The sequence below is a fragment of the Hevea brasiliensis genome, chromosome 18 (assembly GCF_030052815.1).
Source record: "Hevea brasiliensis isolate MT/VB/25A 57/8 chromosome 18, ASM3005281v1, whole genome shotgun sequence".
NCBI classification, from domain to species: Eukaryota; Viridiplantae; Streptophyta; class Magnoliopsida; order Malpighiales; family Euphorbiaceae; genus Hevea; species Hevea brasiliensis.
In genome coordinates this window covers 49431102-49502447 of record NC_079510.1, presented here as the reverse complement: position 1 = coordinate 49502447, position 71346 = coordinate 49431102, and the positions used below count along the sequence as shown (strand labels likewise).

Genomic DNA, 71346 nt, shown 5'->3' with positions numbered 1-71346 from the left:
TAATAAATTCAACACTTATGAACTAAGAAAATAACAAATAGTTAAATTTATCTATTTATAAAATACTTATAATTATAAAATTATATTATAATAATAAATTTTTTATTATAAATTTTATCTATATAATTTCTTATTTTCGTCGATATACTTTCATTTTCATTAGCTTAATCTGAAAATAATAAGTGCATATAGAACATATATATCACGAAAAATGAAAAAAATATTATATTATCATGATAATAATTAATATATTATAATATTATATCATATAAAAAAATTTAATAAAAAATAATATATAAAAATATTAAATTACAGGTATATACAACGAATACAGAAAATATGCAATGCACATTTAAAAAAAAATTAGTCTTATCTAAAAGGACATGATTCAATTCGGACTCATAATCAAATTTATATAATTCAAAATAAAAAAAAATCAAATCAAAATAAATCTTAAAATAATTAATTTATTTAATTCAATTCAAAAATAAAATTTCTTTCTTTTTTAAAAAATTGACGAATTTCAATAGTTAAATTTGATATTAATAAAAAGCGAATTAAACCAACCTGAAATTAAAATTAAACTAAAGTCTAATACTAACAATTAATAAGGCCTGCCCAATGCAAATTCATATAAATGGTTTTTCTTCTTCAAAATATATTTAGTTAGTATTTTAAACTAAATCACATTCTAGGCTGTAACAACCCCAAAAATTTTTAAATTATAAATAAAATAAAAAGGAAATATTATGTAATATTATGTTATTAATATCATAGGATTTATTTGAATTGATTTTAAAAATAAAGGAAGATAATAATAATAATAAATAAAGTAATAATAATTAAATTAATTAAAGTTAATTTAGTAAATGAGAATAAAATAATTAAATTTTCCTAGACTATATTTATTTTTATCATTTCTAGAATTTTATTAAATTTTAACATAATAAAAATTATTTTGGACCTAATTGTAAACCCCTAAAAAGTTGAGGGACTAATAATGTAATTAAAAGATAAAAAATAAAAAAATAAAAAAACCCAAAAATTAAAAAAACGCAGCAGACCCCCCTCAACTCTCCTTCTCTCTCCCCGACTCCACTCTCCCCCTCACTTTCTCCCTCCCATTTCCGTCGGCCACCAAAGATCGGTCTGGTGAGGCATGCTAGCCTTCCTCATGTCTAACAACCACTGGATGGCGCGCGAGCAGGAGGCAGCAGAAAGAGAGAGAAGGAGAGAGGAAAGAAAGGAGAGAGGGAGAGAGCACGCGATAGGGGCCCGACTTTGCGGCGTCGCCCCGGCCGACTCCGGCGGCCATTCTAGGTGATTTCAAGTGCCACGGACTCCCAAGATGATGAACTTTCAGATAAGACCAGTGGCACCTTGTTTGGTGGGTGGAGGAAAGAGAACCGGCGAGGAAAATTTGGAAGAAAATCATATGGGTTTCTCGGTTTCTGATCACTTTTCCGGTGATCCGATGGTCGGATTGAAAATTCGAGGCCACCGATGGACTCAGGACGACGAGATCTTCGAGATAGGATTGGTCCCGCTCCGATCGAACACCGTTCAAAAAAGGCGACAATCGAACTGTCCATATTACTTAGTGAGATTTTCGAACTTTTTCAATTTCAAAAATTTAAAAATAATTTATAATAATTATTAACACAATTTGGGCTTAATTTAGGTGCAATCGGATTGAGGATAGCTCACCAGCGTCGGGACCGCATTTTCAGCCAGATTCAGCTGCCCAACGGCCCGTCTCAGAATGTGATCAATATTATAGTCAATCCCAGCATTTTCAAACGTTCTGGACGTGTTCTCGGTGTCAGAATTGGCATAGGTAAACCCGAACTCCAAATTGCTCATTTTCAGCTAATATCGATTTAGAATAAAATTCATAAAATATTCATGGATGATCAGAAAATTATAATTCCTTTTGCAATAGCCTTATAATATTATTAAGGACCGCGGGCCAAAATTTTAAAATTTTTAGAGCTCGTTTGGATAGTTTTTCCAAAAGGACTAGTTATGGGGGCTAAATTGTAATTTTTCAAATTATGGATTGTTGACTGTTTGGGTGGGCCCAGGAGGGGCCCTGTGATGTGATTGAGTTCTGATTGTGTGATTGACAGATATAGAAGTGTATTTTGAAGCCTTTTTCAGGTTGGGTAGGTCCCAGGTATAGAGGAAACTCTGCCGAATTTCCGGCATGAATTAGGCTGTCTGTTGCCTCTTTAGAGTTTTATTTTGACTTAGTACTAATAAATTTATAATTTAATTATTAGGTGATCGATGTTAGTTATTTTCCTCCATCCAGCAGTCACAATAGTCCTTGGTGTACTGTGAGTAAAATATTAATTTTAATTGTAATTTCGATATCATCACTTATAAATATGTATCTATGTAGTTAAACACTAGGCACGTTTTATGTTGCATTTATAATTGTTAAAGTGCCATGGATGTTGTTGTGGTAATTTGAAGCAGTGTGCGTGAGTTGGCGTGCGTATGGTGTGGTGTTGGCTATGGACATGAGACACGGCTTGAGATCTTCGCTGGGACTCGGTCCTTCGGGGTAGACACCGTTTGAGTTCTTCGCTGGGACCCCGATTTGGTTTATTAAGCGAAAGTCCGGCTTGAGTTCTTAGCTGGCACAGGTTGGATTAAGAGGGATGTATAGGGGATCAACTCCCATATATGTATTGTTTGACGTTATCGGGTGTGTGAGTGCTCTAAATTGCCTTTTTGATGTGATTTGTATGAAATTTATGACGGTGTTACATTTTACTTCACCGGGCGCATTAGTTTTAGATAGCTATAGAGATTATGGTTAAAATTAATATTTTACTCTTTGAGTCGAACACTCACTCCTGTTCATTATTTTTCTAGGCTACAGGAGGATTATTATTGTGGTTAACCTGCTTTTCTTCTTCGCAGGTCGTTTATTTATGTTTGTATAATTTTGTTAACTCCTAGAATTTTCGCATGTGTTAGAAATATTTATTTGATTTAGGTCTGTAATATAATTACCATGTTGAACCTGTAAACTTATTATATGCATGTATGTTGGACTAGATGAGGAAGCTGAGCTCCCATTTATTTTTATAACATTTGAGTATGTGAAGGGTGAGCTGAGCTCCCCAATTGATTATATATTGTGTTTACAGGTCGGATGAGTCAAAAACTCCCCGTTGAAAGGTCCATTTTATGGCCGGACTCCGTCCAGTTGAATTCTTGAAATTGGACCCAAATGGGCCTTATAGTTGGATCGAGGAATAGTTAGGCTTATTACGGGCTTTGGGGGCTTTAGGTTGACCCAGGTCCTAGTGCCGGTCTGGCCCATAGGTTAGGTCGTGACATAGGCACTCAAAATTTTATGAATTTTTGTGGTATTACATTAAAGAAACAAAGGTAGAATTCAAGAACTTATATATATATATATATATATATATATATATATATATATATATATATATGTAAATAAAACTTCAATAAAAATGCAAGGAAAAAAAGTTTGCTGGATGTTGCCCAATTTGGTGTTTGTATTGTGTATAAAACTGAAACAAATCTCTTCATTTTGAGTTAATTTTTGAGGTAAAATTAAGCTTAATACATTTCCTCTACAATGGATTTATTGAAAATGACTAAGAATCCCAAATCTAAACTAGTAAATATGCACCCCCTCACTCATCTGCACCTACTAGTTTTCTAGTACATTTTAAATGTTTCACATTTAAAACTTCCCGACTGCCCATTAATTAATTTCCCCTCCTCTAGCTGTATATCTAGCTAACATCCATCATTTAAAAAAAATAAAAAATAAAAAAAAAACACTCAATGGCTGCTGTGATCAAGAAGGTGTTGTCAATTATCCTGAGGCTCCTGGCCTTGGCTGCCACTTTGGTTGACATCGTTGTCATGGTCAGGAGCCATGACTCTGCAGTATTGAACTTAACCGTCATCGCAAAATATAGCAATACACGTGCATTCAAATAAGTGCCGCTGCCACACCCCACCTACCATATCGTCTTGTTCTTGCTCCATCTTTATATATGGTAAATGAATATCGCTGATTCAGGCATGCATGAAAGGGTATTTCGTGATCGCAGAAGCAATTGCCAGCGTCTACACCATTATCGTTTTCTCAGTTTTTTACTTCAAAATTCAACCACGAGTGTACCTGATATGTGGGTCTACTTATTTTACTTTACATGTGAGTCCCACTGAACATGTTGTGTGCATTGGGTTCGAAATAGACCATGCAGAAGTTATATGACAAGGGAAGGAGGACACTGGTTTTCCTTGATTTACTCAAGAAGGCACATCTGTTTTTACTTGAGGGCATGAAAAATGGTCTGTCCCATTATTGTATAATGGTTCAGTTAGTTTCAGCAATGGAACTGTAAATGTACATTTTTGTAAGTTTATTCATAGTTACAAGTCCATCAAACAAGTCATTTTTAGTTTCATATGATGTTCAATTGTTCATAATTTAAAAGTGTCTGTTCTAACTAGCTTGAAACTTGTTGACTATTTAGCAAGTGGAGCGTTAGAACAGTGCTGAACAACTTTCATTACTTTCTTCTTAGCTAAAATTTCCTTATGACTGCATCACGTTCAGCATTTGGAGGTAGTGGATTATAGAGAAAGATATCCAAATGAATAAAGAACATGGAGAAAGGATCCTGCTAATTTTTATGTGAATGGTGTCTATCCTGTGCGAAAACTATTGGGGCAGCTCGAGAAGCTTGGAGGGAAATCTTGTTTTCTCCTGTGAGCTCTTTACTTTTCCATTCTATTTATTAATGTTTGTAGAAATGATGACATAAAGTGATATAAGAATCATAAAGTGATATAAGAATCTTTCTCATGCAATAATCTGCACAGCTTTGGGGCTAGCCCTAGAAATAGTCTTATAAATGCATTCAACAGGGCAGTGATTTGAATTGATCCTTGTGAGATATTTAATAGTGACTTATGAATAGTCTTTTAGACCATGGAAGTTTGATATGGTTTCATGCACTAAAGCTACCACTAACCAATGGTTTTAACAATTTAATTGGAGTCGGACCTTTGTGAATGTCATTGTCATGATTATCACATTAAAAAGGTGATCAAGTGGTACATTGCTACTGCATTTTATTAGCATTCAGGCCTAAACGTACTTTTGTTGCTTCAGGTTACGGGCAATTGACGTGAATAATGGTGGTATATCTGTATATAACTTCAACAAAAAAGGAGAAGAAATGACACCCCACATGTACAGTGATCACGTTTATTTATACTTCTGCGGGACAACGAATGGAGTTAAATTCTGCTGACACAGCACATACCAGAAACAGTAACACAGTACTTAAGGAGTGACATGAGGAGAAGAGAATAGGGTAGTTGTGAATCATTATGCGGTTTCAGCCTTATTTACGTTGAAGTAAAGCCAGATGAGCTCACGGTGATAAACGGGGATATATTAAAATATTAGAAAACATGAACAACCAGCAGGTTTGCCCGAGAGGTTAAGGGGGAAGACTTAAGATCTTCTGTACATAAGTACGCGTGGGTTCGAACCCCACAGCCTGCAATTTTCTGTTTTATTTAACATTTATTTTTTACCGCTTTTTCTGTTTTTTTTTTTTTTTTCCTAAAAAACTGACAAATTGGCCTAATCACCAAGTGGAAGACCAGAAAACGGTGCGTTTAAGCTTGCTGGATAAAAAAGAAAGGTTGCTCCCTGCCGCCAAAATTTCGTACAAATTCAACCGCACCTTCGCTGCGCAAGCTTTCCCTTTCTTTATCTCGTTTTCATGGCAAATTTTCATGGAAACAAAATAATTCCATCCACCCCGCATTCCCCAGCCCACCACTTCCTTCTCCAAGCGGGTCCTCATCTGAAACCTCTACAGCAAGTCCACGCTTACATAATCGTATCCGGCTCTGGTCACAGCCGATCCCTTCTTACAAAGCTTCTCAATCTGGCTTGCGCGGCTGGCTCCTTTAGCTACACGCATCAAATCTTTCTATCTGTTACAAAACCTGATTCATTCCTATTCAGTTCCCTAATCAAATCGGCATCCAAATTTCACTTCTCCATTTATTCCCTTTACTTCTACAGTTGTATGCTCCTTTGTAATATCTCACCATCTAATTATACATTCACGTCTGTAATAAAATCCTGTGCTGACTTGTCGTTTCTGAAACTTGGTAAAATCATCCATGGGCACGTCTTGGTTAATGGGTTTGGTTTGGATGTTCATGTACAGGCTGCTTTGGTGGCTTTTTATGGGAAGTCTGGTGACTTGGGTAATGCGAGGAAGGCGTTTGATAAAATGCCGGACAGGAGTATTGTGGCGTGGAATTCAATGATTTCAGGATATGAGCAAAATGGGTGTGGGAAGAATGCCATTGTGTTGTTTAAGAAAATGAGGGAAGCTGGCGTTGAGCCGGATTCAACCACTTTTGTGAGTGTATTATCAGCTTGTGCTCAGTTGGGGGCACTTGGTATGGGACGTTGGGTGCATGAATACATCACTGCGCATGGTGTGAATTTGAATGTTGTGCTTGGTACTTCTTTGATTAACATGTATACGAGGTGTGGTGATGTAGGGAAAGCAAGGGAAGTTTTTGATTCGATGAATGAAAGAAATGTTGTTGCTTGGACAGCAATGATTTCTGGATATGGGATGAATGGTTATGCTCACCAAGCTGTTGAATTGTTTGATGAAATGAGAAGGAGAGGTCCATGTCCCAATAGCATTACATTTGTTGCTGTTTTGTCTGCATGTGCTCATGCAGGGCTAGTGAAAGAAGGTCGCAAGGCGTTTGCAAGCATGCGAGAAGAGTATCATTTGACCCCTGGCGTGGAGCATCACGTCTGCTTGGTAGATATGCTTGGGCGTGCTGGACTCCTTGATGAAGCATATAGCTTTATCATTGAAGAAGTTCCTAAAGAGCCAGCAGCAGCTATCTGGACGGCCATGCTTGGGGCTTGCAAGATGCATAAGAATCTAGACCTTGGCGTGCAAGTTGCTGAGCAGCTATTAAATGCTGAACCAGAAAATCCAGGTCACTATGTGATGCTATCTAACATATATGCTTTGGCAGGTCGAATGGATCGAGTAGAAATGGTTAGAAACGTTATGATCCAAAAATGTTTAAAGAAGCAAGTTGGCTATAGCACGATAGAAGTTGATCATAAGACTTATTTGTTTAGCATGGGTGACAAGTCTCACCCTGAGACAAATGAAATTTATCGATATTTAGATGAACTGATGTCACGGTGTAGAGAAGCAGGTTATGCAGCAGTACCTGAGTCAGTGTTGCATGAATTGGAAGAGGAGGAAAGAGAATTTGCACTTAGGTACCACAGTGAAAAGCTTGCAATAGCATTTGGGCTATTGAAAATGAGCCATGAAGCTCCTATCAGGATCATAAAGAACCTTCGAATGTGTGAGGACTGTCATTGGGCAATCAAGTACATTTCAGTTGTTGCTAATAGAGAAATTATTGTCAGGGATAAGCTTCGTTTCCACCACTTCAAGGATGGTTCATGTTCATGCCTAGACTATTGGTGATGGGCGCCATACGGTATCTAGCATTTCACATTTGCTTGACCATCATAGATAACAAATATCATTTGTACATGTTAGTGCTTCATTAGGTTTTTCTGGATAAAGATAAAAAAGTACATTATTGATCAACTTATGGTACTACGATGTTGGTGCCGCTATTCTTTTGGATAATAAACAAAGGGCTTCCGAGTCATTATTTTCTCAAACAAAAGAAACTTGAAATGTATCCAAGTACACATTGGTAGTTTTCGCACAACGTCAGTGTTGGCTGTTCAGGTGATGGGAGAGATGGGTCGTGGATATGGTTGGCTGTCATATGATGACAAGATATATACTCTGATAGCACTCGAGCGTTGCCAATCTGACTGCAAGAATTGTTTCTCCGAAGGGATATATGTACTGGTACTCTGGTAGTCCATAGAGCAAAGGAGATAGGCTATACTATCATGTAATCAAAGGAAATTAACCATGGCATATTCTATTCCATTTTGTAATGGGCATAAGTGAAGTTTTGGAGCTTTGATGATCTATTGTAAGATTGCCTTCCAGTTTCCTGATTATTGGAGACCTGGAGATCCTGGACGCAGGGGATAGCAATGGGCAAAAGTCATTTCAACCGTAAGTGTTTACAGAGATACTCTGATACGCATTGGTAGCAGGTATTTGGTAGCTTATACTTGAACCAGTGTTTTGATGTTACACCTTACGCATCCCAGCAGGGGTTCCCACGTCCATATCCGGAAAGCAAAATAGCCATACATGATGACACCTCAGTTCGTTTGATCCTTGTTCCGTTTTGGCAATCAAACTTTGCGTCTCCCAACAAGTAATGGATTTTGTCCGCTATATCTTTGATAACTTCTTCGAGCAAACTTGTAAATTTGCTTGCATTAGTTAGCATCAGGCGTGGGCGTGCTCCGGTCCTAAGGAGGTTTGGGGACTCTGACCCGGTCGAAGGATTTCCATCAATTTTTCGTCTTAATTTTGATTTTGGACCAATTTTGGTTTAATTCTAATTCAATTCATCTGATTTAATTAAATTTAATAATTTAAAATTTTAATTCTTTTTTAAAAATAAAAATATTAAATTTTAATTCAAAATTGAATTGATCAAAATCTATTTAGGTCCAACTCAAAATAATTCTAAATGAAATTTGGATTTAACCATTTTAAATTTTGACCATGCCAATTTCACTCAAAGTCCGGTCCGGACGGGACCAATCATTTTTTTTTGGTCAATAGATGAGATTTCATTGATAAGAAGGAAGATGATTACAACACGCCCAAATAAAGTCAGCTTGAGTCATGGGATTACAAGAAAAAGAATAATCATGCAGAGTTTTTGTAGCTATATGATGAGCTACATCATTGCCTAATCTATAAATATGGACAAAACTAACTCTTTGTAATCCAGCAGCAAGATGACGGATGTCATCAATGATTCCTTTTATCTCAGAAGGCGGAGGGGACCCGTGGAGACACTGAATAACTGTAAGGGAGTCCGCTTTTACCAGAATTTGTTGAAAATCTCTTTCCTTGGCTAAAAATAAAGCGTTTTTGCAAGCTATCGCTTCTACTGTTTGAGGGTTTGATATGCAATTAAATTTGGTACTTAACCAACCACAAGGTTCTCCATGATGATTTCTCGCTATGGCTGCAGCTGCTCTTGCATTGAGACGTTCTAAGGTAGCACCATCAAATTTTATCTTAATCACCTCTTGAGGTGGAGGTTGCCAAAATTGATGCAGGGGCTGGTTCGATGCAGATTGTTGAAGAGAGGGAGACTGTGATGATGAAAATTCCTCTTGTTGGTGAATGGCAACTGATATGACCTCTGAAGCATTGACAAACTAATTCCTAAAGATACCTGAGTTCCTACTCTTCCATATTTGCCATAAAAGAAAACCCAACAAAGGAATAAATTGTTTATGCTAATCATTCTCCTTCAGCGGCATTAAGAGAGAAGTCCAGCAATCCATCATCGATGCGCCTTGGATTAATGAAGAACGGATCCGGAAAGGGGAGTGGATCCAAATGTCAATGACCCTCAGACACTCCAAAAAAAGATGCTTTGTTGTCTCAACCTCACCACAAAAATGCAATCTGGAGGCAAATACTGAATTTTCTTATGGAAAAGTACATTGGTGGGTAGACGTTCTTGAAGCATGGTCCATAGAAACACCAGTATTTTTGGTGGTAGGGATATCTTCCAAAAATTCTTCCACAAAGCTCAGGTACCCCAAGTAGAACTAGGTCCAACATTTGAGATAGCCTGGTTCCTTTGAAACTAAGGTATGAGACAAGCTATATAATAACCTGATTTTACTGAGTAAGACCCTCTCCTATCATAATGCCATATAAGCTAATCTTCCCCACAAAATAGGCTAAGGGGCATAGAAGCAATGTTTCGCACTTCTTCTTCATGAAAATTTCTTCTTAGCACATCCATATCCCAGCTATTAGAAGAAGCATTGATGAGTTGAGAACCCTTACAATAGATGGATCATGCGATGCTTTAACAGCTGGTGTGCGGGGAAAAGATTTAGAGATCCACTTATCTTCCTTAAAAAAAATAGTTTCCCCATTCCCAATTTGCCAGCGAGTCCTGTATTGGAGTATTTTCCTACCCCATATAATGCTCTGCCATCCCTAGGAGGATCTGCTCCCTTGTTTTGCTTGAAAAAAGGAGGAAGAAGGAAAATACTTCCCCTTAAAAAATCGAGTAAACAAGGAAGATGGGTTAGTAAGAATCCTCCATCCTTGCTTAGCTAGAAAAGCTTGGTTGAACCATTCAAACTTGCGAAAACCTAACCTTCCTTTAGATTTTGGAATGCACATGTTTTTCCATAAAAGCAAATGGAACAGTCGCTCTTTGTCCTTTTGGCCCCACCAAAATTTAGCTAGGAGACTGTCAATTTCTTTGCACAATAAGGCAGGGAGTTTGAAACAAGACATAATGTAAATGGGCAAAGCCGAAGCCACTGCCTTGGTTAAAACCTCTTTACCTCCCTTTGATAAAAGTTGCTCTTTCCACCCAGCTGTTTTTGTTTGAATACATTTTGTGATGCGAGCAAAGGTTTGTCTCTTAGAATGAGAGGTAGTTGTAGGTAAGCCTAGACATTTATCTTGGCCATTTAAGATAGAAATCCTCAAAACTTTGGCAATGCTCCTCCTTACATCCACCGGTGTGTTATGACTGAAAGCCAAAGCTGATTTGCTATAGTTAATGGTTTGCCCGCTCACTTTTGCATAATGCTGAAGGATTTGTTTAATGGACTCAACCTCTTGAGTAGTAGCTTTGAAATAGATGACAGTATTATCGGCAAAGAGATGGATAGCCCTTGGATAGAAGACTGCTTAATCTTATGAGATAATCCCTCCACACAGAGCAAGAATAGGTAGGGAGATAGAGGATCTCCTTGTCTCAACACTCTAGATGGGGTAAACATGTCAGATTTGTGACCATTAATACGGATGGAGTAAGAGACTGTTGACACACACTCTATGATCCAGTGGATCCATTGTTGATGAAAACCCATCTTCTCCATAATATGACAACGATAATCCCATTCTATGCACTCATGAGCCTTGCTTATGTCAATTTTAAGAGTCATACCATAGTTCTTTCTCTTTTTCCGCAACTTCAGGCTATGCATTAATTCATGGTAAATCAAGATGTTATTTGAGATGAGCCTGAAGGCATTTTGTTCTTCCCCGATAATATCATTCATAAGGATTTGAAGTCGATGACTGAGGATTTTAGCAATGATTTTGTACAATACTGTGCGACCGGACCCATCGTTGGTTAGCACGTCAAAATCCTATGATATAATTATCTTAAATCTTTCGCCCAAGCAAAGGTTTCGTCAATTGGTTTCCCATCCAAAATCCCATTTTGATTTAATAGTGCCATCATGGGACACCAAATTGTTTACTAGATCATTTCAATTTGGCACATATCTCAAGTTGGCTATTTTATTATACAGTACGAATATTAATTCATGAATCTCATTCTTAATATACTACGTGAGAATATTAATTCCTGTGAATCAATCTTTAGAAAAAAAATCATCCTCATAAAAATATTATTAATTTCCTGTTTCACTTATTAAGATTTATTAAATATATTTATTTATTATTAAGAAAATGATCATCATGTGTAATATTTCTCATCTCATTATAATAGGTGATTTTTAAAAAAAAAATTCTTGTCTCACTTTATTTACTATTTTAGAAAATTAAAAAAAAATAATTATTTTTTTTAATTTGCCCTTATTTCTTATTATTTCTAATATTTTTATCTTTTTTTTTAATACCTTTCTATATTCTAATAATACTATTTTAATTAATTATTTAATTATTTTTTAATTATTGTGAAAAATCTTAAAAAACTATTAAAATAAGATGAAGGAAATATTACATTTAAAATAGTATAATAATAATAATAATAATTTATTTATTAACTTATTAATCTACTCTAGTTAATATGAATGAAGAAAATAAAATTTGTAGTTTGCAAAAAAAAAAAGAAAAGAAAATTTATTATTTTAAAAATAATATAACAATATAAATTATTTAATTTTTAATGTAATAATGTAAATTAAAAATATATTGGAAGGTGAGTATTTATTTTCTTTAACTATATTATTTATATTATTTTTTGAGAGGAGGGAATATTAGCATTTTTTGTTGGCGAATTTCTAAACTTATAGCCGTTGAATGTAATAGATCCAACGATGGAGAATTCCTCAAGCGATCAAAAAAAAAAAAAAGAGCGTGACCTCACTAACCAAACTGACGACAACATTAGCTGTCACCTAGGGATGTGTGTCGTCTACAAATTTTGCAGCCCACATAATCTCAAATTATTACAAATACCACAACCTTACAAAAATATACAACCAATGGCTGCGAGAGATTCCCTGTCTGGCAAAAGGCATTTTAAAAACCTTAGAATTATGCTGAATAATGGCATAAATTTTTAAAGTATTTAAGAGTTTAATTAATTTTTTTAATTTTTAAAACAAATTAAATAATTTTTTTAAATTTAAAATAAATTAAATAAATTTTTTATTATTTTATAAATAAATAAATATTTTAATTTTTAAAAATAAATAAAAAAATTAAATTATATTTTTTTCTAATATAAATTTAATTGAGGTCGTGTATGAAATTCTTTTAATGCATAAAATTTTTTTCAATAATCTTATATATTTAATTTATAATATTTTAATAAAAATTTAATATATTTTAAAGTAGATTAATAAATTATTATTTATAAAATAATTTAAAAATTTTTTTACAGAAAGTATGATAAAAATAATGAACTCGTGAAGAAATTTTTTAAATTATTTAATAAAAAATAATTTATAAATTTACTTCAAATATTATAAATTAAATATATTAGATTGCTAATGATGATTTCATGAATTATAAAATTTTTGTGTATAATTTAGTTAGGTTTATATTAAAGTTAAATTATTGTTTATTTTTTTTAATTTATTTTTAAAAATTAAATAATTTATTTATCTAAAAAATAATAAAAAAATTTATCTGATTTATTTTTAAAATTTAAAAGATTTATTTAAAGTTTTTTAAAATTTAAAAGATTTATTTAGATTCTAAAATATTTTAATATATATATATAATTATTAACTTATATTTTAAGAGTTAAAATTGGGCTTTTGTCTTATTAAATTTAAATTAAATTAAATTAATTTTTTTAATATTAAATTATAACCTCATCCCTTATTGAAGGACTTCAAAAGGTCAAAAGATCGCTTGATCAAACGTCCGTTATTTGTACTACCGTTACAGCCCAAGCAACCATATAAAAGGGCCCCACCATCACTTGCTATAAATTTGAGACATTCTTAACGTCTATATTATTATCAGTTGGCTCTAATTTCCATCATGAAATGAAAAATCCCCAATGGAAAAACTGGCATCTATCGTACGTCGTCGTTTCACGAAAAGCAGAATTCTTGAATATCCAGTGCATTATTGTTGCGTTGCGTCTTAAATCTTTGTACCTAGAATCTTTCGTTAGTTCCGTGGGTCTCCCACCTCATTGATTACTTCGTGTCTCTCACTTCTTTAAAAGCGCGTGGTCAAAATCTTCAATGATTCCAGATCGGGAAAAAGAGCACTAAGGAGTGATTCTGCACTTCACTTTTGATTGGTTTCTTGTGTGTATTTATCAAAAAACTGTTTTATTTTCTCTGTTTTTCTACTCCTTCACGTCCTGCAGCCACCACAATTCCACAAAGCTACCCCTTTTCTCTCCGCCTCCCCGTTGCTTTCCTCTCTCGTTCTTCTACAGGAAGCAAGTGCACTGGACATGAGAACAGAAGCGAAAACGTTTCGACAGTGACGACGAAAACAGAGAGAAACGTTCTCTGGACTAATTGTCAATGAGGCGGGGACCTGCGGTGCCTCTACGCGCTGGCGATGGCCGTCACGCGCCACCGCCTCCATTGCCGGATGTTTACAACATAATCCCCATCCATGACCTTCTAACTGAACATCCCTCCATTCGGTATCCCGAGGTTCGAGCTGCCGCCGCCGCCCTACGAGATGTCAGTAACCTGCCGAGGCTGCCGTTTGTTACTCGGGACCCTCACATGGACTTGGTGGACTGGTTGGGGGTGCTCTTCGGGTTTCAAAGAGACAACGTGCGGAACCAGAGGGAGCACCTGGTGCTCCACCTAGCCAACTCACAAATGCGGCTGCAACCGCCGCCCACGATTCCCGACGAACTTGACCAGAAGGTTCTTCGCCGTTTTCGGGGCAAGTTATTGAGTAACTACACCTCATGGTGCTCTTACCTGGGCCGGAAATCCCAAGTAGCTCTTTCTAAGCGCAACAATAACAGCAATGAGCTCCGGCGTGAGCTGTTGTACGTTGCCCTTTACCTTCTAATATGGGGGGAATCAGGTAATCTCCGGTTCATGCCCGAGTGTATATGCTATATATATCACCATATGGCCATGGAACTAAACCAAGTTCTTGACGAATGGACTGACCCCAACACTGGTAGGCCATTTTTGCCTTCAATATATGGTGATTGTGCATTTTTGAAGTCCATTGTTATGCCTTTTTATAAAACGATAAAGACTGAAGTTGATAGTAGCAATAATGGGACTAAACCGCACTCGGCTTGGAGGAATTATGATGATCTAAATGAGTTCTTTTGGAGCAGGAGGTGTTTTAGGAAGCTGTCATGGCCTATTAATTTTGGGAGTAATTATTTTGATACGGTTGTGAAGAGTAATAGAATTGGCAAGACTGGATTTGTGGAGCAGAGGTCGTTTTGGAATGTGTATAGAAGCTTTGATAAGCTCTGGGTTTTGCTGATTTTATTTTTGCAGGCTAGTTTTATCGTTGCTTGGGAGGGTACCGAATATCCGTGGCAGGCATTAGAGAGGCGTGACCTGCAGGTTGAGTTGTTGACTTGTTTCATCACATGGGGTGGTCTTAGATTTCTACAATCCATTCTTGATGCGGGGACTCAGTATAGCTTGGTTTCTAGGGACACAATGTTGCTGGGTTTGAGGATGGTGTTAAAAAGTGTGGTTGCTTTGACATGGACTATTGTGTTTGGGGTGTTCTATGCGAGGATTTGGAGTGCGAAGAATTCTGCTGGGTTTTGGTCTGATGAGGCAAATAGTAGAATTGTAACATTTCTTGAGGCTGTCTTTGTGTTTGTAATCCCTGAGCTGTTGGCTTTGCTGTTCTTTGTACTTCCTTGGATTAGGAATGCACTTGAGGAATTGGACTGGAGAATCTTGTATGTGTCGACATGGTGGTTTCATACACGGATTTTTGTGGGGCGTGGACTTAGGGAAGGGCTTGTGAACAATGTCAAGTATACATTGTTTTGGATTGCAGTATTGGCTTCAAAATTTACATTCAGTTATTTCCTTCAAATCAAGCCACTGGTTGCCCCGACAAGGGCCCTTTTGAATACGAATGTCAAATACAATTGGCATCAATTTTTTGGCAGTAGTAACAGAATTGCAGTTGTGTTGATCTGGATACCTGTTGTTCTAATATATTTTATGGATTTGCAAATCTGGTATTCTATTTTCTCTTCCTTTGTTGGTGCAACCATTGGGCTGTTTTCGCACTTGGGTGAAATTAGGAACACTGAACAGCTTCGGCTTAGGTTTCAGTTCTTTGCCAGCGCTTTGCAGTTTAATCTCGTGCCCGAGGAGCCATTGCTAAGTCCTAAGATGACCTTGGTGAAGAAGCTCCGTGATGCAATCCACAGATTTAGACTAAGATATGGGCTTGGTCAACCATACAAAAAGATCGAATCAAGCCAAGTGGAGGCAACCACATTTGCCTTGATATGGAATGAGATCATCACAACTTTCCGAGAAGAAGATATCATCAGTGATCAAGAGCATGAACTTTTAGAATTGCCACCTAATTATTGGAACATTAGGGTTATTCGATGGCCATGTGTTTTACTATGCAATGAGCTATTGCTTGCTCTCAAGCAGGCACAAGAGCTTGCAGATGCACCTGACAGGTGGATTTGGTTGAAAATAAGCAAGAGCGAGTATAGGCGGTGTGCTGTAATTGAAGCATATGATAGCATAAAGTATTTAGTTCTTACAGTTGTCAAATATCACACAGAAGAACATTCTATTGCTGAAAGAATTTTCGATGAAATAGACAACAATATTCAGTTTGAAAAGGTTACTGAGGCTTACAATCTGAAACAACTAGAATCTGTTCATTCCAAGTTGATATCATTTGTTGAGGTTCTGATGGGACCAAAGAAGGATCTAAGTAAGGCAGTGAATATATTGCAGGCATTGTATGAGTTTTATGTTCGAGACTTTCCAGGGGGAAAAAGGGCAATTGAGCAATTGAGGCAGAAAGGTCTAGCCCCCCATAGTGCATCCACTGATGAAGGGTTACTCTTTGAGAATGCTATTGAGTTTCCAGATGCTGAAGATGAGTTATTCAACAGGCATGTACGGCGTTTGTACACAATTCTTAACTCCAGAGATTCCATGCACAATGTCCCAAAGAATATTGAGGCAAGACGGCGTATTGCTTTTTTTAGCAATTCCCTCTTCATGAACATGCCTCGTGCACCTGTTGTTGAGAAAATGATGGCTTTCAGTGTCTTGACCCCTTATTATGAAGAAGAAGTGTGTTTTCCTAAAGAAACGCTTCGACGGCAGAATGAAGATGGAATTTCTACCATTTTTTATCTGCAGAAGATCTATGAAGATGAGTGGAATAATTTCATAGAGAGAATGTATAGAGAGGGAATGAAAGATGATGATGATATATGGGAAAAAAAGTCAAGGGATCTTCGTCTTTGGGCCTCATACAGAGGCCAGACATTAGCCCGCACTGTGAGAGGAATGATGTATTACTACAGAGCTCTTAAGATGCTTTCCTATCTTGATACTGCAACTGAGATTGACATAAGGATGGGAACACAAGAACTTGCTTCTCATCACTCATCAAGGCAAAACCGCAGTTTGGATGGTCTAAACTCGGTCAAGCCACCATCTTCGCAGAAACTGGGCAGAGCAGGTAGTAGTGTAAGTCTTTTGTTTAAAGGGCATGAGTATGGGAGTGCTCTGATGAAATTCACATATGTAGTCTCCTGCCAAGTGTATGGGCAGCAGAAGGCAAAAGGAGATCCTCATGCTGAGGAGATTTTACATCTGATGAAAAACAACGAGGCCCTTCGAGTTGCATATGTTGATGAAGTTCACTTGGGGAGGGGTGAAGTTGAGTATTACTCAGTTCTTGTGAAGTATGATCAGCAGCTGCAGAGGGAAGTTGAGATTTATCGGATCAGATTGCCTGGTGCCTTGAAGCTTGGAGAAGGCAAACCTGAAAATCAGAACCATGCCATTATCTTTACTCGGGGTGATGCAGTCCAGACCATTGACATGAACCAGGACAATTATTTTGAGGAGGCACTCAAGATGCGGAATTTGCTGGAGGAATTTAAGACTCATTATGGAATTAGGAGGCCAACCATTTTAGGTGTGCGTGAGAATATTTTCACAGGTTCAGTGTCCTCACTTGCTTGGTTCATGTCTGCTCAGGAGACAAGTTTTGTGACACTTGGACAGCGTGTTCTTGCTAACCCTTTAAAGATACGAATGCATTACGGTCACCCAGATGTGTTTGATAGGTTTTGGTTCGTGCCTCGGGGTGGACTAAGCAAGGCGTCTAGAGTTATCAACATCAGTGAGGATATATTTGCTGGCTTCAATTGCACACTTCGAGGTGGCAATGTGACACATCATGAATATATACAGGTAGGTAAAGGAAGAGATGTTGGGCTGAATCAGGTTTCAATGTTTGAGGCAAAGATTGCAAGCGGCAACGGTGAGCAGGTTTTAAGCAGAGATGTATATCGGTTGGGCCACAGATTGGATTTCTTTCGCATGCTCTCATTTTTCTACACCACTGTGGGATTCTACTTCAACACGATGCTTGTGGTACTGACTGTTTATACTTTTTTGTGGGGCCGTCTTTATCTTGCTCTCAGTGGTGTAGAGGGTTACGCAAAGGCCAATAGTAGCAACAATGAGGCCCTTGGCACAATTCTGAATCAGCAGTTCCTTATCCAATTAGGCCTCTTCACTGCCCTCCCTATGATTGTGGAGAACTCTCTTGAACATGGGTTTCTTCCAGCTGTTTGGGACTTTTTGACAATGCAGTTCCAGTTGGCTTCATTTTTTTACACCTTCTCTATGGGAACTCGTGCCCATTTCTTTGGTCGGACTATTCTTCATGGAGGTGCCAAATACCAAGCCACTGGACGTGGTTTCGTGGTGCAGCACAAGAGCTTTGCTGAGAACTATAGACTATTTGCACGAAGCCATTTTGTGAAGGCAATTGAGCTTGGGGTCATTCTAATAGTATATGCTGCCAACAGTGATTTGGCTGCAAATACTTTTGTTTACATAATCATGACAATTTCTTGCTGGTTCCTTGTGGTATCATGGATAATTTCCCCCTTTCTGTTCAACCCTTCTGGCTTTGATTGGCTAAAAACTGTGTATGACTTTGAAGGCTTTATGAACTGGATTTGGTATAGAGGAGTGCTGGCAAAAGCAGATCAAAGCTGGGAAACATGGTGGTATGAGGAGCAGGATCATCTAAGAACTACAGGTCTGTGGGGAAAGCTGTTGGAGATAATTTTGGACCTTCGTTTCTTCTTCTTCCAGTATGGTGTTGTATATCACCTGAATATTACTAGTGGGAGTACCAGTATAGCTGTTTACCTGTTATCTTGGATATATATGGTTGCAGCTGTTGGAATTTATGTCAGCATATCATATGCTCAGGACAAATTTGCTGCAAAGGAGCACATCAAATATCGGCTAACACAGCTTATAGTCATTACACTTACTATTCTTGTGATAGTTCTGTTACTGAAGCTCACAACGTTTATATTTCTTGATCTTGTGAGCAGTCTTTTGGCATTTATTCCCACAGGCTGGGGCCTCATATGCATTGCTCAAGTACTTAGACCATTTTTGCAGTCCACTGTTGTGTGGGATACTGTGGCCTCCTTGGCTCGGTTATATGATATGCTGTTTGGGGTGATTGTGATGGCTCCTGTTGCATTTCTATCATGGCTGCCTGGATTCCAGTCAATGCAGACAAGGATCCTATTTAATCAAGCATTCAGCAGGGGGCTCCAGATATCTCTTATTCTTACTGGCAAAAAGTCCAATTGACAGGTGACTCAAGGTATTTCTTCTATCTTCTTCTTCTAATTTATTTCTCTAGTATTCCACTTGTTAAATGCTTGTTAGCTGACATTATGTGGTTGAGTTGGATTATTTTTTCTGTTTTTGTCTATTGTTTGATGTTTTATTGTTGTATTTTAAATTATGAAATAGTTCTTGTTTCTTTTTATTTACTGCTGCTTCATACATGTCATAACAGTTTATCCATAAAAATATTGAGGAAACCCAAAACTATTTACATCTTGTAAATATTGCCCTTAAGGAGAAGGATTGAGTCTCTAGTGAAGAGTCAAAAGTGGGCTGCTTAAGGTTAGCTTTTTAACTAGCTAATTGCCATTGGCTTTAATGGATTGAACTTGAGCCAAGGTTTGGCTATTCTGGGAGAAACTTTAGCGTGTTTGAGGTATGAATAGGTTGAGTGAGATTTTTTTCCCAAGCCAATATCAAGTTTTAAGAGAAAAGATTTAATTGAGCTCAGAAGTAGATTGCTCAAATAGACATTGAACCTGCTGATGTCATTGAGGATTTGCGTAGATTGTACGTCTGAATTGCAGTTTGCTCTTTGATGGCATGAAGGTTATGCAAGGATGAATTCTGCTGTTGGCACTTGTGGGGCCTGCTGTCTAGAGCTTACATTATGGGTGGATTTTGATGAAATATGGATTTATGCGGAAAGTTGCATCTAATTGCTGAGTACTTACTGGTGCAATACTTAACAGACAAATGGAATTCTCTGTTGAACTGCAAAATCCACGATTCATAGCATCAGCAAAGTGATTGGAATTTACATGATATTTGGCTTTTCTTTCCTTTTCTCTTGATGCTTGTTTTACTAGATTATGCATGTGAAGTTGGTAGTAATATGAGAATTATGTATTTATATAATTCTTGTGAGGCTTTCTGTCTGTCTGTCTCTCTCTCTCTCTCTCTCTGTCTCTCTCTCTCTCTCTCCTGGTTTATCACCATCAGTATCATGTAATTCTAACTCAATTTTTTACATTTATGAATTCTCTGTGGGACTACGTTTATACAACCATGGTAGATGATTCAACTGTGTTTCTTCTGGCCAAGAAGGTGGTTGCATTCTACCTTGCAGTACCGAGAGATTATTCAAAGGAAGGTCCTGATTTATTCATCAACTTCATCTTTTGCTGTTGTCTGTTAGTTCTCTCGCATTCTATTGCTGCACAAAACCTTTCTGCTAGTACTTGGAAGTGATTGATGGGCATTTTGGTGCAGCCATATTCATTCACTTTATGATTATGTACATATCTGTTCATATGCTAGCTTGGTAAAGGTAGTTACTGATGATATGTGCTAGCTAATTATGCTTGTGCACATGTGAAAAATACAATCTTTTGATTTAGCAGCGGCTTTAATAACAACTAACGTGGTAGTCTACGCAGGATATCTGAGTTTTGGAATTCTGTAAAAATTATGCACAATATTCAGATGTTGCATAAAATTATACGTTAAGCAATTCCGAGGATGTTCATTTTCGTTAATTTCAGAAGGTATATTATTTCTTTATTTTTGATTGCTCCAGGCAAGGAATACTCGTCAACAGGTTCAGCTAAATTAACTTTCAATTACAATTACTAACATTTCTCTTGGCAGGCTTGCATAAATGAGAAACCTTCAAAAAAAAAAAAAAAGGGTGACCCAGAGGTTGGTGTATGCAGTAGAGCTGTTTTCCTGGCTCCAATATGCGACTTCCAAATCACAAATAAAGTAATATATCAAAGTCACGCTCAAAATGAGAAACATTCAAATCAAGAAAAATTACTAGAATGCAAAAGAAGCATAAAATTAGCTAAGGCCTTGTTTAGTATTGAGTTTTAGAGTTTGAAACTACTTTTCTAAATAAAAGCATAATTTTAAATGCCGTTGAGAAAAGCATTTTAAAAAAAATTATTTTGTTATTTTAGTGTTCTTATGACTAAAATTGATCAAATTTAATTTTTAATTGTTTTTTAACACTCTCTAACTAGCATATTTAAAAAAGTAATTTTTCCAACAGGCTCTAAATTTATATCTTTCTTCAACCAATGTTGTGTGATCTATTTACAGTATTTGCACTAAAAAATTACAGTCCTGTAAGTTCCACAGATTAAGATGGAAGAAAGCGGCTGCCCACCATATGGAGCCTGATCTTTAAATCTGCATATATATCGATTTCCAAATCACAAATAAAGTAATATACCAAAGTCACGTTCAAAATGAGAAACCTTAAAATTAAGAAAAATTACTGGGATACAAAAGAAGGATAAAATTAGCTAAGGCTCTGTTTAGCATTGAATATCAGAGCATGAAATTATTTTTCTGAATAAAAGCATCATTTTAGATGTTGAGAAAAACAGTTTGAAAAAAAACTATTTTATTATTTTAGTCTTCTTATAACTAAAACTGATCAAATTTAATTTTTAATTATTTTTTAACACTCTCTAACTAGTATATTTTAAAAAGTGATTTCCTTAACAGCAGTTTCAACAGTAATGTTCAACAAGCCTTAAATTTATATCTTTCTTCAACTAATGTTGTGTGATCTATTAACAGCATTTGCACTAAAAAATTACAGTCCTATAAGTTCCACAGATTAAGATGGAAGAAAGCGGCTGCCCACCATATGGAGCATGATCTTTAAATCTGCATATATATTAACTTTCAAATCACAAATAAAGTAATATACCAACGTCACGTTCAAAATGAGAAACCTTCAAATTAAGAAAAATTACTGGGATACAAAAGAAGCATAAAATTAGCTAAGGCCGTGTTTAGCATTGAGTTTCAGAGCCTGAAACTGTTTTTCTGAATAAAAATATCATTTTAGATGTTGTTAAGAAAAGCAATTTGAAAAAAAGCTGTTTTGTTATTTTAGTGTTCTTATAACTAAAACTGATCAAATTTAATTTTTAATTATTTTTTAACACTCTCTAACTAGTATATTTAAAAAAGTGATTTTCTTAACAGCAGTTTCAACAATAATGTCCAACAGGCCTTAAATTTATATATTTCTTCAACTAATGTTGTGTGATCTATTTACAGCATTTGCACTAAAAAATTGCAGTTCTATAAGTTCCACAGATTAAGATGGAAGAAAGCGGCTGCCCACCATATGGAGCCTGATCTTTAAATTTGCATATATATCGACTTCCAAACCACAAATAAAATAATATACCAAAGTCACGTTCAAAATGACAAACCTTCAAATTAAGAAAAATTACTGGGATACAAAAGAAGCATAAAATTAGCTAAGGCCCTGTTTAGCATTGAGTTTTAGAGCCTGAAACTGTTTTTATGAATAAAAGCATCATTTTAGATGTTGAGAAAAGCAGTTTGAAAAAAAGCTGTTTTGTTGTTTTAGTGTTCTTATAACTAAAACTGATTAAATGTAATTTTTAATTATTTTTTAACACTCTCTAACTAGTATATTTAAAAAGGTGATTTTCCTAATAGCAGTTTCAACAGTAATGTCCAATAGGCCTTAAATTTGTATCTTTCTTCAACTAATGTTGTGTGATCTATTAACAGCATTTGCACTAAAAAATTACAGTCCTATAAGTTCCACAGATTAAGATGGAAGAAAGCGACTACCCACTATATGGAGCCTGATCTTTAAATCTGCATATATATCGACTTCCAAATCACAAATAAAGTAATATACCAAAGTCACGTTCAAAATGACAAACCTTCAAATTAAGAAAAATTACTGGGATACAAAAGAAGCATAAAATTAGCTAAGGCCCTGTTTAGCATTGAGTTTCAGAGCCTGAAACTGTTTTTCTGAATAAAAACATCATTTTAGATGTTGAGAAAAACAGTTTGAAAAAAAACTGTTTTGTTATTTTAGTGTTCTTATAACTAAAACTGATCAAATTTAATTTTTAATTATTTTTTAACACTCTCTAACTTGTATATTTAAAAAAGTGATTTTCTTAACAGCAGTGTCAACAGTAATGTCCAACAAGCCTTAAATTTATATCTTTTTTCAACTAATGTTGTGTGATCTATTTACAACATTTGCACTAAAAAATTACGGTCCTATAAGTTACACAGATTAAAATGGAAGAAAGCGGCTACCCATCATATGGAGCCTGATCTTTAAATCTGCATATATATCAGTTTGAATGGTATAATTATGAACTACGCTATTTGTCTCATAAATTGGTGTCTTTTAAGGAGATATTTGGTACGAGATTAATAAAAGAATAATTGTTACTTTTATAATTTTAACTTATCATTAAAATTATTTTAATACTTAAAAAAATTAGATTAAATTTTACCTTATAGAGGAGTTAAAATGTTAATCTAAAAGAGCATAAATTAATAACTATTTTTTTTAAAGGTTAAAATTTACCGGATAACACTTAACTCGTAGTTTTAACCCCCTAACAAACACATCGTAAGCATTAAAGCACGCACCTTTATCACAAATAATAAAATTGGAATTGCAATTGCAATGGCCTCAACATATATTGAATTTAAAAAATATTGCATTGCCACTAGGAGTTCTAAGGGTAAGCAATGTTATATCTAGTTTTCTGGCAATAATAGCACTTGGTGCAAATATCATGCAATCCACCGTCCTTTTCAACGGCGCTAGACAGGAATCAAGCAAATACCTTCAATTGCCCTATTGGTGATGGCAGTGAGCACGTGCATCTGTCTTTTTGCCGTGTAGTTCAGTTTACAATATGGTAAAAGCTAAAAACCATGCAGAAACATCACCTAGCTATCAGTGGAAAATAAGGACAGATTGACTAGAGCATTAAAAAAAAAAAGATCTTGAAATTCAAAAATGCAAATGCTAATAGCCTTTTTTTTTTCACAAGTTTTTCAAGTGATCTAGACAATAATCTACTATATTTCTAGAATGTTGAATCAATAAAGCGACAACAAACTCTATTATCATTGAGTGTTTAAGACAAAGAAAGTATTTAACAAGCATCAAAAGCAGTCCTCACTATACAAACCATAAGATCTTCAGTGAACAGCTTCCCCTTGCACTTCCTCACTGCTAACTACAGGTACCTTCTCATAATCAGGAGTCCCTCTAAATCTCTTGGGAATGATGCAACTGCCACCATATCGCTGCTGCAAGTAAATAAAGGCAGCAAACAGCAGACCAACAAGTGGGATAATGATGTCCCATGCAGTGGAATAAAAATCCTGCCTGTGATTTCCATATATGTATGATAAATCAAGGGACCAGGTGGAACTATGAGCCCTGTAAAGGTCATACGCATGAGGCAGTAAACGGACAATAGTTGTCCCGACATAAAAGGTACAGGCAAGGGTATTTTCTTTAGAATTCAAGAATACGTTGAACATTATCTGCGGGAGTAAAAAGCCATCCAGAATCAAACCAGCATAAGATTTAAGGTCTCTCCAATGATAATGCCGCTGGTAACCCATACGGCGTGGTTGTAGATATGGACTCCTATAGGAATTCTTCCATTGGTGCACATACCAAGCAATCAACCCACCACCAACAAACAATGGCAAGGCCAAATAGAGAACCTTTTTCTCAGCAAGCCACAAACTTTTATGGCTTCCATCACTCTGCCTGGCAGACCAACTGAGTTGGAGCAGACGGAATTGCAAAAGAAATGCTACCATTGTTACAACCCTCACTATTACCTCATTTACTTCAAGCCATCCACCACTCTCAAGGAAAACATTCTGTCTGTTATGATTTGCCATGAACAGGGCTTCAAAATTTAACAGAAGAGGTATCATGTAACCTAGTGTTAGAACCATAAGCATCACAAACGAAATGAAGGGTAGCACATCAGGATGCTTTTTAGCATGATAGAGTTGCAAACACACAAAGACACAAGCAAGAGTATTAGAAATCAAAACCATGGTAATCTCCATATCCATTCTCCATATGGATTCTGCTGCTTGGCTTGTATAAATTGAGTTTGAAGATATCTCAATTTCCCAAAAGTAAAGAGGGTCCAACTTTTCCCGCATGCTTTTAATGGTTCCCTTGATGTTATTCCTACCCTTTGCATTCAGTGGAGAAAATTGAACATTGATCAGAATCTGGCAGTCCTCTGATTGATTTTCTGTTGAGTTTTCAAGAAGAAATATTGGACGAGAACAGCCTATCATGCACAGCACACCAGTCTCATTATCATATGTCCCTTCAGCTGAAATTTCTACGAATTCATTTGACAAAAGCTTATTACCCAACTTAAAATCAGAAGAAGCAGTGAAGCTCATCTTGTAGCTAATGTTTATAAGACCACTGTTTGTGTTCACTCGATAGGGCTCAAAAACCTGATCACCCACAAACAATGGGGATGAATAACCTTGTGCTATTTTCCCTTTACCATTATTCGCCAAAATATGGAATCTCATGTCTGATGAATAAGCATTAGGGTATGCCTTTCCTTTGCGTCTCATGGTCTTCTGTTTTGGACAGGATTTACTCACCCTGTCAAACATAGTATACTTATATTTCAGACCTGGAAGGCCCCTTACCCTATTCCCGGAACCATGAAATCTGATTTCATCAAAATAGCCAGTCCCATTCACTGGCATGGTGCTCAAAATTTTCCCTAGAACAGTACTCCCTTGTGTAATTGTCAAGGTTTTAGGGAATCTCAAGCTCAATTGAATTGAGCAATCACCAATAGAAGCATTAACTAATGAATCCTTTAAATTCAAGACTCGACATGCAACCACACAGAGTCTATCCTTCTTCTCATCCCACACTCCCTCACCAATTAACATTCTATTAGGATAAAAAACTCTCTCATAACTAAAAGGTCCAGAGCCAAAATAACCAGAGTTTGAGAATCCTATCAAAACCCGAATTCCACCCTCACGTTCACACCGAATTCCTTGAATTGTCATAAACTTGGGCAAAATCCCAGAGCTGCGACCAAGAGGGTCGCAATTACCACCACCATTACGATCGCATTCGTTTCCATACTCCAATTCAAAAGTCCTAGAGTACTTATACAACTGACTTAAACAAGCACTGGGATCTAGCCACTCTAAATGTAAATTATCATCCTCTCCACCACCATCACTTCCACTAGAACACAAGTCACTACCACCTCTGTTTATCAATGTATACTTATATTCACCAAAATGAGGTATCGCCAAAATCGAAATAGACTCAAAATAACCCGAACTGCCTTTATGATTCAAACTCTCCAAAAACCCACTAATCAAGCTACTAATATTACTAAAATTCACTGGATAATTAAGCTTTAAAACAACATTCGAAGAACTTACAACACCCAAATTTGCAAAACTCGATCCAGATCCCACCATACACAGCTTCCCAGTATCCATGGACCAAAACCCATAAAGCTCGAACCCCAAAGACCCTGGACGGATCGGAATTCTCGGTGGACGGAACCTTATCTCCCTCAAATTGCGTTTCCACGTCAGGTTAAAGTGTGCAGGAAGGTGGAATCTGAGAGTCGCTTGGAGCTTAAGGACGTGAGGAGTCTGCGTAAGAGAAATAGTATTCCTTTTCGGGTGGAAGGAGAGCGAAATGGCAGGCAAATCGGCAGTGAAGGCTCTTTTCGGAAAGATTTGGTGGCCGCCAGTGAAATAAGCAATATCAAAATGAAGGACTTTGTCCTGGCCGAGAGCAAAGTTCATGCGGGTTTCAGTAGATGGGGATTCTGGGATGACTTGATTACAGTGTTGGGCATAATAAGCAAGGAAATTCGAAGATGAAATTGAGGTTGCTGCAGCTGCTGGGTTTGCGAGGAGACAGAAATAAACTAAAATGAGAAGGGTAGAGTAAGAGAATTTAAGCGTTTTTGAAGGGTTTTTCAGGAAAATGCATTTCTGTAATGGAAAAAATTGAGAAGCATCGCCAGTTTCCTCCATTAGTCCTTCTCTCCGAAGGCGAAGAAGGTCCCCGTGGAATTAGAAATCGATTTTCGTCGAATCGTTAGTTTTATGGATCGGTTTATCGGGTGTTTGCCGCTATATCCGACCCGGATTCGTATCCTTTCCGCTTAAACATGGGTACACATGGCTCCTTTCCAAATTATTTGGGGCGGGTTGTGAACATTAAGAAAGTAATTTTCTAAAGAAGGTAATTTAAAAAAAAAAATTATAATATTATCATGTTTGGTTATAATTTAAATTTTTTTACTGCATAATTCTTATTTTTATTCTTATTTTATTTTAATTTTATATTAAATATTAAAAAAAATAAAAAATCATATATTAATTAATGTATAAATAAGATTAATGAGTTTTATTAATATATATATATATTAATTATTATTAATGGTAAAAATATACATGTTAATAATAATAATAATAATCATAATAATCATTATTATTATTATTATTATTATTATTATTATTATTTTAGTCATATGGATAAAAAAAAAAATGTGACGACATCATTTCAACACATTGAAAATCAACAAGCATTTTAGCACACCAGTCCCAACTTTTTTCTTCATTATATGCAACCTATAATATAGTTCTGTTATAATACATAATAATACAACACCAGGAATGATTTTCATATTTTCCCTTTGAACTCCTCCCTTTTTTTTTCTTTTTTCTTTGTCTTTTACACACAAATAGCACAGATATTTCACAGAATGCCATCATTAAAAAAAAAAAAAAAAAAAAAAAAAAAAACCACAGAAGACTATCCTTCACCAAGGACATGTTGACATGATACAGATTTATGCATATGGTGCAAATGTCTTGGTATGCACATTCACTGCTCTAGCTCTGTGAATTGGCTGCAATCAATTCCTTTAGCAGAAAATGCCTCCACAAGTTTTGGGAAGAGCTTAGCAAGCATGATTTTGAACCCTGTAGAACTGCCCTTTTGACTTTCATTCTCAATCTGTCCACCACCAAAAGGGTATGCTACTGGAGCTCCTTCCATATATGCTTTATAAGCTGATAGAATATATTGAGATCGTTGCCTCAAGTGCTCCTCCACGAGTGCCTCAAAATGCTGCACCATTACACATCATGAATGATTACAAAGTTGACACACAAGAGATTAGTTCGTGATTATAATTAATTAATATTAATCTTTACCTGCTGCTGAAAGAAAGTAAGAGGAAATCCATTATTATATTTTTTTGTCATGCATCATTTTCATAAAATATAAGTAATGCTCACAAAACTCTCAGGTCTTCAAGCAGTATAACCTTTGAGAAACACGGAATCTCTTAAATGTCTAAGCTATGGCATGGAAAAGGATATAAAATAAATACTCATTTCAAGGGGGACAAAAGAAGTTTAATTTTGAAAAAACATGTCAGACACAATAATACTTGATCATCTATGGGACATCAAATCACTGCTTTGTCATTAGATTAGTCTCAAAGAAAATAATCAACCTAGCGTTTGGCTTTCTTTTTCTTTTGATACTTAGATTGTGATATAAAAGCAATTATCATCTTAGCCATTTCAAAATCACTGTGATGATGCAAAATGATTTCAGAACTCGTCATTTTACCTTTGGTGGCTGGCGAAGTAAATAAAGCATGGACTTCCAGGTCATGAGGAATGCGTTCTCATTATAGCTCACTGAGTTTTTCTCTCCCTCAGCTCTTCCTATCAGTTTATCATACCCAGCCTCATTGAAATAAGGTTTTTCATTAAGCACAAGGGCCTGCAGGGAGAGAAGAACTTGCAGAACACTTGAGCTCTCTGGATTCCACACTTCAGTGCCTGTGCCTGTCCATGTATTGAGGAGACTAAGGCACACCTTTCCAGACTCATATAAATTTGGATTGACACGAAGCCCACCAGAGCGGTAATGCACCAACTAGACAAGAGATTAAATCAGCAAATAAGTTTCTCATCAAATATGAAAATGTCTATCCGTGAGGTCACTAGAGATCAGATGTGCCCCTTTAAAATAACTTAGAAGGACTATGCTGGGTTAGTGTTGCCAACAGTGCACTGTGCCAATTTGCAGGTAGCTGCTTATTCAAGCATCATTAGACTGGTAAACCTTTGGGTAGTCTAGATTAATTAACTTACAGGTGTTTCATGAGGATACTCTGGAGGAAGGTAAATATCAAAGAAGAACAGCCCATCATGATATGGAGTTCCAGGCGCACCAACAATGGCTGCTCGAAGGAGATCCATCCTGTCCTCGTAGATGCGGACATATATTGATTCTGTTGAGATTATCATTAATCTTGTAAGGAAAAAAAATATCAAACTTGAAGAATGAACCAATTTTCTTAGAATAACAATCAAATGAATAGAAATAAGATAAATGTGTTAACCAGGAAGATCTTTATCTAGGTTACTCCATTCTTCTTGGACCTTCTTCAACCAACTTCTTTTCACCTATGAGCAGTAGAAATGAGAAAAAAAGTTATTGTCAAGACTGTTTAATCCGTTAAGTAATAAAGGTTTTTGGGAAAATGGAGTACCTGAGATAATGCCAATCCCCTGCCCGCACCCCCAATAAAGTGGTGGTCAGTGCAATCACTAACCATTTCAAATTGCATGAACTTTTCTACATTCTTGTTGGTGTGTAAAGATTGAAGTTCTTTATTCTCCTGAATATGGTTGGCTTCCGGCTTTAAACTTGTCTTTTCAAATACCTGCATTTCACCTGGTATCAAAGGTTGCATCTCTGTGCAGAGATCACAGTTTTCCAGTATTCCTCTCTCTTCATGAGTCTGAGATTGATTATCATCTTTAGGAAAAGATCCAGATGATAATGGGCTAGATAGTGATGTAGAACCAATGTACCCAAATACACTTTCTGCAATGTTCTTGAAAAAAGCAATAGTGGATTGAGGAAGAAAGAAGGGACTAGACTTCCATGGGTACCTTTTGCAATCATTGTTGCCATTGGAATTTAGCAAGTCCTAAGAATGAAACTGTCGTTCAGTTTCCAGTTTTAAATGAGATAAATGCAGATGACAGAAGCTTCTTTGTAGATAACCAGAATGTTGATTGGACCCAAAGCAAGAAAATTCACTAGAATTCAATTTTTGCTCCAGTCTAGCATATTCAATAAACCAAAGATACTTTTCTAAGCAACTTTTATTTGTTAATTTCTTGTTACTGCATTTTCTCAGCAATCAAAATCAGATTGAAGAAATTGGCCCACATTTGCAATTTGATATTAGATGTCAAGAATAATCTGAAGTTCACCAAAACATTTACTAAAGCTGTAACAGCTGAAATGTCTTGTAAAAATTAAAACTATTCCCAAACACCATAGCTCTATTTCAATATGGGACTTACTTCCCTCAGTAACTTCCAGAATTAATTCTGCAATTTTAGCATGTTATTGCCAATATATAATTCACAAACTTGAAAGCATCGCCCTAAATATCTGGTATCATTTTGTTCACAAATGAGAGAGGGAATTGGCATTACCTTTCCTTTCAAGCTAAAGAATTGTTTGTCAAGATCAACCATCTCTTGATTCATATTCATTTCACCAATATTTTGCTCATTCATTGCAGAATTTGTTGTTGAACTTTCATACTTGTCAATTCGAAAAATGTTATTTGGCTCAACCTGTAATGATGTACAACAAATTGTGTAAGATTGATGCTTCAATCAATCTTCGAAAATGGATAAAAACAGAACAGGAAATCATCTAAAATATAATTTTGACCAGTGGCTGTTGCTGTAGTTTAATCTACATTCATAAATCGTAGCTAGTTTACAGAACTAGAATAGTTCAAAGCAATCTTGTAATTGCTCACAGTCACAAGTAGAAAATGGAAGGGGGAAAAAAAGAACCACTGGCTTGAATGTATATATTTTTTCCAGGGCTATAATTGGATGATCTGCAAAAGAAATATAATTGGAACGGAAAGCAACATTGAGCAAAAATTTGTCTTACAGAAAACTAAATAAACTAGGGATGAAATTATGAAAAGCACTGCTATTAGCACTATTGAGATTTTATCAAAAGTTTAAACAAGCATTGGAATTGAGCATAAATTCCCTTTTAGGTTAATTTTATCATAACTTGCATTCATTCATAGACAAAATGATAAGAACTGATGTTTCAATATCCAGTGCAAACTCATAAAATTAAAAACTCTTAAAATCCAATTAACCAGTATAATTATTATTAATCAACATAAAACATAAGTTTTAATATGCAATAAAAATGGCTAGAGCTCACACCTTGGTTTCAAGTCCAGAAGCCCATGTCACCTTAACAGCACCATCTTTGAGGCCAGTAACATAGCCAATACAGGACAAGTAACCATTATAAGGGTAATTAATCTGAACTCTTCTACAGTCCCTGCCTTTAAGATCAACATCTTCAATCATGCTAATCTCATTGTTCAGATGACACGTATCGTCTTGTTCTACATTTTTAAATACAATGTCACCGTAACAATAAGTGTAATCTGGATGCTCAACCAGCTCATAAGCACTCACAATTTCCTCCACCTGGTTGGCACACACATTATTAGCCTGATTCCATTTCACCCTTACAGTCCGTTCCTTCACATCCACAGCACTTATTACGCCCCATTTTTGGTTTCCAGTAATGTGTGGGTCATCACAAGCACCCCGCTCAAGTACAAACTGCCCCGGCCAGAATTCATGAGCATCGACAGTATTTACGGGAACCAGAGATTGTGAATCTAATCCCAATGAGCAGCCACCATCCTGCCACATAACATCAACGATGGTCTTTGTCTTCACAATAACAAAGATTTCCTCAAATTTTGAGCAAAAATCTCCCCTCTTAAACTCTTTTCCTATCTTAACTTGCTCTTTAACAAGCTCAAGGTCAGGTGCATCAAAAACCATCCGCTCCTTCACACCCTTACAATCAGCAAAAGGAAGTATACACCAGTCACCAAGCTGCCAATTTTCATGTGAAAAACCTGGCAACAAAGTCAGGTTTTTTGCATCCTGCAAACGCTGAGGAGCAGACAAACTCAAATCACAACCAACAATAGCACAGGCAAGCCAATTAACATAAACTAGACCTACTTTTACAGAAGAAACAGTCCCGACATCCTGATTTTCCTTCCAAGCACCACATAACCATCTAGCTGACTTAGAAGCAGCAGAATGCCTAACCTGCACTCTTTGTCCTGGATAATGGGGGTATATTGAATCTTCAAGTATGTTTGGAGAAATAGGCAAGAGCTGTTCTGTTTCATCTGCAGTAACCTCACACTTTGTCCCATCATCGAAGATGATGATGATATTGTCAACAATTTTATCAACCCTTCCAATCCATGGCCCATGGACCACGTAATCTCCCACTGAAATGGAGAGAATCTTTAGAAGATTCTTGGAATCAACATCTTTTGTGACTTTTCCATGAACATTTTCCAAGTCAACAAACATTTTAACATTTACAACTCTGCCCATCTGTCCAGAAGGATTATCAACAGGAAAAACAATGTCCCCATGTAAAAAACCCCTCTCAAATGAGAGGAAATCATCAATTTTGCCTATGCTCTCCTCCAAGTTTAACAAAATGGAATGAGCCTGTCGACCATACAAAAATTCAAGCTCACTGCCACTGTCACTGAAACTTTCCCAATCAGAATCACTAGGGAGCATATCCATCATCTACAAAAATATATCAACACTCCAATTCAACAATAAGAACTGTACTCTTTCTTTTCCACCCCCTAGAAGTGCTATCTATTCTGGAACTTCACAGATTTCTTATACAAAGCACATATACCTGGACAGGAAGTAACAGAGAGCTTATTTTAGAGTTAGAAAATTTAAATGTTAAAGGAGAGGCATAATGGCACTATGACATTAAAGCACCCTTTTTTTTTTTTTGTGGTCGGAGTAATTTAACCTCCTTTGCAGTTACAATCAGAAAATTCAAATAAAAAACATGTGAAAAAATAAAAGAAAAATTAATGGTGAGGAAGAAGACAGAAGGTACCTGATGTAGAACTTGAAATTTGAAATTCCAAAAGCTGTACCAGTATAATTCTATGTTAAAACACACTGCAGTGGATAAAAAAAGAGTGGCCTGGCAAAGGATTAGGCTACAGTAGCAATGCTGCAGATTGAATCCTGATGTTGATCTGATTTCAAGAATTGATGCCAAGCTTCAATTGAGATATTCCAACAAGATATCTTGGCCACCAAAAGTGGAGATCATATGCGAAAGCTTTTAAAGGGGATAACAGGGAGTCAACTCAAGACGCCCAATGCCAAAGGAGATTTGCCCTACAGGGATATAGGAAGCTAGCTCACGACTCCTGATAACCCACAGGGATAATTAGAGTCAACTTGGACTCCTGATGCCAAAGGAGATTTGCCCAACAGATGGAATGAAGCTCTTGCAAGAAGAAACTTCAAAGAAGATTGCACTTGCAAAGGTGATGTATCAATATAGGCTACAATTGTTGCAGACTGGTGAAGCTTGCCAGAGAAAAGACACTTTATACCATGGAGATCTGCCCTGTAGCAAGGATGCAATCCTCAGTAAATAATCTGAAAGTATCTACTTTGCTAAGTTATTCACTGTTAGGTAAACTGCCCAACTAGAGGAAACTTCAGTAACTTTGCCAAATGAGATTTGCCCAAGAGAGCTGAATCTTAATGACTAAATATGTATAACCAATTTTTCCTCCAAAAAGATTTGCTTCTTTTAGAAAGCAAATATTTATTGCCAAAGAAGATTTGCCCTGCTTCAAGCCAAGCTTTCTGTCAGGTAGGTCCAATGCCAAAGACGATTTGCCTCACAAAAAGAGTTCATTTCACCAGCAGAAGTCTGCAAGAAGACGAGGTCAAACAGACATGTTTCTCACAGCTTGATTAAATTGCCAATTTTAGTTGTCAAAAGTGAGTGATTCTCCATCTAATTAACATTTCCATGCAACCTGTGATGACAACAACTATTAATAATATCATGTACTGAAAATATAAGCAGATAAATCTAAATCCAAGATTGAAGCTGAGATAGTAACAATTGAAGCTATAGTTTCCCTAAAAGTAAAAGATGAAAGGTGTAAACCCAGGGCCATATGACTCGATGAAGGAGAAAACAAGAGGTGATATCAAGAACAAATAAATAACTGTGACAACTATATTTATAGTTGCATAATTGTTCTCAATTGTTATAACTATATTTTATCAAACATGACGGTGGTTTTAATATTTGAGGAACAACAACAATTAAGACTTAATCGCAGACTAGTTGGGTCAACTACATGGATCATTTTCGTCATTTAGCTCTATTTAACACCAATAGCGCATCAATGTTCAAAAATTGTAAATCTTTGGAAACTACACCATGTGAGCTTAGCAAAGTATAGTCAATCCCAAGCTCAAGAAAAGAAGAAGGATTGTGATAAGTTGATAGCTAATGTAAAACTCAGTCAATTCTCATGAACATGAATCCTTTTGATATAATATTTGAGGAAAGGGAAAAAAAAAATTAAAACAGAAATTGTGCTATGCTTTAAAAATATAATTACCTTCAAATATATAATCCAACTATCAAAACTATAATTTGAATATCTTTTACAGATAGATATGCAACTTAATATGGACTTCTTTTCTAGGAGACCATAAATGGCGATGGATGCAACTCAAGAATCGTTCCAATTCCTCTTTCATGAATCATATTTAACAAACATCAAATACTATCATCCGTACTTCTCTGTATACAAGTTCCCATGACCATTTCCTTCAATAAAAACATCATAAAGTCCCTATATAACTCCACACACAAACATGCTTATTCCGAACAATTTTGTATTCTCCCAAAAGTGGAACTTAAGTCCACAGTAATTCTAGCATTTGGAGGGTATGACAATTAACACCAAGGAGCCCAACAATTGCCCAAATAACAAGTATTTAGAATTCCACCAATTATTAAGACCTCAAGAACATAAAATTAATTAACTTTTACAATAAACAAAACATTTCAAGCCAAATATATATATATAAAGAATACATATCGTATATGCATATTCTGTGTATGCATGTATGCAAATATATTGAAAAATCATATATGATAGTGGAAAAGTTGAAAACTGTACCATTTGCCGCTTCTATATTTCACTGGAGCCATGTAAGCTAACACCAGAAAAACCAGCACAGAATCTATCAGACCCAATCAAAGGAACTCGACATAGTTCATAACTTGCTAACAAAACCACGTTCCTCTGATCGTCTCACTTTCTCGCCGACTTTCTACGCCAAGAAAATATATCTGGGAATTCAGAGAGGCCAAGTTCCTCCCCGAACCACACCCATCATTACATGAACGAGGCTGGAAAACATTGCACAGTGAAAAGAAAAAAAAAGGCTCGTCTTTCTAGTCGTTCTATAGAATTGGGTGTAGTTTCCTCTTTGTCTCTCAAGGATGGCAGACGTTGGAGGTTTATGAGTGGCTTTCACTTCCAATGAGATATAGAGAGTATTGTATATGAGCACCGCACAGAATATACCAACAGTATCGGACACAAATACTGCATTCTGCCCTAAACTTTAATTAAAGGAAATTTTTTTTTTTTTGAATTGCCATAATGCATTATAAAGCTACAAGGGCAAAGAAATTTCTTGCCTATTACCGATCAATCAGCATCCTCAAATATATAAAATGTACTGTAGAATTCCCTTATTTTTAGCATGCTTAACGTATTTTTTTAAAAGGAAATATTTCTAATGATTTTTAGTTGTTGAAAGTTTTTATAATTAAAATTTTAATTAATATATTTAAGATAATATTTTTTTAATAATAATTGAATCGATAATTAATAAATTTATTCACATGTTAAATAAATATTTTATATGTGAATTTTATATATTTATATTTTTAATTTATAGTGGTATATTAAATTTAAATAAAAATTATTTTAAATAATTTAGTTCTCTTGAATTTGACTATATTTTACTATAAATTTTTATTCAAATTTAAAAGCTACAGTATCATAATTAAATCTATTAGACCTGACCTGAGTAATAATTTTTCATTTTTTAGATTCTTTTAGGATTTTTTTTTAAATTAAAATTTCTTCACTAGTCCAAGTAGGTTGCTAGCACACATCTTTGTGTTCTTATGCTTCTTTATTCCACAAGAAAAAAAAATAATAACAATAAAAGAGAAAATAAAAGAAAATCAAATTAAAAATGTTTCTTCCATATATTTGAAATGGGAACTTTAGCCTTTGATACACTAATTATAATGCTTTCACGTGCAATCTTTTAAAGGTTTTGTCTAAATCCGATTTATTATAATTCAAAACACAAAATATATTGTAGGACTCACCTATTGAATACATGGATCTCACATAATTGTATCTTAAATAAATTGGCTCTAAGCAAGAATTTTTCTTATCTAAATCTATTCTTTTTTTTTTCTTTCCTTTAAGAACAGCATAGAGAATATGCTTGGTACATTTATTATTGAGATCTGACAATTTACAAGTGCAAACTCACCATCAATTAGATGTTAACAAGACATAGTTTCCAATTCAATAGTCCTAGTGGTATACTGATTATCAAGGAAATTGGAAAATTGACTCCAAACCCTGATATGAATTGAGAGATTTAGTCCTTTCCAGTGCCATTACCTTTTCATGCAGAAGCTGACTGTTGTCTGTTGTCTTCTAAATAGTGAAAATTTAGCCAAGCAAAATAGGACAAAAAAAATTCTACTAGGTCATGATTGTGAGGAAGTGTACAACAATCAGAACTTTTACTTTTTTGATGAAAAAAAAGATCACTTTAATTTGCAGAGCACTAAATAAGATTTGAATAAAACTCAATTTATTCCAGATGCCATGGTTTATCCTAAAGAATAATCTGAATTCAGGTTCAGAATTGACACAAGGGTTTGGTTTCCTTCCATTTAATGAGTGAAATTAATGTCACTATAACAGGTTAAGCATCCAATCAATCTATCTAGCAATGTGTGTGATTGGGGAATAAGTTGGTTAATCTTTTAGTAAATATAATCTTTTTATTATCACCTTTCAAAGATTTGATTTTCAAACAACAATAGTTCACTATCTAGTTGGAAAGGCAAGGCAATGAAAATGACTAGTTCCTAACCATAATTTCCACTTCAATATGGAACAAAAGCTTTATATAATATTTTATGCATCCTTTTTCTCTTTTATGGTGGATTACAGTTTACAAGTGGCAGTTCTTTCTTGAATATGCTCAAGATGTGATCCTAAATTCCAAGGAACCTCTCTAGTGACCATAAGGGTCCATGCTTTACAGAGTTTGGATTGGGTTAAGTGTCAGCAAAACAAGTGAAGAACAACTTTTTTTCAGCAAAAGGAATGAGATTTTTGGAGAGAGGCTTTTCAAGTGCCATGTAACTGTACTGTACTTTCTTTTCTTGAAATTGCACACGGTGATGATCTCCTATATGCTTAACATTTGCAAAGCCAAACACACATCATCCTGCACCTCTACATCATTTTTCACATCTTATGCCTAGGCACTTCAATTTTTTCTTTTTCTAATCAATATTAACAATAAAATTTATCTTAATAGTACTAAAATGTTTCTAAAATGTAGGTTATTAAGTTAAAGAAAATTCTTGTTATATAACATTGCTGTGAGCCTCTGAAAATCAGTCTAAGTACCAAGTAAGTCTGTTGACAGAAAGAAATGGTGAGGTCAGTAGCTTTTTGGCCAGTCATTCCGATACTCAAATTAGAATTTATTTGAAAATAGAGAAAATGACAATAGAGAGAGTTCGCAATAGAAAGAGTTCTGTAGTGAACTTAATTGAGGGTCGGAGTGACTGGCCAGAAAGCCACTAACCTCACTGTTTCTTTCTGTCAACAAACTTACCTGGCACTTAGACTGGTCTTCAGAGGCTCACAGTAATATCATTAAACGCGATCCATTGTGTACTCAAGACATAAATTTGTGAGATGTGGGTCCCACTATATATATTGTGTATTGAGTCTGTAAAGAACTGGATGAGACAAGAAAAATTCATTAAATTTAAATTTCAAAAATAATTAATATGATGAGCTACAAAAGAAAAGAATACATTATTTCTTAATTAAGAAAGCCTTTAAAAGAAAGAAAATCTTTCTCCCCTTCTTATGGACAAGCCTTTAAAAGCCTTTTGCTCCACAACATTCCTTATGGACAAGCATGCAATAAAATATATTATTGAGCATATTGTGGAAACGTCACAACATTGCCAATTTGCTATCAAAACAATACATATACATATACATATCTAATAATTAAACTGATATCAACTCCCATGTTATTGCAACGAATTTGCAGTAAGACAAACTCTTTTTTATGTAAGTGTCCATGAGGAATCCAATCTCAGGCAGTGACTAGTAATAATCTTGTAATTAGACCATTGACATTTGACATAATTTCTGAATCTTTTGGTTGGCATCTTCAAAGATGAAAAAGTAAGCTTAATTAATTTCCATTACATGGTGTGATTTAGCTTGCTATATAAATTTAATTTGTATGGGGTAAGAAATAAAGATGCTCTGCAGAAGCCTAATGACCAATGAATGTGGACTCAGAAATCATCATTTTCCCATACCCTTCCACTATATAATAGCAGAAAGTGAAAGGGCGAAAAAATAGTGGAAGAATCACTCTCTCTATTCAACACTATGGGCTCACATGCTGTATGAACATAAAGGAAAGCTGTGCTCTTTATCATTATTATTATCAGTAGTAGCATAGAAAAGTGCTTTTCAATTATGCTCACTATGACTGAAAATTTCTTTCTTTTTTGATATTTTCAAAGTCAATAATCCTCTACAGTCATGTTTGATGGTTTCTGCTTATTGAGCCACCCCATTTTCCTTATTTTTTAGGTCATTTGTATGTGCCTCTATATTTGCTTTTTTTTGCTAAATATAAATATATATATATATATATATATTTTTTTTTTTTTTTTCTTCCTAAAAAGGGGAAAGTTTTGAAGGAAAAAGAGCTCTGTCACCTTGTTGAACATGGAAGGTGATTCTTTTGTTTTGGTAGAGATTGTGTCTTGATATCTGCTGCCCTGCCGGTTTGTTTGAGAGAGATAGATATTTATCAATTAATTCTACTGAATTCTAACTAAAGATTGCAGAGCTCTATATTCAATTATTACACTTAAACAATATAATATAGATGAATTAGGCGTGATAGTGGATCCATTATGAACTGCATAAATCAGTGAAGAATTTTTTTTAGAAGAAAATTAATAATAAGAAGAGAGAGGGAGAAGTGAAATCCACCCTTAAGCACTATCTTTGTTTAATGCATAAAAACAAATTACAAAAAATAAAGTGGCCTAATACTCATATAAATAAATCCTTCCACTTGCTTTCGCTTTGATTCACTAAAGCTTATTTGGTTATGTCCTACCAGAACTTATTATTAGAAACGTGATAGACTTTTATCACACCCAATATCAAAATTTTATTTAGGAGAGATTAGTAAAATGCATATGAATTTATTTTTAACATTTTCAAGTGGTAATCATATATTTGTTAAGTTTAAACTCTGTTTATCATGAATTCAAAATATAAGATATATAATGTGACTCACTTATTAAATACATGGATCTCACATAATTGTGTCTTAAATTCATAATAGACTGAATTTAAGTAAAAATTTCTCTGTCATATAAAATGTATTATTTTCATGTTTATCGAATAAAATTCAATATTTTCTTTTTCTTAATTCGATGTTTTAAGACGCGATGAAGTGGAGGAACTATTGTGAGCAAAAAAAGTTCTATTAGCAAAATGATAATTAAAAGGAAAGTGGGGTGGCAACAAAGTGCTTTAGAAAAGCTGTCTTTATAGTTATTTTTGTAGTAGAAAAGATGAATGAGAATAGAAAGGTGGCAAAGAAAGTAAGTCCACTGAGAAGCACTTTGTTTCATGGATTGGGATATTCATTCATATAATAAACACCATTTCCTTTCAACCACCCATATAACATATAGAAAGATTTACTCTTAATTTAGGAAATACAATAGAAGAAAAAAAAAAGGAAAATCTATAAAGTGGCCATGGCGGCTTGATGGGTTCACCTATTCACCTTACTTTTAAACAAGTTCCAGCTGTCAATGGGCATTATTTCTAATTGCCTTCTTAACAACTTGAATCTTAACGATGTGCTTAGATGCTGGGTGTATCAATTAAAAAATATTATTTATTTTTAATATAAAATAATATTAAAATAATTTTTAAAATTATAAGAATTTGAATTAATTCTTAATTATAGCTAAATAATAATTTTTAACCAGAGAGATATGCATAACATGTACAGTTGTTTGCCAATTCCTATCCTTTTCCATTTCATAATCAATGGGGTCACTGTTGGTAGTAGGAAATGAAGAGATGGAATGCTATGAAATTGTCTCTATCCATAATTCCACATGTTTTAGACCATGCAAAAGGCAAAAACATGTTTTAGAGCACAGATTGGTAAGACCACCCAAACAGGAACTACTGTTGTCAGAAAATTTGAGACAATTTTGAGGCTTTTAGTTGTCCAATTATATGCTAATCATGTCTCCTAACAATCTTGTTTATGTTCAAAAATATTGCTTGAACCAGGATGCAGGTCAGCTTAAATGGTTTTCGAAAAACCCACCAAGTCCTGGAAAGATTGGGACGTGAAACATGGGATGGAAAGAAGAATCGGGAGATTTGAAATTCTTCCCATATGCACACATGATGGAAATTTTCTTGGATAATTCATCTCATTTAAAGTCATGGAAAAACTAACAAGTATCAGTGATAATGATCATTCTGTCTCCTTCCTTTTTATTTTTTAAAAAGCAAGAATTGCGTTAGGAAGATATAATATAAGATTGCAGAATAAAACTTTAGTGGCCTTTTTTTCTGCGTGTTTTTTCCCAATAGTCCATTGGCGTTGCTTCCAGCTTTATTATGCTACCCTTGTTCAGATTAAGCCAAGAGCTCAACATTCAGCGATACAAGCTTACCCCAAAACTCTCCTCATGTCACATCAAACAAAATCACTATGCCCTCAAATTTTTCGGACATGAAAGTTATTAGACATTATTTGTAATGTCCCGAATTTTTAAATAATTATTTTATGTGTAATTATATGATTTTTGCCTATTTTGGAGGGCCCAGGAGGGACCATATGATGTTGAGAGGATATGAATTGAGGTGTATGATTTAGCAATGTTATTTGAGTCCTTTTGCAAGTTGGGTTCGGTCATAAGTATAAGGGAAACTCTGTCAAATTTTCAGTAAAACCTAGGCTGTCTCTGATTCTTTCAAAGTTTTATTTTAAGTAAATATTGATTAGTTTGGAATGTAATTGTTTAGGTAAGCCGGGCCAGTCTTCCTCCTCCGCCCAGCCGCCGCAGTGACTTGTGAAGTACTGTGAGTAGATATTGATTTTACTTATAATTTCAATATTATTATGTATTCAAGGCATGTTCGTGCATCACTTATAGATATATGCACATAGTTATTTGCGAGGTATGCCTTGTATTGCATTTTATTTAATGACATTACTGTGGTTATTGCTTTATGGCAATCTAGAGCCACGTGTGTGAGTTAGTGTGCATATAGTGTGTATATAGATATAGGTAGGATGGGTAGACGTGGCTGGAGATTGACTCGCTGGGACTCGATGCTTATTATGGATAAGTCGGGTAGGCACGGCTCGAGTTGATCTCGCTGACCCCCGCATTTGGATATTAAGAGAAAGTCTAGCTTTGAGTTGATCTTGCTGGTAGAGGTTAGAACTAAGAGAGCTGTATAGGGGATCAACTCCCATATATATGTGTGTGAGTATGGATTTGACACATGGGTGTGTTAGTGCTCCAGATTGCCTTTGGTGTAATTATGACTTGACTTGTTTGAATTGTGTGAAGATGTTGCATTTCATTCCTTAGGGATGCATTAGTGCTTTGCATTTCATTCCTTAGGGATGCATTAGTGCTTTGCATTTCATTCCTTAGGGATGCATTAATGCTAGATAGTTATAGAAATTATAACTAAAATCAATATCTTATTCTATGAGTCGAACGCTCACTCCTGTTCACCATTTTTTTTAGGCTACAGGAGGGCTTTTCTTTGTGACTTACCTGCTTTCTTCCTCGCAAGTCTACTAGTCACTGTATTTATATTTATGTTATGTTATTGATTTAAACTCTAGAACTCCATATGTGCTAGAAATATTTTATTGATTTGGGGCTGTAAAAGATTATTAATTGAAATTGTAAACTTAATATTATGCATTTATAGTTGAATGAGATGAATATATATATTTTGGATGAGAGAGTTGAGCTCTCATTTGATTAAATTGATTGACTGAGGATTGAGAGGGTGAGCTGAGCTCTCCATATATATATATATATATATATATATATATATTGTGATCACAGGTAGGGTGAGCTAAAACCTCCCCATTGGGTAGCCCAGTTTATGGTTGGACTCTGTCTGATTGATTTCTTGAAAATGGGCTTTGGATATGGGCTTTAAGGTTAGGCTAGAGAATAGTTAGGCTTACTACGGGCTTTGGAGGCCTTATGCTGACTCAAGTTCTAGTGCTGATCCGGCCTATAATTTGAGTCATGACAAAATTGGTATCAGAGCTTAGACTTTAGGTTCATGAGAAAGTGTGTATCTAGAGTTGTCACATGCGGAGTATAAGATCCTGTTTTATCTTCTTTTGTAATTCCTTATTTCTATATTATACATTATTAGTGTAAGAGTGCTTCAGTTTAGTGGTTCAATTTTTATGGAGTACATGGTGATGTGGGTTAAAGTTAGCAAATGTGTTGAGATTTGCCTTAGAAATACGTACTTCAAAAAAAATGTTATGTTTTTATCATAATAGGGCTAAATGTTGTGCCTATCTAATGCAATGTATGAGTACATAAAGGCGAGTTATGACAGTATAGTTGCCCTAAATAGGGGTGAAGGTATCACTGCTAGCAGTCGTCAGTAGATTGCCCAATTAGAAAAAGTTATGGTATTAATGAGTTTGAGAGAGATAAAAGATTGGAAAACATGGTCTGTTGGGACGTACCGTAATAACTATGCAATATTCTCGATATTTGTACTGGAAGCTACAGATTACAGTATCGACACATGAGATTATTGTGTAGAGTTGTGTGCTTCTCCGTGGTGTTCCATGATGAGGGTGTTTACAGACGACCTCTGTTTTAGTATAGTTATGCCAGAATAGAGTTTTATTTCTGCAGGAGAGTTTGAAACTCCTAGTTAGGGGTTTAAAACTCTTAAGCTATAATATCAAAGGTCACAGTTGGGTGGTAACTAGAGTCAGTGACTCGATTACCCTAGCATGAGCTAGAGTTATATCAAGAGTTGTCATAAGATTAGAGGTTTCAGTATAGTCACAAAGTAAAGGTAGCATTCATAGAGTGGGACCATTTAGTCTCAGGTATGGGATCTTACTTTTGTCATTACAGTGTAATTTTTGCTTGGAGTTTGATAAAGATAGTACTTTTTGTGTGACAGAGAAATGTAGAGTGCAGTTCTGCTTCCTAAAGTAGATCAAAGGTTACGAATAATGTTTTAGCCTATGAAAAGATGTTTTAGAAAAGTTTGTAGTATGATAAGAGAGCTGATAGCCTTACATAGTTATGGCAATGTAGTAGATATGGTACCACTTTTACTGTCAGTTGTGCTGCAGAGTATGCTAATGTCCTTTAAGAGAGACAATAGATTGCTACCAATGTTGGTGACTTACCGAATGCCATCCCAGGTGGGACTATAATATGTGATAGAGAGTTGTTGGCTTAGGTGTCCTAGAGGGGCACAAGTTTCACTGTAGGAAACATAAATGATCAAATTATGATGGACATAAAGTCTTTGAATTTAATGATGGGTTTGAGTACCCAGTATCTTAAGTCTTAGCAAATTGTGCGGAAATGGGACAATAGTGTCCTTGTAGATCTCCTTCTCGAGGTAGTAGAGGGTAGCCTATAGTTTAATAGACAGGAACAAAGATTGCACAGTGAATGTGCGACTGCTAATCCCTCAGTTCCTTCTCAGCTTCTCACTACTTAAGACAACAGTATATTCCAAGCAGAGGAAAGGGTAAGGACAGTAGGTCAGCAAAGATAAATCATAGGATATTTTTACATAGAAGAAGTGTAGAAAGGAAGGCTAAAATAGTCAGTCCAAATGTAGCAGGAGAGATAACCTGAATGCCAGTGGAAGTACTAGCTAGAGTGGTCAGAAGACCAATTCTGAGTAACATCGAGGTATAGATGACTTGGTAGAGACAATGAAAAGATAAAAGTTTCTAAAATGACAGTCAGGTCAAGAAAGAGAATAGAGCTAAAAAGTAAAATGGTCAAAATTTAGATTTGGGTAAGATAAAAAGGAGTTGGCTGAAAAAAAAAACAAATTGAAAGGTTCAAATTATGATAAGATTAGGAAGAGTAGAGTCAAGATACGGAAGAGGCAAAATGCGATTCTAAGAAAGGTAAACGAGATAAATAGAAAAGTAACGATAGAGAGCTTAGAAAATGAAAACATTAGGGAAAATCTTTGTCAAGGTATAAAACCCAGAAGTGCAAACCTCAGAGCAAGTCATAATTGAAGCAGTGTTAGGAACTTGAACCTAAAGCTCAAAGTTGCAGGATTTGGATTAGATTTCGTCTGTTTTCTGTCCCTAAGGTAGAATAAGAGGCAATGGGATAAGAACCCTTTAGATTGTTGACAGTATGAGGAAAGTTAAATAAAGTATGCAACCAAAGTAGATAGTAGCTATAGAGTGTGCCGTGGTAGCTTGAACTGTCCTATAAGGAAGAGAAGCAAAGTCAGTAGATAGTAAGTTGAATAAAAGTCAACCTAATGGATTTAATTATGTTTGATGAGAAAAGAATAAGGGATAATGACACATAGACTTTAGGTTAGACTATTGAGATAATGAGAAGGTAGTTAAAGATTTGTCATGAATGTTAGGCGATTGTCTTTAGCGAGATCAACAGAGTCACTTTACAGTAAAGCAGTAGTGACAGAACAACAGTAGGGGTAGAATAGGAAGTGACAGGTATAGGTGGTTATAAGTCACTAGGAAGTTTAAGGATCAAAATAATGGTTATAGGTAAGGGTAGAGTTAATATTGGAAGAATCTATTAGTGAGAGATGTCTTTTAGAATACAACAAAAGTCAAGGGCATAATACCAATGGCAGTAGGTATGATTGAAGTTAGCTTTGGAAGAATCTGTTAATAAGAGGTATCTTTCAAAATACAACGGAAGGCAAGGAACAAGATAAAGATAATATATCAAGATTGGACAGTGGTATAACAAAGGGTTAGTGAGGCTGATATCTTATAGGTACAACATAACATTTACAAAGAGATGATGAAATTTGAAGAAAAAAGAAAAACTAAGAGACATGGGTTAAACATTATTATACGAAATCATATGTAATTGACTACAGGATGATATTTCTCCTTCTCTTCAAGCTTAACTCGTACTTTTGGCTCTAAAGAGTTATGTAAGGAACGGAGACTAGGTCGAGCTGACCTAGTTATTTGAGAGTTTAGTAGGTACCAGTTCATACAGAATCTCCTAATATAAGAATGACGATAAGTGCATACCTGATGTCAAAGATGGATGGACGATTAGGGTAATGACAAGAGTTAGATCAAGTTAGTTACCAGTGTAACACCCCTATATGCATAGGTTTGTGTATTTTACTGTTCCGGTGACCAGTGTCAGTCTAGACAATTAAGAGAATTAGAACCATACTTAAGTCACCTAGAAAAGCTCTGAACAAAAATTAATAGTGATTACCAGAAGGTTAAATACAGACTAAAAAAATAGAACATAAAAGGTTAAATGAGCCACGGGTCACAATTGAAAAGAAGATTGAAGAAGGAAAAGGAAGAAGAAATTAAAGAAATTAGGGCTTGAGAATTTGAAGAAAGAGATTAATAGTGAAATTCAATTTCTTTCTTTAAATTCATATATATATAATTGAGTTAACTTAGGACTCATGTAAAAATCAAACAAACATGTTAGATTAAGGGACTAAGGGAATTCGGCCAACACTAGAAGGATTAGGGTTTGCATGATTTTGATGGATTTAAAAGTGTAATTAAGAGAAATTAAGTGTGTAGAAGATGATTATGTATTTTAATTGCACTAATTTAATAAGTTGCAAAATTAGGGTTCTTGAGCTAATAAATTTTGGGGGAAAATTTAGAGAAAATTGGTAATTGAGGTAATGGGACCTAATGGATACTCAAAATGGTCAATTGGGACCAATTGGAGTGTGTTAGAATGGTGAGAATTGAAAGGCAATTCGGGTTAGTGAGGGTTCATTTCTGGATAGTTTGACCTAGGTCCATTTCAGAGACCAAAACTATAATTATGCCACTCTAATTGGTGTGAGGCCAATTGGAGATGAAAGTAGACACATAATGTCACAATTTTCATGTAGAAACTCTGCCCAGAAAATGACCTTAAGTTAGTGAACAATTAGGTCAAACTCAGAATTGACACACTGCCATTGTACAGAAATGACCAAGTAAACAATATTTATTCATTTGACCATAACTTGGTGTAGGTAGGTTCAAATGACTTGAATTTTATACCGATTGAAAGCTGAGACATAGCATTACAACTTTTATGAAGAACACAAACTCAAATTCTGACTATAACCCATCCAAAAAGTCAGCTGCAGTCAGCACATCAAAACTGCCAGAACTAAGAAAGTGGCCAGAATTCTGGGTTTGAACTAATCCAGCCAGCTTTAGAAAAATGACCATATATTGGGCTACAAAACTCCAAATGGAGTAATTCAAAAAGGGAATTAAAGATAAGAAAATAAGGAACAACTTTGATGAAGGACACTTAGCCAAATTTCCATAGTAACCAGACCAATGAAACAGTGCAACACAGGGGACCAAAACTAAAAAATTGAAAATTCTCTTAAGAGACCTAGAAATTGAAATGGCAACCAAGACCAACAAATTTGACACTCAAAATGTGGTATGTGGATATAATTGGAATTTACATACCTATTAAGCATGAGAAAGTCAATATTTTGACTATAATAGTATCATAAATAGTAACCCTAAAATACAAAGTCTAAAGAATGCTATTTTAAGCAATTTTAAGGGTGCAATTTAGTAGGCATGAAATTATTGTTGGATTAATTATGTGACTTGATACTGAAACACTGGAAATTATGTGTTTCAGTTAGGAAAGACACTAGAAAGAAGAAAGAAATACCGAGTCAAGGCCAAAAGGCGACTCATAAGAGGTTTGTACACAATATATAATTTCTCTTTGAAATTTCTTTTAAAATTGTGTTGAATGAATTGTAAGAATTTAATTATGACTTCTATTGAATTGAATATTTAATTGAAAAAAATATGTGCTATTGACCCATGTTTTTGGGAAGTTAAACTATATGTGAATTGATGGCCATTTTAAATGTTTAAAAAATTATTAAAATAGTTTGAAACTACAGTGTCATGACCATATGTTTGAATTCCTCACTAGCTTGCCTAGTGGGAGGAAATAGTTTTGTATTTCCTCTCTGGCTGAAGTGTTGAGGTGTGTGCCAGTAGAGGAGGAAATTGGATGGGTACCCATAGATTTGAGCTAGCTAACCTTGGTATTCCTCATAAGCCTTTGGTTGTTGGGATGAAAAGTATATTGGTGTCATGATATGACTGTGCAATTTTATGAAAAGCTATTCTTGAATTATGAAGTGAGAATTTCTTTGACTTAAATTTTAAATTGTGTTTTGTAATTGTTTAACAATTTAAGTACTGTATTTGGAATAATTGTGATTTAATATGGCATAAACTGATATTTTTCTTTATGTTGTGCACTACTGGATATTTTTACTTAGCGATGGCTTTACGTTATTGTCGCAGGTAGAGAGACTGGTAAAGCAGCAAAATAGGCTGCTAGTGACTAGAAGAAACCACATACTTGGATTTTTGTCAGGTATTTGAATTATACCTTTATGTAAATTTTTATTTTAATGTATATGACTATATGAATGTATTGTGGTTGGTCTTGAGCAGTTGAACAGTAATGTTGTAAATTATTTGATTTTGTAAAATGGTTGTAATATAAACCTTGTGTTTTAATTTATGAAATGCTCAATTATGTTCTTCATTTTGAGATTTGTTTTTATGAATTGAATTTGGAATTGAGATTGTGTAATTGAATTATGTTGAGATATTGGAAGTTAGGGTTGTGAATTGAATTATTGGAACTGTTTTTTTTTATAGGTGTTGAAAATTTAGTTTTTTTCCAATTACAGATGGCATTCTGCCCAAATTTTTATAAAATTTACAGAAAAATAAAATTTAACAAAATTTTTACCTAATATTTTAACTGTAAATAAAAATTTTTAATACCTGTTAAAAGTACTCACCACCTTCAAAGAAGATAAAATTATTTTTAAAATCCTTTGTAGTGTATTTAATGGGTTATCGGTAGGTGAAGTTCGGTGATTCATTAAGTATACTACGGGATCATGTTATGCCTTACAGAGGGGTAAGGTGTGACAACCAGGGCTTGTAACCCTTCTGAACTATAAGCTGGAGGGAGTGCTATCTGTAGATGAGATTCAATGGATCAAACTTTTCCTAATGGATAGATTCGAGGCTGAAGTCTGGAAAGCTGTAGGCAATAGATGTGGCTACATCAAGAAGAATGAATACATAAAGTTTCTTATCTGGGATTGTGGTACAACACACATTTCTCACTGCTATGACAGTTTAGGTGAAACTTATAGGTTTAAGAATACCTATCTAACTATGAAGGGTAATTCCTTACAAAGGATAGTAGGACACGATAATATTTTGATGGTCATGTTAGGAAGAAGGAACAGGAGGAATCATCCATGATGAATGGCCTGCGTTCCATAAAATGAGTAGTAGGTTAGTAATATAGTATGATACTATATGGTGGATGTTCTAGTAAAAACCAATTGCAGAGTTAAGATTAAAAAATAATAAAAAGGTATATTTTTATATTCCTAGAGCGGAAGAGTTTAGCTTTTATGGTGATAGGAGTGTAGCTCCATACAACTTAGTGTCAGCCATTAGCACCAAAAAGATGTTGAGAAATGGATGTTAGGGGTATTTAGCACTAGTAAGGGATACATCTGTTGAAGGTACTAATGTGAAGAATGTACTTATTGTCAAAGAATTTGGGGATACATCTGTTGAAGGTACTGATGTGAAGAATGAACTTATTGTCAAAGAATTTGTAAATGTGTTTCCTGAGGAGCTTTCAGGATTGCCACCGGATTGGGAGAGAGTTCTGTATAGATATGGTACCAAGTACAAATCCTATTTCTATGCCATCTTACAGGATGGCACCAGTAAAGCTAAAGGAACTGAAGGAGCAACAACAAAAGCTGTTAGACAAGGGTTTCATCTAGCCAAGCACTTTACCTTGGGGTGCTCCTATTCTATTTGTGAGGAAGAAGGATGAAACTTTGAGATTGTGTATTGATTATAGACAGTTGAACAAAGTAACCGTTAAGAACAAATATCCACTTTCTCGAATTGATGATCTGTTTGATCAGCTGTAAGGAGCAAGGTACTTTTCAAAAATAGACTAGTGGTCAGGTTATCACCAGTTGAGGATCAGAAGTGAGGATGTGCCAAAGACAACGTTCAAGACTAGGTAGGGTCATTATAAGTTCCTGGTGATATCTTTTGGACTCACTAATGCACCGATGGCCTTTATGGACTTAATGAATAGGGTGTTTATGCTGTTCTTGGATCGCTTTGTCATTGCATTCATAGATGACATTTTGGTGTATTGTCAAACCGAGGAAGAGAATGTGTGGCATCTGAGGATGGTGTTACAGATATTAAGGGAGCATTAGCTGTATGTAAAATTTTCAAAGTGTGAGTTTTAGCTGGAGAGCATCTCATTCTTGGGATATGTGATATATAGTGAAGGTATTCGAGTGGACCCCAAGAAAATTGAAGCAGTAACTAATTAGCTTAGGCCTACTACAGTCACCAAGGTGCAAAGTTTTCTAAGCCTAACAGGTTACTATAGGCATTTTGTGTAGAATTTCTCCAGAATAGCAGCTCCTCTAACAAGGTTGACTCGAAAGAATGTCTCGTTCTTCTGGTCAGATGAATGTGAGGAAAGCTTCCAGAAACTTAAGAACTGTCTAACTACAGCTTTTGTGTTGACTTTGCCAGTGAGTGGAGAAGGGTATAAGTGTACTGTGATGCTTCTAGAGTTAGATTAGGGTGTGCCATAATGCAGCATGGTAAAGTAATGGCTTATGCTTTAAGGCAGTTAAAGAAGCATAAGCAGAACTACCCAACTCATATATGAAAATGGCGGCTGTAGTCTTTGCACTAAAAATCTAGAGGCATTATCTATATGATGAAATGTGCGAAATATAAACTGACCATAAAAGCTTAAAGTATATTTTTCAACATAGGGATTTAAATTTGAGGCAGAGGAGATCGATAGAGTTTTACGCAGCTAGTTACATAAGACAGACAGGAGTTAATACAATGACTTCATGGCAAAAAGTGTAGTTATTTTAGAAGGGCACTTCATAAGACATTATATGGCAAGAAGTGTAGATCCCCTTTGTGTTGAACAGAAGTTGGAGAAGCGAGAGTACATGATTTAGACTTGGTGCAGTACACTTCAAAGATGGTTTATTTGATTAGGGAACGTTTAAAGACAACTTTTAACAGGCAGAAGAATTATGTAGTTCCAAGAGGGGCGTTACAATATGCAGATCCAAGACGAAAAGATGTAGAATTTGCAATGAGTGACTATGTGTTCTTGAAGGTTTCTCATCTGAAATGAGTTATGAGATTTGAAAAGAAAGGCAAATTGGCACCCCATTACATAGGACCTTTTGAGATCACAGACAGAGTGGGAGCAATTGTCTATCAGTTGGAGTTGTTACCAAACCTTTCTCATGTCCACCCAGTAGTCCACTTTTCTATACTTAGGAAGTATCTTTCCAATCATTCTCATGTGTTGCAACCAGACACAATGGAGTTAAATGTGAATTTGACCTTTGAGGAGCAACCAGTAGCTATAGTAGACCATCAGATGAGATAGCTTTGATCAAGGTAGATCCCTATGGTTAAAGTCCTATAAAGGAGTTAATCTATGAAGAAATGTACTTAGGAGTCAGAGCGGGATATGCACAGTAAGTATCCATATTTATTTGATATGTAACTCTGTGTCATTGTTCTGTCTTGTGTGAAATTCGATGACGAATTTTTTATAAGGGAGAAAGAATGTAACACCCCGAATTTTTAAATAATTATTTATGTGTAATTATATAATTTTTGCCTGTTTTGGAGGGCGCAGGAGGGATCATATGATGTTGAGGGGATATGGATTGAGGTGTATGATTTAGAAGTGTTATTTGAGCCCTTTTGCAGATTTGATAGGTTCTAGATATAGGAAAAACTCTGTCGAATTTTTAATAAAACCTAGGCTGTCTCTGATTTTTCAAAGTTTTATTTTAATTAAATATTGATCAATTTGTAATGTAATTGTTTAGGTGAACCGAGCCAATCTTCCTCCTCCGTCCAACCGTCGCAGTGACTTGCAAAGTACTGTGAGTAGATATTGATTTTACTTATAATTTTAATATTACTATGTATTCAAGGCATGTTCATGCATCACTTATAGATATATGTACATTGTTATTTGCGAGACATGCCTTGTATTGCATTTGTATTTGATGACATTACTGTGGTTGTTGCTTTATGGCGATCTGGAGCCGCGTGTGTGAATTGATGTGTATGTGGTGTGTGTATGGATATGGGTAGGATGAGTAAACGTGGCTAGAGCTTGACTTACCAGGACTCAATCCTTATTATGGATAAGTCAAGATAAGTACGGCTCGAGTTGATCTTGTTGGCCCCGCATTTAGATATTAAGAGAAAGTCTGGCTTTGAGTTAATCTCGCTGGCAGAAGTTGGAACTAAGAGAGCTGTATAGGGGATGACTCCCATATATATATGTGGAGTATAGATTTGACACACAGGTTTATGAATGCTCTAAATTGTCTTTAGTGTGATTATGACTTCACTTGTTTGAATTGTGTAAAGATGCTGCTGTTAAATAGTTATAGAAATTGTAACTAAAATCAATTTCTTAGTGTATAAGTCGAACGCTCACTCTTGTTCACCATAGCTACAGAAGGGCTTTCTTCTTTGCAACTCTAATAACCGCTGTATTTATATTTATGTTATTGATTTAAACTCTAAAACTCCACATGTTCTAGAAATATTTTATTAATTTGAGGCTGCAAAAGATTATTAATTGAAATTATAAACTTAATATTATGTATGTATAATTAAATGGAATGAATATATATATTTTACATGAGGAAGTTGAGCTCCCATTTGATTAAATTGATTGACAGAGAATTGAAAGGGTGAACTAAACTCCTCAAATATATATATATATTATAATCACAGGTCGAGTGAGCTAAAAATCCTCCGCTGGGTTGCCCAATTTATAATCAGACTCTGTCCGGTTGATATTTTAAAAATAGGCTTTGGATATAGACTTTAAGGTTGGACTAAAGAATAGTTAAACTTACTACGAGTTTTGTGGGCCTTATGCTGACCCAAGTCCTAATGTCAGTCCAATCCATAATTTGGGTCGTGACATTATTACTCGGGTATGACCCGTCTGAAAACAGTACATTAGCAACACATATATGGCTAGATATGGCATAAAAAGTTTATTAATTTACCAACGCAAGTATTAGAAAGAATTAAATAGAAATTCATAGATTGGCTCATATTTCAGTAGCCATTTTTCATGCAATAATCACCTTACCTGTCACAATATCAACAGGCACGCCCTTTTGAGTAAATCATGACGTCGCATTATTGTATAATATAATCAGAGTAATTCAATAAAGAGCAACAAGTAATAATTGATTATTCGCGAGGAATTTCTCTACTAAGAACAAGAGTGTACTACTTAGGTGTCATTAGAGGAGTACATACAAACAAAATAAAAAGAAATGCAAAAATTTAGGAGAGGAAATAACATAACCCAGCATGCCAATCCTGCAAAAGGTATGCGGTCAAATGGAGAAATTATTAGCTATCACCAAGAGTCCATGAAAGATAGTTTACATGGAATGTCAAGCTAATAATAAACAGACATATAAACAAGTGGGTTTCGTAAAAATTTAACCACCAAGCAGATTTTTTTTTTAAAACAATTTTAATAACTGAAAATGGTCTATGTGTCTATTATTTATTAGCTTGCCATTCCATATCAACTGCCTACATGGAATAACTGATAAATCAGGAATGAGCCCATCAAATAGAATAAATCAGGAATTAACCCATCAATTAGAATCAGAAAGTTGCAGCTCTGAGATTATAAGCATGGGAAGCCATTATTGTCAACATATGGTCAGAGGAAAATCATTCCTAAGCAGCAACTGCAACCTTTCCTTGTTGCTCAACCACTTTCATTTCTGGTTTCGCAATTCCTTGAATATCAGTTATTCTCAACTTGGTCAGTTCCTGAAACACAGAGGACCATGGGTCAAGATAAAGCAAAACCAAAATACTTGAATTTAACTGAAACTGTTTAGGTAAATGATCTTCAGCTTACCTGGCGATGTACTTTGGTTCGGCAGTAATTCTTCCTTCTGTTCTTCTTGAAATTTGAAAATAATTACTTTTGCATCTAATGCCTGAGAGAAACTGAAGAAACCAAAGTGATTAAATTTCATGTGCATCTAGTAAACAAAATAACACGTTGACCATTAAGACCACACAATTTTTTGTTAACTAAAAGAATTGAAAAAAAAAATGCCACAGCTAACAAGCATATGATGGTTAAAGTAATGTGTTCCTACAGATATCCGACTCGTACAGATTCGAGGCAAAATATCTGGTTAGTGCAACAATATCTCACCAGAGAGAAATCTGTATCTCTTTACCAATTAACAGTTTCCAAATGAACTACTGCACCTGAAATACTTATATTCCAATATTTACAAGATAACATTTTGCCAAATTAAAATTAAGAATGCTCCAATACTTTCTTACTAGTTACCACTATACCAGATTGCCAAACATCCAATTGTTAGTTCCTATAAATAACCATGCCTTCATATAAAGCATATGAATTTACTTTTTAGGTGATTCATCTGGTTTCTGCGCTAACCTTTCATCCATAACCAGTACCATCAACAGGCGTTTTTATGGGTCAGGAATCACATTATACAAAAAACCTCAATCAGCTCAATCCCACATATAGCATCCACCTATCTGATCAGTTTGGCTTCCATTTTAACTTTCCATCAATCGTATAACAATTTCCTACTAAGACAAATTATGAGAGTGAAATTTAATAGAAACCAGCTAGTCAACATAAACAGACAGCAGGTAGGTAGGATTAAGGCTTGTCAAGAGTTTGCCTTAAAAAATTAAATGGGAATAAGGGATGAATCCAAGAAAAGCACAAAAATGAAATGAAAACAATCAAAATCAGGTAAAGCTGAATCCGAAAGTTGTGGAACAAATTCAAAGAAAATGATCAAAGGACTTGAAAGATTTGGGAACAGACAAAGAAAAAGAAAAAGGAAAGAACCCAACCTTTATTTTTATCTCCTTTATCAAAGTACATTACTCTCCAATAAGCAGAGTATTATATAACATAGAGTTACTTGGTCCAGTCTTTCTCTCATATTCTTCCATTAATAAATTGGAAGAAGAGAGAGAGGGTGAAAAAAGTATGGAGTCTTTTCCCAAAAAAAAAAAAAAAAAAAAGCAGAGGCCCCAAAATAGGGATGTTTCACATCACCCATGAATCTATATTCATCCCATTCCTATTATTTTTATTAGCATTTTTTCTCAGAATAGCTTTTCCCACAGACTGTTTTCAAACACCATCCAGCCCAGCGAATATTTTGCCAAGGAGCTATAGGAAATTTGACATATATCTTCATGGAAACTAGTCCAAACCCCACCAACGACAAAACAAATAGACTCAGTGGGGGATTCCAAAAGTAAGACCCAGAGCACACTTATGGCCCAAATTGGCAAGATGATCTTGAACTCATTTCTTTCTCAAGTATAACTTTTGCAGGAAATATTTACTATCAAAACAAAAAATATTAATCAAATTGCCTCAATGGAGAACATGTGGGGTCTAACCCCTTGTACTTGCAATTTGTAAATCCCTAAGCATGTATGGGCATGCATTTTTTATTCTGTGTGTGCATGCTAGTGTGTGAGTGTAAGAAACAGATAGGGCTTAGTCTGCCACACTTGCATGCTCCTCAACAACTGCGTGAACAACTGCATCTAGCACTGTGGGCCTGCCAACAGCTGTTTGAGCACTTGATCCTAACAAGAGAACCTGGTTCAAAATCAACTGCAACAGACAAAATCATGGAAGCATCAACTAAATTTAGTTTTTTGGTAAGAATGTAATGAACCATTTTGTTTAAAAAAATGGCAAATATTCTAGATGACTATATGCAAACTACAGAAGAAAACGTCAAGAAAAACCTCATCAATATCACCTTAGCCCTCAAACATGATGCCTTTGTTCTCCTATTAAAGTAAGGTACAGAGAAAAGAATGCATGAAAAGTTACTGCTGCAAGCCAATGAGAGTAGAGTTGGATATGGGTGACAAAACTTAAGTTCCCCTTATGCATACATGAGAACAAATAAGGGACTTATGGAATAGCATATTTCTTCCCTTTTTTCTTTTACTCTGAAGGTCTGAAGATAGTATAAATTGTCAGTTCCCACTGTTAGGATCAGCTGCATGTCCACTTCACAAGCATGAAAGGAACTAGTTAAATAAAAGCTCAACTCAAAGAAGCCTTGTTTCCGAGCATACTATGGTCACATCACCTCAACTTAGCCTAACAAACGTTTGGCCTGAATTCCTACTAATTCAAGCCCAGCAACTGCATTTAGCCATAAGGGTCCACCATACACCAAGATCATTGCTGCTTCAACATAATATGCTCCAGTATTCAGTCATCTCAGCAACCCCAATCTGCAACCAACACTGAGATATCACTTTTCATGCAAGGGAGCGGTCTGCGTGTCTTCACGGTAGCTGTCCATAATTAGAGTTCTCGTGAATGGTTATTTATAATTCATTGAATTTTGTCTCTCTGCTTATAATCTTAATTAGCATTTTGGAAAATAATCTAACCTTGCGATTAGATGGGGAATTTGAAATGCATAGGTTTTCTTTAGGAAGAGGCAAAACACACGTCAAAAGACAAAAACTCGTAAGATACCAAGCAACAGTAGCAAATCAACAAGCACAAATAAAACTCCCCTTGTCATTTATCTTGCAGAATTTCAATCTCTCAGTGAAAATGCAATCCCCATTGCTCACCTTCAATTGATGAGAACCGATCTACATAAACAAAAATCACATGATCTCAACATCTAAACAAGACCCAAGAGGCCGAGACAAAGAATGGCATGAAATCAAATAAACCTGAACAACAGCGAAAACAGGCTCGTATGGTTTAAAGACACGGTCGGATTTCTGGAGTGGTCCAATCACTTTGCATCCAATAGCCGCAGCCTCGTCTTCCTTCTCATCCGCTGAGTACTCTCTTCTCAAATCAGAACTCGTTGCCTCCGGTCCATCGCTATCCTCTCCCACCGTCTCTTCATCTTCCTCATCGTTCTCGCTTTCGTCGCGAAAATTTGAAGAGAAATGGCGAGGATGGTGGTGAGGCCAGGAGGAACACCGGGTGGAGTCAGCGTTAGAGGAAATGAGATAGGATCTGGAGATAAGGAGGGCTTTGGCAGAAATTTGATTGGGGAGAGAAGGTGGAACTTTGAGTGGGCGATGCAGTGTGGCAGGATTTGAAGAGAGGAGAGCTACGGTTTCACGGATTACGGTGTGGAAACACCGTTTCTGCTCCATGGATGTTGGTGATTTGTGAGCGAGGGTGTGAAAAGCCCGAGCTCAGCTAGGGCAGTGCAGGGCATTTCATTAGGGTTTAGCACACTTGGAAATAGGGTTTTAGGGCGTTGCCTCTATTTGTTTTTCGCCCCATGCAAATACGCTGTCGTTTGACTTTGGTTAGCTTTCACACCATTGAAAATCAGAAAAAGCATTCTTCATTTCCTAGCAAAACATTATATTAGCCTCACTTATGGCTATTGGAGCTCTTAACTTTTAATATATACGACACATATATACACTCCATTTTCTAGGAATTCATAATAAAGAAATATGTTACCTTCATGAAAAATTTGTCAGTTATATGGCAACTATATGAAATTTATCTTGTCTGTTACATAATGTTGAAAAAATTATCCTTTTCAAACAATAAAGGCTTTGGTTCCATCAGTCATCTCTTTATATGCTGTGAATCAGTGTGCTGAAAGTACATGTAAACTTGTTAAATTAATGCTAATGATGTGTTCACCGCATGATAACACTATGATTTTGAGATGATAATATTTAAAGTTTAAGTTTAGAGGACATCAGTTTCATTACCTGTTTCTCGGAATTTTCAGACTATTCCAAGACGGCCACCTCTTGTAGACAAAAAATAATAATAATAATAATAATAAAATAAATAAATTTAATTGCTATAGAAACACTTAATGTCGATAAGAATCACTATAATCAATTTGCATCAATAAACAGATAATTGTGTTTCTCAATTCTGAATAAATACAATTATAGTTCAAATTGAAAAGAAATTTGCAATGGATTGAAAATTATAATAATTTAATTTAATTAATTTCGTGTTATTTATTTTTTATATTTATAATGAAAATTTTTAATTATTTTTAATTTAAAAATTATTTAAAAAATAAAAATAAATATTTATATAATAATTAAATTAAATTATTTTCTTATAAATAATTTATAATAAAGAAAGCCAATGTAATTATTAATCCACCAACACTATTTAGATCAAGTTTTTCAATGTAAATCATAGATTTTATGAGGTTTGATAACTATCCCCTGAATCAATAAGTTTCAATTTAATAATAATAAAATTATTTAGGCCTCCAGTCGGAGTAAAATTAAAATAATAAATAATAAATTTTAATTTAATAATATTAATTGAATATAAAATCTCGAAGTTATATCGGGTGCTGAAAGGAAAATAAAAATCCACTGAACGACGTGTGGATTCGCATACGTGCGGTTTGGGTTTGTCGTTGAAGGCTTGAAGATTCAACCAGTGATTTTGACTACGCTCCCAGCCCACGATTCCCATGCAACCAGGAAAGGCGTAAGTGACAATCACAGCCCCTCCTGATTCGATCCGCGACTTTAAAATTACACGTCTCTCCCGCCCATGGCCCAAATGCTTAAACACTAAGATTGCCTTCGAATCGAAGCAAACCTCTATATTTCTGCTTTTTTATCCGCAAAAGAACGCAAACAGATCTTCACTGGGAAAAAAAGAAAAATGGCTGGCCGTTTCGGTTCTGCTTCTGCTCCTGCGACGATGATCATTACCAACACTCCGGCGCTGGATCTCGCGCTCACTAACCTCGCCTACTGCTCGGCGTCCGATCTCCACAACTTCGCTGTTCCTGGAACCAAGCTCTTCATGGCTTTAATCAACGACTCCTTTGTTCTATCTCTTTCATATCCTTTCATCTGCATTCTCATTTTCTTTTTAATCTAATCTCGTGCGTTTTCTTTTTGGAAATCGAGTCTTCATTTTGAGATAAATTTTGTTGTCCAAGATCAATACCGTGGCATTATTGAAATTCAGAATTTGTGTACTAAGAGAGAATTGGCTTTAATCATGATTAATTCGGAGTTGCGTAATTTGCTGCTATTTCTCTTGCGTTTAGAACCACTTTAATCTAATTCAATATTGAAGGAGAGCATGTATTTGAGATGAGGTTGAATCATGTAATTTCTCTTTCCATCTTTTTGTGGCCTTAACTAATAATTACTCCTCACGAAAACATTCGTCCTGGTAATATTGCCCTGAATTCTATTCAACGTCGGCATGCAAGAGTTTCTACTGGAGACTCGATTTCTGTGAGAAGGTTCGAATTGACTATACCTCATGCCCTGCTTATCTTTCACCATTACCGATTTCTAATTATTTAATTATTCTTCTGATAATTCTTTAGGTTTATTCCTCCTGATAATTTTAACCTTGCATTGCTGACACTTGAGCTGGAATTTGTGAAGAAGGGTACTAAGAACGAACAAGTATGTAGGCCAGCAACTTATTTTGTTTCCCTCTTTTGTGTCTACTAATTTTGAGTCTTAGGAATGGTCATTTATCTATCGGGGGAAATTATCCTCAGAATCAGTAAAGTTCGTATAGCTTCTTTCATGTAGGATAGCAGTAATGAATATTTTTATGTTGTTCTGTAGGTGGATGCTATTTTACTGGCCAACCAACTCAGAAAGAGATTTATTAACCAGGTAGAATTATTACTTGTCCACTGAGTATTAATTATGCTTGTGAATATTACATGTTTGTTTATTGGCTGAATTTGATTTCAATTTCTTTTTTTCTTTTAGCTGTCAAAACTTAAAATTTAGACTGGAACCATTTTGATTACCGCAGTTTTCTAACTATTAGTTGTTGACGAAAATAAGGGGAACTTTGAAAAGATGCTTATGCCAATTAGATGATTGCTGCTACGTTATATTGGAATTTGCAGAATTGATATGAAAATGCTCATAAATTGGCTATAACTGAATTTAAAGCAAATATTGAGAATTTAGAGCTTGTACCTATTGTGCACTAGATCTGAGCTCTTTAGGAGGGCTTGATCTTGTGCAGTGAGGACTGATGACAGTTTTAACAGCAATTAGATTTTGATATTTGTAGAAGATGATTTGTGGATGAGGTGGGATATGTGTGGTTTCATAAATAAAAGATGTAATGGCTTATAATTTATATAGTACATGACCCTGGATGGATTTTCAACGGTGGGATTGTTTCATGTGGCTGATGCCGATTAAAATTAGAGATTTGTTCCTTCTACAAGAATGCTAGTGCAGGTAGTTGCTTGTTCGGATTGCTTATTGTTTGTATCATATTATTGCCATGCCCGTCAAGGATAAAAAAACGAAAGAACTATTTGACAAGTCAGTGTGAAAAAAAAGTAAACTATTGTTTAAGTGATTGAATTTTCATTATGAATAGATGTGTAATTTTGAAGAGATTTGCCAGAATTATGAGTTTGTTCTTTGCTTCTGCCCATTTTCTATCACATAAAATGGGCTCTGTGAAGCTAGCAGGTTTGTAATGTAGTGGGCTAACTATAGAAACAGTATAGGATTGGACATGATCACATTTGTTCATAAAACCATGACTACTCATCTTTTGCTGTTATCATTGCCTTTCTCTATCACTCCCTCTGTAATTAGATACAAATGACCAGACTTTATTTTTCAATTTTGTTCAGTTGTTCTTATGGAGTCTAGTTTTATTCCATAATAATCTTTGGGGCATATTTTGTTTCCTTATGGAATATGATATTATGTTATGCAGGTTATGACGACAGGTCAAAGAGTGTCATTTGAATATCATGGAAACAATTATATTTTTACAGTCAATCAAGCTGTTGTAGAGGGCCAAGAAAAATCTAATGATATGGAAAGAGGGATGGTTTCAGGTGACACCTACTTCATCTTTGAATCATCAAATTCAAGTGGCATAAAGGTCAATTTGAATATCTATATTGTCAGCTTATTATTTGTTCTTTTTGTTCAACATTTCTTTATATTCTTTTACAACTGCTGATTTCTAGATTTTTTTAATTTTTAGATGGTGAAATTTACTATTGTAGATTTTAATGGCATGACCTGAATGTAGATTTCATGCTCCTTACTTTTTCCTCACTTCGATGTTTCGATTTCACATGCTTTTTTTTTTAAAATGCATGATGAGTTAAATTATTTTTCTTTATTTGCTGTTGATAATGCTTTTTTTATTTTCTATATATCTGTAATGATTTTCAGATCTGAGACTTTCCTGCAGTAGTCTGTATGATGCATGAAACAGTACAGTTTTATATTTACCTGGCAAATGCATGCTTACATGACATGATGATAGACATATGTAAAAATTGAATTTGTTCTACTAATTTTTCTTAATTCTCAATATTCTTTTAATTGTAGTTCTTATCTATTTGATATGATGACCCAGTGTGGATAATACATTTCTCACTCTCTGCTGGATTCTGGTTGCAAACTGTAGTGATACTTTGATATGTGTTGTCACTCAGGTTGTTAATCAACGTGAAGCAGCCAGTAGTAACATCTTTAGGCATAAGGAGTTCAATCTTCAGTCACTTGGTATAGGTGGCTTAAGTGCAGAGTTTGCAGATATATTTAGAAGAGCTTTTGCCTCTCGAGTTTTTCCACCCCATGTGACAAGCAAGTAATATGACTAATTCCTTAAGTTATGCATCTACATCTTGGAATTTATACATTTATGTTCTTAGTAATAATGAAGCACTTGATGCTCCAGGTTGGGGATTAAACACGTAAAAGGCATGCTGCTTTATGGGCCTCCTGGTACTGGAAAAACTCTCATGGCTCGTCAAATTGGGAAAATGTTGAATGGGAGGGAACCAAAGGTTTGGACAAGATCTTTCTCTTGTTTTATGTTTGATTTACTAGAATTGCTCTTTGTGGCTAGTGTCATCTAATATTTGCAGTATTCTTTATCTTCTAATTCTAGACTCCTGAGGTTTCATTTTATTTTTTATGTTTAGATGTTCAATGGATGTTGTAGAATTGGCTTTAATGATATCTTGAACCATTTATATGGTGATCATTATTTTGCTAATCCTGTTTACATGACCCACTGGTGCATTGAACTGATTGATGTTTTTGCTACTTTTCTATGAGCGATAGAATATGGTAGACATTTTTGGTTCATTGTGCATATGAAATATTAAGGGATCTTATGAGCCATGCATTTTAGTGTTTGACCTGAAGTATAATATGGTCTGGTTACTTATTGTAAAGTGTAATATGCTTTGGAATGGCATCAAAGAGTTTTATGTAGCCAAAACTAATCTGATTGAGATTCAGCACAGTGTTGACTTTTGTTTCAATTGAATTACTCTGGTGACAGTGTTTTTCCCCCTTGTCTGTTGGTATATATTCCTTCACTAATTGTAAGAAATATGCTAGATTGTAGTCCCAACCGCTTTTCTTTGTGCTAGTTAATTAAGATCATGTTTAAAATCTGTGAACATGTGCACATGCTTTCTGTGATGGAACAGAACAACTATTTTGTGTGTAGTTAGTTATTTTTATCCACTGACACCACTGTTTTTTGGTTGAAATTGTGCTAGATTGTTAATGGCCCTGAAGTCTTGAGCAAGTTTGTTGGTGAAACTGAAAAGAATGTTAGAGACCTGTTTACAGATGCTGAAAATGATCAAAGGACACATGGTAAGGACCTTTATGAATAGAGTGTTATTTAGGTATCATTTTATTTTTCCTTAATGATAATGGTATCACATTCTTTTACTTTTCAGGGGACCAAAGTGATTTGCATGTAATAATTTTTGATGAGATTGATGCTATATGTAAGGTATGGGATTTCTCAACTCTATTACATTAGATGTACCTTTTAATAGACCAAGAGTGGCTCTGCTGGAATTTACTGTTATCCAGTCAAAACTGATAGCAATTCTGTCTTTTGCACTGTTGTAATTTTGTAACATTTTACTTTTTAAACATTTCTCATGGGTTAAATTTATACTAGACCAATCGAAGTTATTGATCACATAAGGCTGAATACAGGACAGGATAATAATTAGGTCAACTAAATCTTTTGAAATCAGAAATATCACATATATTATGTATTTTTGTGGCTTTGTTTAATATTGTTGTTGTTGAAATCTCATTGCCCATTCACACTGTTTCATGTCCAAGCTGTGGAATTTTTCATGTGGCTCTGTTAAATGGCCATTGTTTGTGAGAATAAGCTTGCCATTCCTGGTGGCAATATTAATTGGGACATCTATGTGCTGTTGTATTCTCCTTATTAATGATAATTTTATTTTAAGTTTTGTTGCATAGATGGATATATTGAGAATTTCTCATCTGTTTACTAACTTGTACTTGTTTGTTTCTAGAAGAATAATGTCCCTTTCGAGAGATGTCACCCATTTTATGGCTATTGTATAAAGGGAGGCCTTGAATTGGTGCCCACCAAGTCAGCTTCTTTCCAATTCAGTGAGAAAATTACACAGATAACCTGAAATTGTGGCTAACTAATTATAATAAGGGGTAAACTAGTAGTAAAATTCAATCTTAAAATTGGAGAAGAAATTGGAGAAGCATATACTGGTATTCAGAAAGGAATGATTGAAAAAGAAAAGATGAACATATAAACAAAGGGGAAAACCTATTGTAAAGCGAGTTAATGAGTGTGTGAACTTGTGTTAAAGGGTGTGTTGTGGAGAATTGTTCTCTAGGAGTTGTAGATGAGAGGGAGACACAAAATCTGTGGTGTTTCTTGAAAAAGATATTCCCAACTTGGATTCTAATTGATGCTTAACCTTTAAGGAAATTATTTTGTGTGCTTATATTTAGTGCTTAAACGGCCTCCATTGTGTTTCTAATGCTGGAATTCTCGCATCTACATGAAAATCTGTCCATGAACCAATGCTCATGCATATTCACGTGCATTGGATTTGAGATGTTTGCTTATGTAAATATGAGAGATTTTTTTTTTTTTAATAGGAAGACTATAAGGCATGCCTTTGTTTATTATTATTTCCTTTTTCTGTAGTCAAGAGGATCAACAAGAGATGGCACAGGAGTTCATGATAGTATTGTGAACCAGCTACTTACAAAGGTCAGTAATCAATTTTAAGTGCATTCTAAAGGGTCATTATACTCTATATATGCTGATTTTGATGTGAGAATTGACAAGAAATGTCATCAGCTTGATCAAAAGACTACTTGCTTTTCAGATAGATGGTGTGGAGTCTCTGAATAATGTTCTACTTATTGGAATGACCAACAGAAAGGATTTGCTTGATGAAGCACTTTTGAGGTTACTTTCTTTCTCATTTTCTCTAGTCCATATTATTTAAACATGTTCACATAAGCATGGGTGGAAAATAATATTGGAAGTTAGCGGATGTTTGGTTGAAAACCTTTATAGAGTTTTAGTTATTTATTGGCTCCCATGCGAGAATAATAAGCTGTTGGATAGAAAATGTGCAGAGCATAAATAGCTATTTTATGTTATAAATTGTTTCGCTGGTTTTACAACCCCGCAAGTATACGGATCGCTAACAAGTAATAAAGTTATGAGTAGAGTATCGTTCCCATGAGGAATTTGATTAGTAAGTACCAATCTACACAATAATTTTGATTGTCTAGGCTATCGAATACTTAGAGAATAAAGTTTGTTAACCTTAAACACTAGAATGGTAAACTTAAAATGAAATGATTTATTTGAAACAATTCTGGAATAGATTTCACACTTGAATCTTACTAGGGATGTTATCTCGTTTATTTACTGAATTAAGGATTGTTTTCCTTGATGGAAATCAGTCCTAAGTTATCCTAAATCCTCTCTCAAGGCACTTAGGGTGTATTCTAATTAACTCAAACTCGACTTTCGTGGTGATCAAATTAATTAAAATCATTTAAGATCTTTGACCAATTTTGAAGTTCCACAAAGATATCAGCCTATGTCTAGGTCAGAATTCCTAGGTTCAAGATCTTGATTTTCTAATATTAATCTTCAACTTTCAGTTCTTCAATTAACATCTACAATCATGGCTAAGTGGGTACCAGCACATAGCATGCATTAAAATCACAAGAAATTAAATCAAGGAACGAATCTCAAATCCAATAAATAAAACTTAGTGTTCATTCATAATAATAATCACAAGTATTACTTTCCCAAATCCAGAATAAGAAAACTACTCACTCATGGTGAGTTCAACAAATATCATGATAAAAATTAAAAACAGTAAAAAGAAAATCATGTAGAAGAAATAAAACAATAAAAATCTATCTAGGGAGATGAAATGAAGGAACCGAAGAGAGTTTGCAGTTTTGATCTTGTGGAGCTTCAGCTAGAAAACTCCTTTTGGTACTGATGTTTCTCTCCTTGAAACGGCTGGAGAGAGCGCAGAGTGTGGATTTCTCTCCTTCAAAACTCCTCAAAAGTGCTGTCAAAAGATAAAAGAGAGCCTCTTTTTCTGATGTTTTCTCTTCTATTTATAATGGTTGCTCTAGGGTTAGGTCATTTTGAGTCCAAAAGGCTTTAGGAGTCTCATTTGAATCAGAAAACAAGAGCGAAAATTCGAGTTATAAAACTAGTTACCACATAGTACACGGCCCGTGTGTCACTACAAGGCCCAGGGCCGTGTAACTTGCTAGAGTGGAACTGCGGAGTCTTGCATTGGCACAGAGAGTTACACGGGTCTGCGCCAACTACACGGGCTTGGTTACACAGGCCGTGTACTTTTGTTCCCATAAGGTTCTTCAAGCTTGTGCCTGGCAAAGACTTACACGGGTCCCTACAGATTACAAGGATCTAATTACACGACCCGTGTACTTTTTTTTCTCTATTGGCTATCTGGCTTTCTTCTGGTAGAAGGTTACACGGGTCTGGGGTTTAACTTACACGACCCGTATACTTTGTGTCAGCAGCAATACTCAGTCTCTTGACCTCTCCTAGCTTCTTTTTACACTCCTATACTGTGGGGTTTCACCCAAACACCTAAAATGATGCAGAAAATATGGAATTAAGGGCTTGACAATAGAAATTACAAAAATTAATGAAATCAACTACTATGCATGAAAATACTTGCCTAAATGCTATGAGATAGTATACAAATATGCTTAAAAACATCTATATAATTCAAGTGTATCATAAATTATGCAAGGAATTATTTTCTTTTTTACTTCTCATGTGTTTGGCTATGGGCAACAGACTAATCTACTTGAAACAAATATTCTTTGACAAATTCCTTGACCATATGATTGAACCTTTGAATTTTTTGGTTTGTAGACCTGGACGATTGGAGGTTCAAGTTGAGATAAGCCTTCCTGATGAAAATGGTCGTTTGCAAATTCTTCAAATTCATACAAACAAGATGAAAGAGAATTCTTTTCTGACTCCTGATGTGAACCTTCAAGAGCTTGGTATTGTGTTCCTAATGCATTCTTGCGGGATTTAATTAAATTTTGGACGGAATTGTATATTATCCTGCATGTTTATTTGGATATTGAATCTAGATAAAATAAGGTATGCAAATTCTTAAAATCTATAGAAGGGATGTTGTATTATCAGGATTTCCAAATTATCAGTTACTATTGAAAATAAAGTAACTTTCTTTTAGGAGGCCTGGGGTTAAATAGGAGTGGTGTTGGACCTGTTGATACTGTAGTATGAGTGATGATATGAAGAAACTCATCTTTTTTAGAACTCATGGTTTCCTCATAAAGATCAGGATGAGGATACTGTGAGTTGATGAAAATTGTTTTAGGGAAGAAAAGTTCCAATTCCACTTTCCAACTTCAAATGGATTGGTTTAGTGTGATTTGGAAGATAACAATATGCTGAGAATTATTCATGCATGAAATCATCGTTCTTGATCTAGGCCTTCTCCGCTTAGAGATGGATGAGAATGATTACCTTGAAAGTTGAAACCTTACATATGTGTATTCTTTTAAAGTTTCTTCAATTAATTTTTGAGATGTTGAGTTGCTGACTATTATTAGAGCTCAACTGCTTACCAAAAAATAAATTATGAACTCTATCAATGTATCTACAAAGGATTTGAGGACCTTGTTTGTAAATTGTAGTATTTTTGTACAGCTGCTTGGACCAAAAATTACAGTGGGGCGGAACTTGAAGGTGTCGTAAAAAGTGCAGTGTCATTTGCTTTAAATAGACAACTAAATATGGATGATCTTACCAAGCCAGTAGATGAAGAGAATATTAAAGTTGCAATGGATGATTTCCTACATGCACTCCAAGAAATTGTTCCTGCATTTGGGGCCTCCACTGATGACCTTGAACGATGCAGGTAGAGTAAAAATCAGTGTACTTTAGCGAATCAAAAGGTTTATTTACTTGATAGTTTAGTATATTATAAATCATCTTTGTAGGCCATATGGCAGGCTTTCAAGAATTCATCAATCTTGGTAATGATGGTGTGAATCTCACTTCAGCCTTTTGAATATTTCATAATCTTGAACTTAAATCTCTAGGCATTCAGAGACAAATACTTAATTTTGCATGGAATACATAAATAATTTCTGTTAAACCTAACATATGAGATAGCTTTAAATAGAACCTATCTTTGTCTAACATTAATGCCTAAATTTTGCCACATGTTGTGACTTCTAGACTTAATGGCATGGTGGAATGTGGTGATCGACATGACCATATTCATCATAGAGCTAGGCTACTGGTGGACCAAGTTAAAGTTAGTAAAGGAAGTCCACTTGTTACTTGCCTTCTGGAGGGCCCAAGTGGCAGGTAGTAAAGGTCCTTATTTTATTTTATATTTAAGTTTATTTGATCAGCTGTGAATTGTTTGAATTTTAATTTAATTGTCTTGGACAGTGGTAAAACTGCTTTGGCAGCTACTGTTGGCATTGACAGTGATTTTCCATATGTGAAGATAGTAAGTACTTTCCTATTTTGTATATTCTCATTCTCACTTTGAAGAATCTTTTTTATTTTCATTTATATATTCTTTATTTCTAACTTCAGAAATTTCTATTTCTAATTTTGGTAGGTCTCAGCTGAATCAATGATTGGCCTTCATGAGAGCACTAAATGTGCACAGATTGTTAAGGTTTGTTAATGGCCAGTTCAAGCCCTATTCTTCAAAGTCTCAAGAGAATCTAGGGTTTCCTCCCCTTTCTATTTTCCCCCTTTTAAATAAGGAATTTCACTTGACTTTGATTTATAACTTTGCTCATACTTACAGACAACTGTGTTCTATCCATATTGAATTGGTAACTATATGGATTTGTTGGTTTACTTTCATGTGGTACATTGATTCCTTTATTGTGTAAATTATAAAGCCTTGTATAACTTGTATTTAATAGGTGTTTGAAGATGCATACAAGTCACCACTAAGCATTATAATTCTTGATGACATTGAGAGGTATATGCTTCTATGATTGAAATTTCATTCACTTTAGTCGTATGAGCCCTGTTGCGTCTTAAAGTAGTACTTTTTTGTGATTATATGATACTTTAATTGTTGTTCCAGACTACTGGAGTATGTTGCCATTGGACCACGCTTTTCAAATTTGATTTCTCAGACATTGTTGGTTCTTCTTAAACGTCTTCCTCCAAAGGTTTACTTTCTCTCTTGCCTTTTTGGCTGCAATTGAAGAACTGTAATATATTTTTCATGATCATGTCTCCTTTTCTGGGCTCAATGGAACGTTAAATCTGCAGAGAGAGAGAGAGAGAGAATTCTTCCTGGCTTTATGGTCAGATTGAATTTTATATGTAGCGGTAAAACAATGTGTGTGTGTGTGCATCTGACTCTCTCCATGTCTCTGGGGCAGTGTTTGGACCTAGGACCTTTGGAATGGTCATAGCAACATCAATGAGTGCTTTTTTATCATCTGCTTATCATCCATTGACTTTTTTAAGGTCTGTGGATGCTGGTGCAGCAACATCATTATTTGATAAAATATCCTACATGTATTTATATATCTTACATCTTCTGCTCTGTTTATTTAATCATTTGTGGTATATGGTAATTTGGTAGTTTTTCTGACCTTGCCAAGCATGATCTTATCTTTTGAACTTTATGTTCAGGGAAAGAAACTTATGGTGATAGGGACAACAAGTGAAGTCAGCTTTTTAGATTCAATTGGAATTTGTGATGCTTTCTCCGTCACTTACCATGTTCCCACATTGAAGGCAGAAGATGCAAAGAAGGTAAGCAATTTGCTTTTATTTCTTTTGCTGCTTGGTTTCGTTTCTTTATCATCGTACTGGGCAATTGTAGGAGGGATGAGAAACATAGGATTTGGTAATTTGCTGATTAATATTGAAGACCAGCATTTACAAAAGCTTGCTGTTTTGATCTAATTCTTGTTAGCATTTATATGGTTTTTACACTGCAAAAATGATGGGGGAAACAGGCATCCATTCAAACAAAAAAAAAAAGGAAAAAGGAAAAAAGAAGGCTTCTCATCACTTGCTTTTTGTTTGCATGGGAAATTCTTTCACTTCTAGCTTGACCAGAAATTCTAACTAATCTAAAACTGCCCTAGAGGCTGAAGATGGCTTATTTATTATCAGAAATTACCTTGTAAAGTGATATCCGATTGATGCTACTGAAGAGATGTTGGCACTGCACCATGGATGCCATGTAGTCTGTGTGTGTAGTTTCATTCCTAGCTGATTTATGGATTCTGGAGGGTCATAACGGAGAATATATTTCACAAAATATAGACTCATTTTTCTAAGTTTAGCTTCATGTAAATTTTCACTTTTCCTTCCAGGTACTGCGACAACTAAATGTTTTTGCTGAAGGAGATGTTGATGCGGCCACAGAAGCATTGAATGATGTAAGCTTCATTATTATCCTAAAATGCTCTTTTTCTTTTTTGTTCTTTTTATTTGACAAATTGTTTCTAAATTTTATTTTTGGATGCTACCCAAAACTGAGAGAATTAAATGAGATGCAATTGGGTTAGATTTTAGTATTTATCCATTAGGACTTGCGTTTAATTGGCTGTGCTGATTGCCTCTGGAAACCATGGTTTTTTTTATATTTTTTATTTCAATGAAAATTTTTTGGATCCATACTGATACTCTTTTATTAATCTTATTTCTGTTAAATTTCACTATATAGATGCCGATCAAGAAAATATATATGTTGATTGAGATGGCAGCCCAAGGTGAGCAAGGAGGTGCTGCAGAAGCAATCTACTCTGGCAAACAAAAGATCAAGATTGCCCATTTTTATGATTGCCTTCAAGATGTCGTACGATACTAATCCAGTCTCCTTTCCTTTGCCTCCCCCACTCCAGCCTTCCCCTCTTCTATTTTTTGACAGCTTCTTGCCCCCGCGCGCGGCCCGCGCGCCCCTCTGTTTTTTTCTTTTTAATTTAGCATATGTTTTTCTCAATCTTTTGAGGCATTAAAATTTGAATTAGGCATGTGAAGTTTGATGGATGTTTGAAAGTTGAGAAGGATACCAAATAGTAGGTTAATATTTATGCCTATGAGGATTGAGAAATTACTAATCATGTAATGTCTGCTTATGTGTTCTTTTTATTGTTCTTTAACAGTTTAATTAACTATTATGAATTTTTCTAACAATTATTTTTGTCATAGTTGTAGTTTCATATAATGGTAATGAACTAGAACAAAATTTATAGTAGTTCAATTGATAAAATATTTAAATATTAGGTAAATCGATATTATAATTTTTTTGTTTTACTTTCTCTCTAGTCCCTTAGACATTCAACTACATGAAATAGTTCATGGTTTTATTATTATAATAATTAACAAATAAAAATAAATTATTAAAATTATTTTCAAAAATAAAATTTATTACCGTAATCTTAAATTTAAAAAAGCATTTATAAACTAATATATATTTTTCATAACATTAAATACTCATTAAGAATTTGAACTTTATATTTTCTTCAAAACATTAAAAAAGAAAAAGAAAAAAAAGAAAAAAATATATATATAAAAATAGAAGGAGCGAACTAACAAAATGCATAAATTATACAAAAAGTGTTTAATATTATAAAATTATAAGTTCAAATCTACAATAAGATAAAAATAAAATAGATGTATATGATGAAACTACAAAGAGATCAAATCGATATAGTTGGGGTATGTACTAAGCTAATTTAGTTACTATGTATATATAATTTTTTTTTCATGCATTCTTCATATTGATTAGTTTTTATAAGAATTACCATTTAAATATTAAATATAATATTTATACATTTCTAATATTCTGTATGTTAATTTATTTTACAGGCAATATTTTTCAGTTTCAATCTTATAATTTTTTTTAATTATATCTAATCAATATATATTCTATAAAAGAATCTTTTATTAAATAATCACACGTGTCAGAAAAAATTAATTAATAAATAAATAATAGGTTTAGAGGTTAGTTGCATTTGATTGT

At 35.0% G+C, this 71346-nt stretch overlaps 5 protein-coding genes, 2 non-coding genes and 1 pseudogene across 9 annotated transcripts; 5 read left to right on the top strand and 3 right to left on the bottom strand.

The window, feature by feature from the left end:
- Positions 1-5489: 5489 nt before the first annotated feature.
- TRNAL-UAA (transfer RNA leucine (anticodon UAA)) lies at positions 5490-5572 on the top strand. The gene has a single exon. It is a non-coding gene; the product is annotated as a tRNA-Leu (tRNA).
- Positions 5573-5718: 146 nt separating this feature from the next.
- LOC110635090 (pentatricopeptide repeat-containing protein At2g33760) lies at positions 5719-8080 on the top strand. Its single transcript, XM_021784289.2, has one exon. It carries the CDS (start codon positions 5796-5798, stop codon positions 7560-7562), a length of 1767 nt encoding a protein of 588 aa, XP_021639981.2. The 5' UTR covers positions 5719-5795; the 3' UTR covers positions 7563-8080.
- A 5585-nt stretch (positions 8081-13665) lies between these two features.
- On the top strand, positions 13666-20808 carry LOC110635082 (callose synthase 11). Of its 2 annotated transcripts, none has more exons than XM_021784281.2 (2): positions 13666-19304; positions 19880-20208. In XM_021784281.2, the coding sequence occupies exon 1, from the start codon at positions 13973-13975 to the stop codon at positions 19289-19291; it is 5319 nt and encodes a 1772-aa protein (XP_021639973.2). In that variant the 5' UTR covers positions 13666-13972; the 3' UTR covers positions 19292-19304; positions 19880-20208. The 2 variants fall into 2 exon arrangements, with proteins under 2 accessions (XP_021639973.2, XP_021639972.2); XM_021784280.2 differs by lacking the exon at positions 19880-20208 and adding an exon at positions 20346-20808 and having other exon boundaries at positions 13667-19304.
- Positions 16935-17014, top strand: LOC131176244 (small nucleolar RNA J33). Its single transcript, XR_009146368.1, has one exon. It is a non-coding gene; the product is annotated as a small nucleolar RNA J33 (small nucleolar RNA).
- A 3478-nt stretch (positions 20809-24286) lies between the features above and the next one.
- On the bottom strand, positions 24287-27163 carry LOC110635122 (uncharacterized). The gene has a single exon (XM_021784334.2). The coding sequence runs from the start codon at positions 27161-27163 to the stop codon at positions 24287-24289; it is 2877 nt and encodes a 958-aa protein (XP_021640026.2).
- Positions 27164-27720: 557 nt separating this feature from the next.
- On the bottom strand, positions 27721-35749 carry LOC110635111 (probable ubiquitin-conjugating enzyme E2 24). 2 transcript variants are annotated; one of them, XM_058140684.1, is made up of 9 exons: positions 35290-35749; positions 33180-34125; positions 31433-32966; positions 30668-30811; positions 29707-30150; positions 29557-29620; positions 29306-29445; positions 28776-29087; positions 27721-28265 (listed from the first exon to the last, which is right to left on the bottom strand). In XM_058140684.1, exons 3-9 carry the CDS (start codon positions 32846-32848, stop codon positions 28020-28022), a joined length of 2766 nt encoding a protein of 921 aa, XP_057996667.1. In that variant the 5' UTR covers positions 32849-32966; positions 33180-34125; positions 35290-35749; the 3' UTR covers positions 27721-28019. The 2 variants fall into 2 exon arrangements, with proteins under 2 accessions (XP_057996667.1, XP_057996668.1); XM_058140685.1 differs by having other exon boundaries at positions 33180-34016.
- Positions 35750-53258: 17509 nt separating this feature from the next.
- Positions 53259-57248, bottom strand: LOC110635113 (50S ribosomal protein L21, mitochondrial-like; annotated as a pseudogene).
- Positions 57249-58437: 1189 nt separating this feature from the next.
- Positions 58438-70517, top strand: LOC110635136 (vesicle-fusing ATPase-like). The gene is made up of 21 exons (XM_021784354.2): positions 58438-58834; positions 59152-59247; positions 59335-59416; positions 59585-59635; positions 60714-60884; positions 61450-61604; positions 61695-61803; positions 62530-62629; positions 62716-62771; positions 63978-64043; positions 64162-64244; positions 66222-66355; positions 67032-67242; positions 67566-67697; positions 67785-67845; positions 67960-68019; positions 68276-68334; positions 68443-68530; positions 69003-69125; positions 69695-69760; positions 70048-70517. Exons 1-21 carry the CDS (start codon positions 58653-58655, stop codon positions 70189-70191), a joined length of 2229 nt encoding a protein of 742 aa, XP_021640046.2. The 5' UTR covers positions 58438-58652; the 3' UTR covers positions 70192-70517.
- The last annotated feature ends 829 nt before the right edge of the window (positions 70518-71346 follow it).

Coding starts and splice junctions, on each gene's coding strand:
- LOC110635111 (XM_058140684.1), bottom strand. CDS start 32,848: ATGATGGATATGCTCCCTAGTGATTCTGATTGGGAAAGTTTCAGTGAC. Junction 30,151..30,667: donor TCTTTAGCTTGAAAGGAAAG/GTAATGCCAATT, acceptor TTTCATTCTTAG/GACTTGCTAAATTCCAATGG. Junction 29,621..29,706: donor GGGGATTGGCATTATCTCAG/GTACTCCATTTT, acceptor TACTGCTCATAG/GTGAAAAGAAGTTGGTTGAA.
- LOC110635082 (XM_021784280.2), top strand. CDS start 13,973: ATGAGGCGGGGACCTGCGGTGCCTCTACGCGCTGGCGATGGCCGTCAC.
- LOC110635090 (XM_021784289.2), top strand. CDS start 5,796: ATGGCAAATTTTCATGGAAACAAAATAATTCCATCCACCCCGCATTCC.
- LOC110635136 (XM_021784354.2), top strand. CDS start 58,653: ATGGCTGGCCGTTTCGGTTCTGCTTCTGCTCCTGCGACGATGATCATT. Junction 61,605..61,694: donor CCACCCCATGTGACAAGCAA/GTAATATGACTA, acceptor TTGATGCTCCAG/GTTGGGGATTAAACACGTAA. Junction 62,772..63,977: donor AGATTGATGCTATATGTAAG/GTATGGGATTTC, acceptor CTTTTTCTGTAG/TCAAGAGGATCAACAAGAGA.
- LOC110635122 (XM_021784334.2), bottom strand. CDS start 27,163: ATGGAGGAAACTGGCGATGCTTCTCAATTTTTTCCATTACAGAAATGC.